The sequence below is a fragment of the Lactuca sativa genome, chromosome 5, assembly GCF_002870075.4.
Source record: "Lactuca sativa cultivar Salinas chromosome 5, Lsat_Salinas_v11, whole genome shotgun sequence".
Taxonomy (NCBI): Eukaryota; Viridiplantae; Streptophyta; class Magnoliopsida; order Asterales; family Asteraceae; genus Lactuca; species Lactuca sativa.
Genome location: NC_056627.2, coordinates 257,172,917 through 257,245,005, shown reverse-complemented (window position 1 = coordinate 257,245,005; position 72,089 = coordinate 257,172,917). Strand labels below are relative to the sequence as shown.

General features: G+C 38.7%; 3 protein-coding genes across 3 annotated transcripts; 1 reads left to right on the top strand and 2 right to left on the bottom strand.

The window, feature by feature from the left end:
• The first annotated feature begins 35,323 nt into the window (after nucleotides 1-35,323).
• Nucleotides 35,324-36,565, top strand: LOC111887004 (probable glutathione S-transferase). The gene is made up of 2 exons (XM_023883236.3): nucleotides 35,324-35,741; nucleotides 35,858-36,565. The coding sequence occupies exons 1-2, from the start codon at nucleotides 35,424-35,426 to the stop codon at nucleotides 36,206-36,208; spliced, it is 669 nt and encodes a 222-aa protein (XP_023739004.1). The 5' UTR covers nucleotides 35,324-35,423; the 3' UTR covers nucleotides 36,209-36,565.
• A 7,470-nt stretch (nucleotides 36,566-44,035) lies between these two features.
• Nucleotides 44,036-69,590, bottom strand: LOC111887046 (uncharacterized). The gene is made up of 4 exons (XM_023883266.1): nucleotides 69,446-69,590; nucleotides 45,006-45,061; nucleotides 44,531-44,927; nucleotides 44,036-44,337 (listed from the first exon to the last, which is right to left on the bottom strand). The coding sequence occupies exons 1-4, from the start codon at nucleotides 69,588-69,590 to the stop codon at nucleotides 44,036-44,038; spliced, it is 900 nt and encodes a 299-aa protein (XP_023739034.1).
• Nucleotides 69,591-69,747: 157 nt separating this feature from the next.
• Nucleotides 69,748-70,179, bottom strand: LOC111887043 (uncharacterized). Its single transcript, XM_023883265.1, has one exon. The coding sequence runs from the start codon at nucleotides 70,177-70,179 to the stop codon at nucleotides 69,748-69,750; it is 432 nt and encodes a 143-aa protein (XP_023739033.1).
• Between the last annotated feature and the right edge of the window lie 1,910 nt (nucleotides 70,180-72,089).

The window sequence follows — 72,089 nt, the reverse complement described above, 5'->3', positions numbered from 1 at the left end:
TTCATGAATCGGAGAGAAACCTTATGACACTTAGATTTAATGGTGTATGTGTTCTTATCCATGTGAATTGTCAAAACCATAGTCACAAGGCAAGGATAATGACAAATCCAAACTCATATGGACTGAACTCAATCTTAATTTCTTGCCACCTGGCATCTCAAGGGCCTGCCATTGCTTCCAAGTTGTTGTGCAACAAATTGAGAACTCTAAGAACTCATATGCAAAGCCAACTTTAACTGGAATGGGCACAGAATATGTGAACACGATAGGTTATGAACCTCAAGTTGTGTGCTAGTGAAGAACTTTAGGTTTTATTCTTGATTAGTTCTTGAGACTTTCAAGGCCTTTAAGACTCCCACTGTCCTCTTGACCTATAAGACTCCGTTGTCAAACATCCAAGAGACAGTGTGGATTCTAATCAAGACAAACACTTCACACATTTGGCCTAAGTTGGTCTTTGTTTTATCCAAAACATCACAACTTACCAATTTCAAATGTACAAGTGTAGAAAACTTTTACTCTTACATTTGACAAGTGTTTTTAACCTTCTTTAAGACATGTCACTCAAATGACAATCTTGGAGTATGACTCTAAGACTTGTATTGGAACGAAGTATGACTCATCTTCTTGATTTAATCATTTCAACAATTCAACATCCCTCTTCTTAGTCATAAGAATGCACTAAGACTTCCTTAGAGAACTAATTGTGCTATGGTTTCTTAATCATTAAGATGATCACAAAAACTGATACTAAAGTACTCTCCCATCTTTTCAGATTTGAGAAACTTTTATCCTTCTGCCTAATTTGATTCTTCTTATTCGCTCTGCCTTACACTGGAACCCTTTTCCAATGTCTCAGAATTACACTTAAGCTTGTAAGTATAATCATATTTACTGTGCTTTAGTAAACTATGACGAATAGTTTTATCAATCTTTTTGTGGTGGACTTGACCAGTGCACAAGAATGTGTACTCGATCCCTTAGTCCTTTACTTGACTCACACATCCATGTGAACAAGTAATTAGTCTTAATTTTCCAAAACTTGAAAGTTCTCATTCATCATGCTATACAACTTGCATGATTCCAAGTTCCGGTCCAATTGAAACTTGGGTGATGAGAATCTTTCCTTATTTGGTAAATCTAGACATTACCACAAATGAAAGAATCAATTTCATATTTCCACTCTTGCTCTTAATGGAATCATATAAGCAACTATTTTTCCTCAAATGCCATTGTAAGGATATTGTTTAAAATAAATAAAATCAAAAATTTTCTTTTATTTTAAAACTTTGCGGAAAAACTTATCCTTACAATCCATATGAAAACTTGTTGTTATCTATTCCTAAGCAATATCTCATAACTCCTAAGAAGTAGCTCAAGAATCCGATCTTCAAACTGTGCGATAGAAATCCATCTACGCCATCAGATTGAGCATATTCTTTCTTTAAGTTTCTCCACTTTTTCTTTGATTCTTAAAACATCACCATGTGACCCAGTCACATCAAGTATCAAGAATCTCATAATAGAAACTTAACAGAGTTAGATAGTGGACTTTACCTGAAGTAGAGTCAAACTTATTGACTTTAACATCCTTAGGTAAATTTGGCAGCTTCGTGACCAATGCCCCTTCCTTTGGCAATATAAACATATGAACCCTTTGATAATGGTACACGAGACTATCACAGACTTAGCTTTTCTCTTTACCATTTGGTCAACCGAGTTGACTATGGCTGATCCCTTTCCACCGGGATGAGAGAGCTTTACTAGATATCCAATGTCATCATTGTCAATGTCCATAAAGTTTTAGGAAGTTGATCTTAACAAATAGATAAGATCATTAAGGGTCTTGTCATAGTCTGTTTCATAGGTGTTCCAAAAGAACTCACTATGTGACTTAGAAAGTGATTGAACCACCAACTTTCTCAAGACTTTGACACCCAACTCTCCCGGCTTGTCAATATGTGACTACATCTCCAAGATGTGACCACACCTTGACCTTGCCTTGCCAATAGGGCTTGAGTGACCTTAAACTTTTTCAAGAACTTGTGGGTTAGGGAGAATAATTGGAGGAGGTGAATGAAGTATGATTTCCATGGGACATCATCTTCATTAGGAAACCTTGTTTCAAGAGATTTGGGAAGATCATAGGTGTCTATACCAGACATCTTTTGGGAGATATTCAAGATAGTTGATTTTAAAGTCCTTAATATGACACCCAATATGAAATATTAAGGCTAGGACCCAACAAACTATTTTATAACTTAGAAGAGGTATGCCGTAATCCAAGCTATAAAATATTTGAAGGTAGGTGAATGACGATTTACCAATTTCCACCAAGATAAACGAAATGTATTATTAGGTTTTAATGGGTTTTGAAACTCCTAGATCTTTGAGATTCATTGAATTGTTCAAAGGCATGTTTCAATCTCGAGTGTGCCCTTCAGGTTTTGTGACTGGGATGCCGAGGATCACAAAACAAGGTGTGAAGTAACCATGCAAATCACTTGGTACCCTTAATAAATTACCCCTCAATCGATGTGCCGGTTAACCACACACGCTCCATCGATACTATGATAAATATTAAGTCACCCTTTACCTACCTTGTTAAGTCCAAGTTAGTGTGCCGGTTAACCACACACGCTCCACTAACGACTTAGACAAAGTGTAAAGTGTAATTTCATGGGTTAGCACCTTATTCACATTTTTCCTAAGTAACTAAGATTGGGTATTATTAAGAGTTTAGTTACTTAGTATTATCATTAAAATGAAGGAGAATTTTAGTCTTGTCAAACCCGTTCGGCTAACGACCCTCCACCGGTCAAGCAAGCGGTGGGTGAGAGTGGACACCCATTAAGTTGCCATTTTATAGGCAACAACCTTATACCCACCTTATAGACCGGCTTCGTGAATGAGGCGTACTAGCGGTAAGACTGACTTTACTCTTATACATATATATATATTATTAACTTATAATATTATAAAGTATAAGGGTTGAATTTTAACTTTTAAAATTCTAAGGGCTAACTTGGAATTAAAGTATTCATAAGGAAAACTTTTCATATTCCAAAACTTGAGGGCAAGTTTTGAAACTATTCAAAACTAATTAATTCCATAACTTATGTGTTTAAAGTAGTTTTAATCCAAAAACTCTTCAAGTTCCATAACTTGAGGACAAGTTATGGAAGACTTTAAACTAATAAAAGAACTAACTTTTCTTTATTTTATAACTTATGGATTTAATTATGGTTACATATTTTTCTTTAATGAAGTGACTCTTGAACTTCCATAACTTGAGGAAAAGTTATGGAGTCATAAAAAATTATTCAATGACACAAGACTCTTCATTTTGTAACCATTGCCAACTTTTATGAGTTTTATGAAACTTAAATGTGACTTTTCATATAACTTGAGGACAAGTTACACAAACACATTTTAGAATCAACTCTTAGATTAATTTGGATTGAAAACAATAATTTCACTTAACTTTTCTATTAATCTAAGCAACTCATAACAACAAGATAATTCAAATCAAAGTTTTTCATGTAATTAGTCTAAACCTTAAACTAATACAAAACATGAATCTATTGACAATTATCTTTGAAATTGGATTAGCATGAACATTACCACTTCAAAAACAAGTTTATAAGTTCAAAAACATCTTAGGGTAATGTTCCTAGTCCAATTCCAGCCAAAAAAGTCGAATTTATGCTGTCTGGGGGTCCAACTCGTCGAGTGCACGAACCAACTCGGCGAGTTGGATGCATTTTGCCTTGGACTCGGCGAGTCCATTCATGGACTCGGCGAGTCTGCTGGGCAGACAGCAACAGAACTCGATAGTTTAGCTTCTATTGCAGGTATAACAAGAAAACAAGCCTAGGCTTTGATACCACTGTTGGGTTTTGAGCATTCTAACACTTCCTAAGTGTACATGCAACCCTAAATACCTTGGATTTATGTTTTCTCTATTATACATGCAAATAAGAACATCCAAGGTATTATCCTAATCTAGCTTACAAAAACTATGAATGTAACAAGATAGAATACATACCTCTTGATGTAGCTTGATGTCTTCAAGCTTTAAGAGCTTAGCCCCAATAGTGTGGAAGCCTCAAGTGGAATCAAAAATCACCAAGACACCTTGGAATACTTTAGAGAATATGATTACTTGGTTCTCTCTAGTGAAATTGGCTAGCCCTTCTTTAGTGTATCCACACTAGTGCCATTTCACTAACCAAGGACATCTTTATATAGTATGGAGGATTAGGGTTAAACCCTAATACCCATGACCTATCATTTCCTAGGATCCATGGGTTAAACACTCCATGTACTATCCATGAAAGCTTAGCCCAACCTAAATGAACTTGGCCCATTCCATATATATAAGAGTCCATATTTAATTAGTTCCTTTTGATCACTTAATTAATTATAAATTAATTCTTGATCAATACTAATTAAATAATATGATTCCATAATAATATATTAGAACTTATAATATATTAATATTAATCATAAACATACTATTCTCAAAAGATTATCCATATAAATTGTGTCGGTGAAGTGCAACCCAAATGGACCATGCCGGGTCGGGTCAAGTACATACCAAATATAGTTATGGACTTAGACATTAATCCAACAGTTATTTGTATATGTGCTATTTGTTGTGTATTGGTATTTTGGGGGAACTCACTAAGCTTCGGGCTAACAGTTTCAGTTTTGACTTCAGGTACCTCAAATAATTGCGGGAAGGCAAAGGCGTGATCGTACAGCTCCTAACTTCACATGATTTTGTTTCTTGGAGACTCTGATATAGAACTATTTTGAAAACAAATTTTCAACAACTGTTGGTTTCTAAATGTTTTAAAAAGTTTAAATTTGGCATGATTTTTATGGATGTTACAAATAGTCAAACACACCACTATAACTACTAGTCTCAAGGCCCCGCCATCTTGGGCCCCGCCCCTACTCTGCTAATAATGAGATATGGAACCCCGTCCATACTTAGCTATTGATGAGATCGTGGACCCCACCCACACTTACCTCCCTACCAGGCACATACAAGTATCACAAAGACAACAAATATAACTAATCATGCATTCCTTCTCGGGTACCACCGTACATCGAACCATAGTTCGGAAACATACATATAAACTTTCCTCGGGCCTCGCCCGACATTGGATTGGAATCCGAAAACATATAAGCTACATTGGGCTATCCCCGACATCGGATCTAATCCGTCATACACTAACATACATAAACAGGCTGGAATTGATGCCTTCGACCCGTTCCTACTGGAGAAAATTCACCTCACAAGCTGACTGCAGACGCTCGCGAATAAACCTTTCGCAACTAGTTGGTAGATCTCCAAATTGTTGATCTCTCGACTTCCAGAGCTATCATTGCCAACATAATACTTAGTCAAGAACTGCTAATCCTTATTAGGGTAAAATGACCATTTTACCCCAAGTCAAAATCAAAGTCAACGCTTGGTCAATGTCAAAGTCAACTCCGAGTTGACTCAAATCACCGAGTTTCTCCATCAACTCACCAAGTTCTATAAACCAAAACGCTGAAATTGCGATCCAACTCGTCGAGTCACCCCGCTGACTCGCCGAGTTCCCTAGCTACTCATAGTCGCGATTGTCCGAGTCAACTCGTCGAGTCCCTTCACAGAATCATCGAGTTCTACCTTAAACTAGATTGGGACATCATGACCCAACTCGTCGATTTCCTCTATGGACCCGACGAGTCCCATAGTGTGTTTGGGCCATTTTAACATATTAAGCCTCTACTCTCCAGATCAAAGCTCCATACTCATTCTACATACTGAAAAAGCCTTCTTAAGGGTAATGTTTCCAACTTTACCCACTAGTAGTCCTTCTTAATGGGTTTAGCTAAAACACAAGTTCTTTTAGGACACAGATCTTTGTTTAAAAAGCCATAATACTCCAAGCTAGAGCATACTAACATAGATCTAGGCCTTAAACATAATTCAAACATGTAAATTCTTAGGCTTTCCTTCCATGCATGGCCTTTTGGGGCTTAAAAGGCCATAACAACACCTTAAAGCTTGCATGGGGCTTCCATGGTCATAAAGTTTGCACCTTTATTCCATGAAACCCCTTGTAGGTCCTAGATATGAAAAATAAGCCACTTGGGACATCCATTTCCTAAGGGCTAAGCTTCTTAGACCACAAACCCTCATAAAGTGAAATAAGGAGATCTAAGAGACTACTAGACAAGTTAGAGGCTTGATTACTAGAAAAGGATGAGGATGGGATGTTTTTTTTGGATCTACAATCTTCTCTTAGAATCCTCTAGCTTCTTCATCTTCTACATGCTTCAAATCACATAAGGTTCACTAAAAATGGCCCACAAGCATTAGGGTTTGGACACTGGAGGCTAGAAATGAGGCCATTAGATGGGATTAAGATGCTTAAATAGGGTGCAAAACCCCGAATCTAGGGTTTCTTAAACGTAGACCAACTCGTCGAGTTGGTCCTCCCTACCTCGTCGAGTTGGTTTCTCAACCCGCGTCCCAAAAGCTTATTTCTACTCGTCGAGTTGTCCCCCTAGGACTCGATGAGTAGACCTTCAATTTGCATAATATATTTCCTTAATTAGCCTTCTGGTTTACGGGTGTTACTATTCTCTCCCACTTAAATTGGACTTCATCCTGGAAGTCCGCTACAATCACCTACCCCTCAAACATCTCACACACCATGCCCGCATCGTTCCTCCTACCTGTCCTGGACCACTAGTTTTTCCCACTGCCACCGGCACTCACCATCATGGAAGTACTACTATCATCCTGCGCAATCAATGGCCTTCCCAAGGCAATTGAGCCCAACCATCGAATCCTTCCAAACCTGATGAAAGATCTGTTGGATTTAGTGTCTAAGCCCATAACTATAATTTGTACGTACTTGACCCGAGAGTAGCATGGTCCATTTGGGTTGCATCGCACTGTCACAATCTAAAGGATGGACTTTTGAGAAGAGGATATTTATGATTTATTAATATATTATAAGTTCTAATATATTAATATAAAATAAAATTATTTAATTAATATTGGTTAAGAATTAGATTGGAATTAATTTTGTGATCAAAAGAGACTAATTAAACCCATGTGGTGACCCGTGGATGATCCATGGAGGTTTTAACCCATGGAGCATGAGGGATATGGAAACTCATTAGGGTTTACATGGTGTAACCCTAGTTTGCAACACTAAATAAGAGTCCCTAAGGCTACCAAAATGGGCACCTAAGTGAAATGTAACACCCATAATCAGAAAGACCAAGAAAGGAAAGGAAAACCCTAAGTGAAGGGGTCAACTCGTCGAGTACATAGGTGAACTCGACGAGTCGAAGCGGGATCCGGGTTGTAGAATAAGTGACCGACTCGGCGAGTCGGCAACTGGACTCGGCGAGTCTGGTCTGGACGAGAAAATCCCTAATATTAGGGTTTTGCACCCTATTTAAAGGACCTTATGTCCTCTCCTCAGCCCCCATTGTCAGCCAGAATTTGCTATAAATGATTCCAAACCCTAAATTGAGTCAGAGGAGGAAAGTGAGCTTGAGGCTTTTGCAAGAGGAAGACTTGAAGGAATTAGCCACTAAGGAGCTAGAGGATCCAACCTTTTGTTGTGAGCATCAGTTTAAAGGTAACAATCTGCTACTTTTCCTTTATTGCTTCTAGATCTTTTCTTGGATGATGTTTTGGGGCCATTTTGGCATGTTAAGAAGCCATTTTGTGTTAGAAGTCCAGATCTGAGGTTGCTAGTTCAGATCTAGGTTTGTCTTGGCCGAGAAATCCATAAAGTATCAGTCGTTGGTGCGTTGATGAAGCATGTGTGACTCAAACCCTAGCCCTAGAGTGTTTTAAGCCCATAGCTCCTTGGTTTCACATAAAGTTTGCAACTTTACGTGAGGAATAGACTTTGGAAGAGTGGATCTATGAGTTGGAGCCCCATGCATGACTCGAAAAGCCACTGTATGGATTAAGAACTAAAGCTACTCGGTGTGTCACATGGGTAGACTCGGCGAGTTGTATGAAGATAGGCGCGGACTCGACGAGTTGGAAGAACAACTCGACGAGTCTGTTGAAGATTGTTGTGGACTCAACGAGTCTGTTCTTGGACTCAGCGAGTCAGGTCGTGAAACCCCCAACCCCTTCTGGTTAAGGCTTAGATCAGTGAGTTGAGTGGTGACTCAGTGAGTTGGACAGGATGGGACTCTGAGATCGTTGAACTCGATGAGTCTTAGGGTGACTCGGCCAGTTGGGTCGCATTATAAGAGTTTCAAAGTATATCGACTCAACGAGTCAACGGGTTGACTCGGCGAGTAGAGTCAGTCAGGAAGGTTGACTTGGCCAGGACTTTAACTTTGACATGAGTGGACTTAGTTTGGCTTCTAGAGTTTAGTTGTGTCTAAGTGATATATTGATAGTGGTAGCTCGGGGATTTAGTGGAGCAGCGGTTCAGAGAATTGTCGGACAGCAGCCAGAGGGGTACCATCAAAGTTCAGCAGTGCAGGTGAGTTTCCCTTTGTGTGAATGGGTCTACGACCACAATGCCGGCCCATGTAGTTATGAGTAGGAAGACCCGGGGGTTAGCCCTAGGCATTGTTTGCTATTATGATATTCAGGACCAAGATCCAATGTCGGGTGGGTGCCCAAGGAGTGGTTTGCATGATAGAGTATACTTGTTGTCTGTGTGATGCATGTATGTGCCTGGTAGGGAGGTGAGTCTAGGCGAGGTCTCGTGTCTCACCAATAGCAAAGTATGGATTGTGTTCCATATCTCATTAGTAGCAGATCAGGGGCGAGGCCTAAGATCGGTATGGAGTGAGTGTGGGCGGGGGGGCCGTATCTCACTTAGAGTAGGAGCTTGGACGGGGTTCCATGACTCACTAGTAACAGGATAGGGGCGAGGCCCAAGACAGGCGAGGCCTTAGGACACGAATATAGTAGGGTATGTTCTGTTGTGTGTTATATGCTATGTTGTATTATGTGGTTAGCGGGCGGGGCCTAGAGACAGGCGGGGCCAAAAAGAAACAAATATGTATCCGAGCGGGGCATAAAGCCAGGCAGGGTCTGGAGCGGCGGGGCCGTTATAGCGGGCGAGGCCCGAGGTAGTGGGCGAGGCCCAAAGTAGCGGGCGTGGCCCAATATCTGCAGTTTGTGATTATGCAGGGTATGTGGTAGGTTGGGGAACTCACTAAGCTTCGTGCTTAATGTTTTCAGTTTTGGTTTCAGGTAGTTCCGGTAGCGGAGGGAAGAGCTCAGGGTGATCGCATGGCACACACCATTGATTAGACAGCCTGGGATGTTTTACTATGATAGTAAGAAGATGTTTTGAATTGATACTCTGAAATATTGTTATGATTTATGATATGTTTTTATAAACATGGTTTTAGTAATGTTTTTAAGAAAATATTTTCTCGTTATTTTTGGTATCAAAGCCTTGGTTTGACGGATTCAAACATATTCTCGGGTGTGTCTGAACTCAAACTAAGGAATTGGTATAGAAGTTTCCAAATGAAAAGACAGTTTTGTAAAAGAGTTTTTAGAAAGGAAACAATTTTAGAAAAGCGAAAAGAATTCATAAAGAAAAGAACTTTGATAAGAGAAAAGGGTGTGGTGCATGCAATCAGCCGAGCTCAAGTAAGTACCCCAAAATACCCATACAAGTTTATGTTATGATTATCAGTTAGTAAAATAGCATGCTAGATTAGGACTAAGGATCTAGGGAGGATGCCTTATGTGCCTGTTATATGTGCTTTTGAGCTACATGATAGTACTGGTTAGACACTAGTAGGGTAGCCTGTTTACGCTATGCCTAAGTATTGGAGATTATGTTGCATGCTAGTACAGATTCTTGATTTGAGATTATGATTGCTTGAGTATGTTATGGTTAGATTTTCCCTTGTCTGAATGCTGCTTGCTTTGTGCATTGTGGGATTCTGAGTGATGGGAGTTAGCCATTAGGTGAATGCGTCACGTCACATGTGATCAGGGTTGAATAATCTCAGAGTGTTGGATTTGGCCCTACTGCGCAGCTCTTGTTTGAGTCCAACTGTTGTAAGGACGATTCTTTTACTCGAAGGATTATTTGAGCCTTGTCACATGTGATGATATTCAGGTGATGGCTAATTGGCATCACAAGGAGGCCTTCAGCAGCTGAGGACTGGTTTGGGTGGAGTCAGAGGTTTCCCGAGGGTAAGCCTAGGATAAGATAGTGTTGGGAGCAGTAATAGTAGTAGAAAAAGGGACCTGGTGGAGTCGAAGCAGTTCTTGAGGAAAGTACGGATAGATGTGGAAGGTAGTATGGGTTGTTACTACTAAAAGCAGAGGATTTGTACTCGATTCGAGAAAGGCCGAGACGAGACTAGGAAACTTGTAGTGTGTGTATGATCCCTCAGTAGTGTTGTGTATTCTGATAGTTATTGTGATATGTTTGAAGCATGGTGACATTGCGAGAAAGACCAGTGGGCGGGTCAGGCGCCGGAGAGGGATCAGGCTTTGGTTCAGGGTCCGAGCAGCTCGAGGAGCTTATGAGAGAGTTTGTATCAGTAGAGGTTACACGTAGCATACTAGATCAGACTCCTGTGATCTTTGGCATGGTCAAGGAGGGTATACTGGAGATGTGGGATGAGAGGCTGGGAGCCTTCCGTACCAAGATGATGGCTTTGATGGGAGCACGTACCTTTACATTCTGAGAGTTCAGAGCTTGTAGAGCACCAGATTATCATGGGGATAGGGACCCCATTGCTAGCAGCAGGTGGTTGGCCGATGTCTCCAATGCATTCCGTACGAGCTGGTGTCCTGAGGGGGACAAGGTCAGACTCGCCTCCTGTCTTCTGTAGGACAAAGCAAGGGATTGGTGGGAGGATATTGGTCATGTGTAACATCCGGATTCCCAGGTATATTATTTTATTCTTTTATTTTGGAGGTTGTGAAGGGACTCGGCGAGTTGGTGCTTAGACTCGCCGAGTAGGGTCGCGGATTCTTATCCGGGTTCATGACTGGACTCGGCGAGTTCATGAGTGGACTCAGCGAGTCCATGCTGTTTAATGAAACCCAAATTTCCTGGGTTTGGGACCTATTTAAAGGCCCTTAGGGTTGTCATTTGCGGCTACCAAACCCCAGAGAGAAACCATTGAGGAGTTAGAGCGTTTGGGAGAGGAAAGGAGCCATTTCTTGATCTTTGTGGTTGATTCTTGCAAGAAGGAGGTGATTCCAGCTTAGGGGAGACCAAGGAAGTTGTGCATCTGTGGATTTCGAGCAAGAGACTTCATCTTTGAGGTATTATATCGCCCCTTTATCTGTTTTGTTGAAGGAATCCATAGATGTAGAGTTTTATGACCTTTATTGGAAGAAAATTTGGAGGATATGACCCCTATTCACTTTGAGACTTCAGATCTGGACACATAGTGGTCTAAAGAGCTTATCTCAGTTTGCTTTATGTTGAGCTATGGAGGTGTTGAGCTAAGGATGTTACTTTTGGGGCTAAATCACCAAGTGAAGCCTCCTAGACGTCCCTTGAGTGTCAAGATTCGAACTTTACATGTTTATCAGGATTGGGAAGGTTAGATCTATGGATTAAAGGAATAGATCTGACCTCAGGAGGCCATTTGAGTTCGTGCATGGCATGAACTCGCCGAGTCCAAGGGCAGACTCGGCGAGTAGGGTTAGGGTTTCCCGTAAATCACTCAGTGAGTGGACTTGCCGAGTTGGGGGCATAACTCAGTGAGTCAGAGGGAGATTAGGGGACTGGAGTTCAAAGCGGAACTCACCAAGTTGATCTTGAGACTCGACGAGTTGAGTCGGGGTGGCCCCGCGATTTATGCCAGGTGTGACTCGTCGAGCAAGGGGAGGGACTCGACGTGCCAAGTGAGACTAGAAAATTAGTGGACACGTGTAGACTCGCCGAGTCGCCCAAGTGCACTCGACGAGTCGGGTCAAAGTTTGACCATTAACTTCTGTTGACTTTAGGATCTGGTCAACAATGTGGCCTTTGAGCCATATGAGGGGTAAAATGGTCTTTTGCCTTCTGAGTGCCAGGAGAGGGTTGAGTCTATTCCTGAGAGTTATATTTATGAAAATATTTACTTTATGTGATTAGGCGGAGGCTAGATCGTATTTCTACCGAATCAGAGATTTACCGAGACATCTGAGGTGAGTCTTCTCACTATACTTTACCTAGTGTGGTATAAAGATATGTGACAGTGTATTTTAGAGTTATGTGCCAATATATTTGCATGTTATTTATGTGTTGTGATTTATTGTGATATGTGATATGCATGATTCAGAGTATACAAAGTTGGACTGATGGGTCCATAGAGTTAGGGCCAGAGGGCCCATAGAGAGTTGGGACTGGAAGGTTCCACTGAGTCACATTGACCAGAGGGTCAACAGAGTTATAGCCTCAAGTGGCTCATATGTGTTAGTGGGGTATTTTGGGGAACTCACTAAGAAATTATGCTTACAGTGTTATGTGTTGTGTTTCAGGTACCATCGATGATCGCGGGAAGGCACTGGCATGATTCGTACACACGCACACTGGAGTTCATATGTTTAGATCTTGGGGTTTTGTATTAAGATAATGATGATACAATGTTTTAAAATGTGGATGTGAATGAAATTATATGGTTTTAAAATGTGAAAATTTGCTTAAATTTTTACGGTGTTGCATCATGCCTTGGGAGATCATGCCGCGTTGGACGCGATGACATGGGGTGATTTCTTGGCCAGGTTTAGGGCTGAGTTCCCACCGACTATTGAGGTGCAACAGTTGGCACGGGAGTTTCAGGATTTGACACAGACTACTAAGACTGTGGTGGAGATCACCGCCAAGTTCAGGGAGAGGGCCCTTCTTGTTCTGCAGTATGTCGCGGATGAGGAGATGAAGAAGGCCCGATATCACGAGATGTTGAGGGATGACATCCGACAGTTTGTGAGCAGGTCCAGCTGCAAAACGTTGGAGGATATAATCGCATGAGCTAGAGAAAGGAAGATTGATTTGGAACAGATCCGGAATAGGAAGCCGGATGAGATTCAGACAGCCACAGGTTCGGGCAAAAGGCCCAAGGGGTAAGATTCAAGATTGATGGATTACCAGATCCGCGGCCGATGCGGGAGGTGCGGCAAGATGCATGAGGGTGCGTGTAGGAGTGGTAGTGGTGGAGATTCGGGCTGCTTCAAGTGCGGTCGGACTGGTCATTTTAGCAGAGATTGTATTGCTACCACCACATAGGGATCGGACCTAATATGTTCTCACTACAGTCAGTGGGGCCACAACAAGGCCCAGCGCCCCAGTTTGCTTTCGGCAGGACGAGTGATAGTACCTGCCCATGTAACGATGAGGATCACAGAAGGCCGTCAGGGCCGAGCAGAGGCGCCTACGGTAGGAGGCATGGCTTTTTAGATGACTACCATGAAGACGCGAGCAGCACCGGACGTTGTAGGTTACCTAGGATGTAGTAACTATAGCATGCTTCTGTGGAACTCAGTGGTGATCCACTGGATTCAGGAATGTGTTATTGAGTGATGGATTGGTTAGATCCCTAGCTGTGGCAAGCTTGGGTTTTTAGCAGTTTGATTGCGGTATAGTAGAGAAGATTGGGAATTCTTCTCAAGCATTGAGCAGCGAGGTATAAGCAGGATCAAAGTGGGGGAGAACCCTCCGAGTGTACAAGAGTAAGAGTACGCAGATCCAGAATGAGCACACGACCTCTGAGAAGGAAAGGAAGTGGCATAGTGATTGATGGATTGAGGAGTTTAGGGTTGGGAGTTTGAGAGACTCCCTAACAGTTAGTTCGCGTAATCGAGATGGTTAGTAACTGGTTAGGAATTCAGGTTGGTGGATCGCCTGTAGGACTCGAGTGAGTCAGAATGAGGATCTTGAGAACGATTAGTATGGGATGCTTTCGTGTTAGTAGTCAGTGGCGGAGACAACATGTAGAGCATGGTAGAGCGGTGGGAGAGTCGCATGAATTTCCAGTAGCGAGACAGTGGTGGAAAGTGTTGTAAGACTACGGGGTACCCGTAGCATTCATTAGCAGTCAGTGAGTATGGAAGGTGTTGTAAGACTACGAGCAAGCTGTAGCATTCCCTAGCAACTTAGTTAGCGGAGAGTGGGCGGAGGCCCGTATCTCCTAGTTAGCCTCCTAGTGATCAAGGTAGGGATCAAGAATGGGTAGTGGATGAGAATAGTATGGAGCTTGCTTGCATAGCCCTAGAGAGATGAGACCTTGGGAGAGGCCGCTCCAGGATGTAGTTGGGTGAGACCCGTGGGTGAGGCCTGTATGTGAGTAGCAGTATAGGTGAGACCTGAGAGCAGGGTTGCTCAGTAGTATGGTTCAGGTGAGACCCGTGGGCGAGGCCCGTGAGTTTATAGTAACACAGGTGGGACTTGGTAAGGACCTTAGGGTCAAGTTAGGGGATGGAGGATCCCAGGACTTGTAGCGCCAGAGTGGATGGAGCAGTATAAGGTAGCTGAAGTTTCTTCGGAAGTCGCTGGGAGCGACTAAGAGATTGTGATGGGACTAGCGACCGGTGGGAGCCCGGTAATCCAGATGTTGATAGATTAGTAGAGACCAGGGTGGTCTCGGTTCATCCGGAAGGCGGATAAGGGACAACAGAATTTTCAGTCTGTGGCAGTAATGGTAAGAAGACTATGGTATAAAACAGCTAGTTGACCGGGGAGTGCTATGCATCTCATAGTAGGGTTGGATAATCTCAGATGGAAGGGCTTGACCCTGTTTCGCAGCTCTTGTTTGAGTCTAACCTTTGTAGGGATGAATCTTTTACTCGAAGGATTACCTGAACCATTCGATGTGATGGGTGCTCAGCACTAAGTTATAGTTGTAAGAAGTGTCAAGTGAGTACTGGCGGTAATGACCCACACTGGAAGTAGCGGGAGTAATGAATTCGGTGAAGGATAAGTCTTTTACAGTGATATGGGAGGTAGTTGGTTATGGAACGTTGCCTTGGGAAGGCCAGAAAACGCAAAAGGAAAAGGGGGTGAACCCCTAGGATGTCCAGCATAAGTACTCGGGGAGTACCAGAAGGATTGTCAATTGAGTAAGTTGTGTTCCCAAGATGGTCAGGTTTAGGGTAAACCCGAGAATATTATCCGCAAGGATTAATGATGGTCAGAATGACCGGGCGGAAGGCCGATAGAGGTAGTCAGCGGGTGTTAGTTTTTTTTTCAAGCAGAGTGGTGAAAGCAGATTACAGGGCGATTGGCCGTAGAGAAACTTCGAGGACGAAGTTTAGTTTAAGTGGGGGAGAGTTATAACACCTAGAATCAGAAAGACCAATAAAGGAAAGGAAAACCCTAAGTCAAGGGGTCAACTCGTCGAGTCCATAGGTGAATTCGACGAGTCGGAGTGGGATCCGGGTTGTAGAATAAGTGACCGACTTGGCGAGTCGGCGAGTGGACTCGGCGAGTCTAGTCTGGATGAGAAAAGCCCTAATCTTAGGGTATGCACCCTATTTAAAGGGCCTTATGTCCTCTCCTCAGCCCCCCTTGTCAGCCAGAAGTTGGTATAGACGATTCCAAACCTTAAATTGAGTGAGAGAAGGAGGAAAGTGAGCTTGAGGCTTTTGCACGAGGAAGATTTGAAGGAATTGGCCTCTAAGGAGCTAGAGGATCCAACCCTTTTGTTGTGAGCATCAGTTTGAAGGTAACAATCTGTTACTTTGCCTTTATTGCTTCTAGATCTTTTCTTGGATGATGTTTTGGGGCCATTTTGGCATGTTAAGAAGCCATTTCGAGTTAGATTTCCAGATCTGAGGTTGCTACTTCAGATCTAGGTTTATCTTGGCCCAGAAATCCATAAAGTATCAGTCCTTGGTGCGTTAATGAAGCATGTGTGTCTCAAACCCTAGCCCTAGAGTGCTTTAAGCCTATAGTTCCTTGGTTTCACATAAAGTTTGCAACTTCACGTGAGGAATAGACTTTGGAAGAGTGGATCTATGAGTTGGATCCCCTACATGACTCGAAAAGCCACTGTGTGGATTAAGAACTGAAGCTACTCGGCGAGTCACATAGGTGGACTCGGCGAGCTGTATGAAGATAGGAGGGGACTCGACGAGTTGGAAGAACAACTCGGCGAGACTGTTGAAGATTGTCGTGGACTCGGCGAGTCAGGTCGCGAAAACCCCAACCCCTTCTGGTTAAGGGTCAGATCAGTCAGTTGAGTGGTGACTCAGTGAGTTGGACAGGATGGGATTCTGAGATCGTTGAACTCGACGAGTCTTGGGGTGACTCAGCGAGTTGGGTCGCATTATGAGAGTTTCAGAGTATATGGACTCGACGACTCAACAGGTTGACTCGGCGAGTAGAGTAAGTCAGGAAGGTTGACTTGGCCAGGACTTTGACTTTCACAAGAGTGGACTTAGTTTGGCTTCTAGAGTTTAGTTTGGATCTATGAGATATATTGATATTGGTAAATCGGGGAGGTAGTGGAGCAGTGGTTCAGAGAATTGTCGGACAGCAGCCAGAGGGTTACCAGCAAAGTTCAGGAGTGCAGGTGAGTTTCCCTTTCTGTGAATGTGTCTACGACCACAATGTCGGCCAATGTAGTTATGAGTAAGAAGACCCGGGGGTTAGCCCTAGGCATTGTTTGCTATTATGATATTCAGGACCAAGGTACAATGTCAGGCGGGTGCCCAAGGAGTGGTTTGCATGATCGAGTATACTTGTTGCCTGTGTGATGCATGTATGTGCCTGGTAGGGAGGTGAGTATGGGCGAGGTCCCGTGTCTCACCAATAGCAGAGTACGGACGGTGTTCCATATCTCATTAGTAGCATAGCAGGGGCGAGGCCCGAGATAGGTATGGCGTGAGTTTGGGCGGGGTCCCGTATCCCACTTACAGTAGGAGCTTCGACGGGGTTCCATGACTCACTAGTAACAGGATAGGGGCGAGGCCTAAGACAGGCGAGGCCTTAGGACAGGAATACAATAGGGTATGTTCAGTTATGTGTTATATGCTATTTTGTATTATGTGGTTAGTAGGCGGGGCCCAGAGACAGGGTATATGGTAGGTTGGGGAACTCACTAAGCTTCATGCTTACAGTTTTCAGTGTTGGTTTCAGGTACTTCCGATAGCGGAGGGAAGAGCTCGGGGTGATCGCATGGCACACACCATTGATTAGACAGCCTGAGATGTTTTACTCTGATAATAAGAAGATGTTTTGAATTGATACTCTGAAATATTGTTATGATTTATGATATGTTTTTATAAACATGGTTTTAGTAATGTTTTTAAGAACAATTTTAGTTGTGATTTTTTGGATGTTACATGAAAGGAAAGAGGGCTAGCCGATTTTAAGTGCAAGGATACTTCTCGCAAGTTATTCCATCTGTTCGTGGTGTTACGTGAAGCATTTGAGACATCACACTTGGGGTGCTAGGCTCTTAAAGGCTTAAGGTATCAAGCTACAAGAAAAGGTACGTCATTATACTAGATTTTTGTATTACATATACTTCATGGTATGCTAGTTAGGATGAAACCTTGGAAAAATGGAAGTTTGCATGTATAATGGAGAAAACACAGATCCAAGGTTTCTAGGGTTGCATACACACCTTAGGAGTGTTATAATGCTTAAAACCCTTCAAGATCATCCTTACTATCATACGAAGAACTACTTCTGTCTTTACGAGATCTGAAATCTATAATGGCCTGTCTCCCTGATAGGCTGCCTATGCTCAAAAACTACCATGCCAAAAACTCATCAAATAACTGTTCAACCATAAAACTTCTCACCCTGGTTATCTCGATGCTACCATCGGAAAAAAAAAAAACAATCCCTGTCCATAACCACCTGTAGAATACTTATACTTGACAGGAGGCTCAGATAATCCTTCGAGTAGGAGATCCATCCCTGAAACGGTTAGACTCAAATGAAAGTTGTGCAACAGGGTCAAATCCATTACTCTGAGATTATCCAATCCAACTGTAAGTGTCTTCTCTTTTCTGATCCGTAAGCTAACCACGCACTAGAACCCTCATAATCACTACTTTTGTCCAAACATCACCTACCTCTTGCCTACCTTCCAAAGGAATTGGGACCTCCCAGGTCCAAACTTATCTGTCCACTATCTGGAATACTGGATTCCACTCGGATACTAAACCAGTAATCACCCTTTCATTTGCTCCCAGTGACTTCCGAAGAAAGCTTCGGCTATCAAAACTGCTCGATCCATCTTGCCACTCATGCATCTATATATCCTAGAATCCCCGATCCTGTATCTTGACCCCACGGTCTCTGCCAGGTCCCACCTGCCACGCTACTATTGTATGGGCCTCACCCACAGGTCTCACCCAAACCATACTACTGTGTGGTTTTCCCCCAGGTCTCACCTATATAGGGCTTTACAGGTACAACTTTACCTCGAATCCTATCTACTTATCCTTTCCTGATTCTAATCACGCTAACTAGGAGATACGGGCCTCGCCCACACTCTGCTGACTAGGAGATATGGGCCCCCGCCCACACTCTGCTAACTAACTAATAATGAATGCTTCCACTAACCCACAATCTTAAAACATTTTTCCATACTGTCTGGCTGCTAGTGATTGCTACGGCTATCTTGTAGTCTTACAACAGTTACCACATTGATCATGCATAAGACCTAACATCCTGGCTGAATTCACGTTCTAACGGAAATTTCCTCAACCTGATTCTCAAAGCCAACTATCGTACACCAAAAGACGTGAATCCTACAATAAGGAAGTTTCCTAAACTCCCAAATCACATACCCCTCAATCCAAATCATCCCCTAGGCTGCCTCCTTTCCTGACAAGAATGAGAACTCACCCTAAATCCATACTTCCTTCTGTTCCTGAACCCTTGGAGAACTCTCCCCCACTTTGGTTCAACTAACATCTTGCGGCACACCTGGCTGGAAAGATCCTCAATTCTTCGTATCATCCGATGATCAATCTTGCTGGCAACCACGCTTACCACTATTAGTGTTCCCAAAACTAACCGACACTAACTTCTCGGGTTCCAATCACACTTGCTACAGCTACCGCATCCTGAGAACGCAATTTATACAAAGACATCCCCACACTACTACCCTAAGACCCATGGTATGCAGATGACATAAAATCCGAACATAAACAGGAAGTATGATTCCAAGATACAACTACTCATATGGATGCGAGAAATAACAATGAAATCATAAATAAAAACTGATAGAAAGGCAAAAGTTACGCACCTTCAACATCGGAAGTTGCTTGCGTCTCCTCTGTAATCAACTGGAAAGCCCGGCTCCTTTCCATAGGTGCCTCTGCCCAGCCCTGACGGTCATCAGTGATCCTCAATGTCGCAGGGACAGGTGCTATCACCTGTCCCGCTGCAGCCAAACTAGGACATTGGGCCTTCTTGTGGCCCCACTGATTGCAATGGAAACAGATTAGGTATGATCCGTGGGTGGTGGCAGTAGTACAATCCCTGCTATAATGACCGATCTAGCCGCTCCTAAAGCAACCAGAATCGTCACCACTGCCACTCTTACATGCACCCTCGTGTGTCCTGCCGCACATGCCACAACGACAACGGTCATGATGACCTCTCGATCTACAATCTGATGTCTTGGTCCTCTTGCCCGATCATGCGGATGTCTGAACCTCGTCCGACTTCCTTTTCCTGTCTGCCTCTAAGTCGATCTCCTTCTCCCTACCTCGAGCGATCATATCCTCTAGCGTCTTATAACTTGACCAACTCACGAACTGTCTAATGTCGCTCCTCAGCATCCTGTGGTACCGAGCCTTCTTCATCTCCTCGTCCGCCACATATTGCGGAACAAGAAGGGCTCACTCTCTGAACTTAGCGGTGATCTCCACCACTATCTCTATATTCTGCTGGAGATCCTGGAACTCCCGTGCTAACCGCTACACCTCAATAACTGGTGCAAACTCAGCCTTAAACCTGGCCGAGAAGTCACCCCATGTCATCGCGTCCAATGTGGTATCATCTCCAATAGCATGTCCAACCTCCTCCCACAAATCACACGCTTTGTCCTTCAGAAGACAAGATGCGAGTTAGACCTTGTCCTCCTCGGGACACCAACTAGAACGGAAGGCGCTGGCAGCATCTGCCAACCACTGAATGCTAGCAATGGGGTCCTTAGCTCCATGATAGTCTGGAGCTCCACATGCTCTAAACTCCCTGAACATCAATGTGCATGCCCCCATCATGGCCACCATCTCGGTGCGGATCGCACCCAATCTCTCGTCCAAAATCTCCATAATGCACTCCTTGATCATACCAAAGATCACAGGAGTCTAGTCTAAAATACTACGCGTAATCTCAACTAAAATAAACTCTCTCGTCTGCTCATCCAGCTGCCCGGCTCCAGAGCCCGAGCCTGATCCCTCACCGACACCTAAGCTGCCTACGGGTCTACCATGTAGCGTCACCATGCTGCAACATAACATAACAACTATCAGAATACGCATCACTATCGAAGGATCACACACGTACTACAAGTTTCCTGGTTTTATCTTAGCCCTCCTTAATTAGAGTACGGATCCTCTAATTTCAATAGTACGGGCCCATACTACCTTCAACATCTATCCGTACCTTCCTCAAGGATTTCCTCGAATCCACCAAGTCCCTTTCACTAGTACTGCTTCCAGCACTAAACTCATCCTAGGCTTGCCCTAGGGTAATCACCATCCCACTCTCCGCCGTTAGCTGCATAAGAAGTCTCTGCTATCTCCCCCTAACTAGCTCGCGAATACCATTACATATCACTAAGACTAGATAATTCTTCGAGTGAGAGATCCTGACCTACAATGGTTGGACTCAAACAAGAGTTGCGAAATAGAGTTAGACCTAACCTTTTGAAATTATTCAGTCCTTGCAATATGTAACTTAACATATTCGTTTACTAGTTAGTAAAAGATAACTAAGATTCCTAAAGGAACAAAGCAAGCAACATTCAAGCATTGAGTACACATAATCAAGCATATCCTAATCAGGCCATCATATCACTGACTAATCTATACTAGCATGCAGTTCATAAAGCTGATACACATATAGCAGGCACATAAGGCATCCTTCCTAGATCCTTAGCCCTACTCTAGCATGCAGTTCTCATAAGCATATCATAACATAAACTTGTATGGGTATTTTGGGAGTACTTACTTGAGCTCGGATGATTACATGCACCATACCCTTTTTCTCTTTTCAAAACTCTTTTCTCTTTTCAATGTTCTTTTCTCTTTTCAAAGTTCCTTTTTTTATAAAAATGATTTTCTTTTGAAAATTTTCATACCAAGTCCTCAGTTTGAGTTCAGACACACCCGAGAGTGTGCCCAAATCCCTCAAACCAAGGCTCTGATACCAACTTGAAACATCCCAAAAATACGGTCCAAAAGTTTCGTTTTAAATTTAATTAATAAAAACCATAATTCATATTAGATCACAATAAAGATCATAATTCATGTATCTCAAATCATCATAATAAAATAATGTTTAAAAATCATTTATCAAATTATCAGAATAAATAATCCCAGGCTAAAAGCTATGGTGTGTGTCATGCAGTCATCCCGAGCTCTTCCCCTGGCTAGTGGAAGTACCTGAAACCAAAAATGAAAACTGTAAGCACAAAGCTTAGTGAGTCTCCACATGCTACCATATATCATACACATAAGCACATATCAACATACATTGGGCCTAACCCGCTACCTCGGGACCCGTCCGACACCGGACGAATCTGGTATCAGGCCTCACCTGGCATCAGGCCCCACTTGGTATACAAATCTGTTTATACTAGGCCCCGCCCGTATACACATTCAAACAATAACATATAATCATGCTTGTACATAACAGTCAAACACAACACTATAACTACTAGTCTCAAGGCCCCACCTATCTTGGGCCCCGCCCCTACTCTGCTAATAATGAGATATGGAACCCCGTCCATACTTAGCTATTGATGAGATACGGGACCCATCCCACACTCACCTCTCTACCAGGCACATACAAGTATCACAAAGACGACAAGTATAACTAATCATGCATTCCTTCCGTGGGTACCACCCGACATCGAATCGTAGTTCGGAAACATACATACAAACTTTCCTCGGGCCTCGCCTGACATTGGATCGGAATTTCAAAACATATAAGCTACATTGGGCTATCCCCAACATCGGATCTAATCCGGCATACACTAACATACATAAATGGGTCGGCATTGATACGTTCGACCCGTTCCTATTAGAGAAAATTTACCTCACAAGCTGATTGCAGAATCCCGCGAATAAACCTCTTGCTACTAGCTGGCAGATCCCCAAACTACTGATCTCTTGACATCCCGAGCTATCATTACCAACATAATACTTAGTCAAGAACTGCTAATCCTTCTTAGGGTAAAATGACCATTTTACCCATGGTTAAAGTCAAAGTCAACGCTTGGTCAAAGTCAAAGTCAACACTCTGAGTTGACTGAACTCGTCGAGTTGCTCCATCAACTCGTCGAGTTCTGTAAACCAGAACCCTTAAATCGCGATCCAACTTGTCGAGTCACCCCCTAACTCGCCGAGTTTCTTGGCTACTCATAGTCACGATTCTCCTATTCAACTCATCGAGTTCTACCTTAAACTAGATCGGGACATCATGACCCAACTCGTCGACTTCCTCTATGGATTCGACGATTCCCATAATGTGTTTGGGCCATCTTAACAGATTAAGCCTCTACTCTCCAGATCAAAGCTCCATACTTATTCCACATACTAAAAAAGCCTTCTTAAGGATAAAGTTTCCAACTTTACCCACTACTAGTCCTTCTTAATGGGTTTAGCTAAAACCCAAGTTCTTTTAGGACATAGATCTTTGTCCAAAAAGCCATAACACTCCAAGCTAGAGCATACTAACATAGATCTAGGCCTTAAACAACATTTGAACATGTAAAGTCTTAGGCTTTCCTTCCATGCATGTTCTTTTGGGGCTTAAAAGGCCATAACAACACCTTAAAGCTTGCATGGGGCTTCCATAGTCATAAAGTTTGCACCGTTATGCCATGAAACCCCTTCTAGGTCTTATATATGAAAAATAAGCCACTTGGGACGTCAATTTCCCAAGGGCTAATCTTCTTGGACCAAAAACCCTCATAAAGTGAAATAAGGAGATCTAAGAGACTACTAGACAAGCTAGAGGCTTGATTACCAGAAAAGGATGAGGATGGAATGTTGCTTCTAGATATACAATCTTCTCTTGGAATCCTCTAGCTTCTTCTTCTTCTACAAGCTTTAAATCACACAAGGTTCACTCAAAAATGGTTCACGAGCATTAGGGTTTCGATACTGGAGGCTGGAAATGAGGCCATAAGGTGGGGATTAAGATGCTTAAATAGGGTGCAAAACCCCGAATCTAGGGTTTCCCAAACCCATACCAACTCGTCGATTTGGTTTCTCAACCCATGTCCCAAAAGCTTATTTCTACTCGTCGAGTTGTCCCCCTAGGACTCGACGAGTAGGCCTTCAATTTGCATAATATCTTTCCTTAATTAGCCTTCTAGTTTTCGGGTGTTATAATTTTACCCCACTTAAACTGGACTCCGTCCTCAAAGTCCGCTACAATCACCTACCCCTCAAACATCTCACGCGCCACGCCCACAATGTTCCTCCTACCTATCCTGGACCACTGGTGTTTCCCACCGCCACCGGCACTCGCCATCCTGGAAGTACTACTATCATCCTATGCAATCAATGGCCTTCCCAAGGCAATTGAGCCCAACCATCGAAACCTTCCAAACCTGATGAAAGATCATCCTTACTATCATATGGAGAACTACTTATGTCTTCCCGAGATCTGAAATCTATAATGGCCTGTCTCCCTGACAGGCCGCCTATGCTCCAAAACTACCATGCCAAAAAACTCATCAAATAACCGTTCAACCATAAAACTTCTCACCCAAGAATTTCTTATACATACACCCATCCCTATCAATCCCCCCATCTTGGTTATTCCTTCCAACCACTGGCGGTTCAGCTTGGCCAACAGTTATGCTGTATTTTCCTTTCTCCGACTGACCCTCATTTAATTCAGGTTGTTCAATAGGCACAGTAGGTTCATCCCTATTCTGTTGAAGTAGACGCCTTGTCTGTTCCATCTTGTGATCCAACATCATTTGAATCGTTGCTTGTACTCCTGCCATAGTGCCTAGCTCGGGTGCAACTACTACTTTTGGTGCATGCTCAATCATAGGCTGCTGATTAACATTTCCATTAGCGTTTCCACTTCGTGTTCTCACCATGTTGATCTATACACCAAAGTATGTGAATTTAGATCTTTATTTATGATGGACGTTTATTCCTCATTGTCACTCCGAAAAGTTACATGGTAGTTCTAATTGATGGGTTTTGGTCATAAGACATCCTATGTGCTCATACAAACCCTAATGCTTGGATCTAGGTTTCTCTATTGTACATGCAAGTTATCCAAGACTATAAACCCTAATTCTAGCATTCAAATAATCATATTAACATGAGAATAGGTTTATAATGTTACCTTGATTGTTATGTAGCAATAACAATCCCAAATCCCCTTGAATTAACTTTGGAAGGCTTAGAGTCACATGTGTCACTCCTCTAATGGTTCACAAACACCATAAGCAAGAGGATGAAGAGGAGAGAGGATGGAGGCTGCCAAAACCGTGTGAAAACCCTAGCAAGAAGCTTAGCCACGTTTTTGGTCCTTAAGGGATCTATATATAGTGAGGCAATTAGGGTTATCTAACAAGGAAACCCTAATTTGGTTGCTTAAGCCCTAAGCAACCCATGGAGCCTTTTACTTAAGGCCTTGGACGATTTCATATGGGCTTCCCCATTAGAATTCGTCCACCTTATAATATAAGACAATCCATGGCCCAAATTGCAATTATCTTATAATTACAATTTCAGTCCCTTAAGTTTAATTAATCTCTTTTAGTCACAAAACTAATTACCAATTAATTATTGACTAATATTAATTAAACAATATGATTTCTCCTTTAATATATTATTCCCATAATATATTAATAAATCATATTTAATCCTTTCTCTCCATAATTCATCCTATCAAGTTGCTTTGGTGAAGGCAACCCAAAAGGACCATGCACCATCGGGTCAAGTACATACCAAAATAGTTATGGACTTAGACACTAATCCAACAGTCTCCCACTTGGATAAGTCTAACAACTATTCTGCGTATAACTTCGGATCCCAATCTGTAATCGTAGCTTTCCAAAGCCGCTGTCAACTCTGATCATATCAGATACGCGTGTCCTTAGATAAGGGATCATATATTCCTCCATTCTAGATATCATATGAGATATGATTTCAAATCATTCTCTTTGTACTATATCTTGATTTCCGATTTATGACGACTGACCAATTGAACAAATCAAATTAGCCCTAGCCCGGCCGAGCATTTACGTTTGTCATCACTAAACCATCGAGGGGCCCAAAGATATCGCTTTTATTCTACTTTGAATAAAAGGAACGGATAAACTTTGATACAATGCTTGCTTGCACTCACCCACCGAATTACACACAACAATATGTTTTATAACACCAATTTACTGGTACGTTTACATATTATCAATGTGCAACCGATTTGCAAGATACAACTCACACATCTCGGTTTCAAGAATATAAGATGTTATCGTCTCACCAATCACTCGTAATACAATTCATGGAGTGATCCAAGTGAGCGTGGGTTTAATCCAATGCTCAAATCATATTCATAAGCACTCATGAACGTTGCAACAAACATTTGCTTATGTCTAATACTCTTCTAGACAATCCACACACCAATTCACGACAGTCTTCATTCATATATACTTCCAACATATGAATGACTGTGGCCCGTTCGAATAATTCGATTATTCTTAATAAACTCAATTAATCTGGAAGTCAAAACATGCAAATGTGAAACACAAGAATAATACTAATCCCATATGGCCTCAAACCTTTGAGTATAAATAAAACGCCTTTTATTTATCCCCATATTGATTACTCATTATTTGTCATTTCGGGTAATCAACTTTTTACTTGAATTATTACACTTGTTCCATGCACCTAGCATGCACACAATGTTTACCTATGGTTCTTACTTTTGTGAAATAGACAAATTGAACACATTTCCAATCATTCTCATTTTACAACTCCAAATCCTTTTTCGTAAGTGTAAGAATATCAATTCTTGCTACTTATAGAATATGCTAGATTCTAACACTTTATGCAACGGTCCTTTCGTAATGTCACTGCACCAAAGTCACAAAGACTATTGCCAATGATATTACAAAGTCTTCTATCGGAGATTGTTTCAAGACAATTCCTTAGATATGATGTCTCTCTCTCAAAGTACATTCCTTTGAACATCCTTTTGTATAAAAGCTTCTAATCTAGTCATAGATTTTTTTTTAATATTCAATTCCCAATATGGACACGCTTCCATATTTTTCCATATGACAACTCATTCTTAATAGAATCTTATCTATTCGTAATGATGTCGATATGGTCCATCCAATATGAGAACATTTCCATATCTTCCAATACTATACTTCCAACTACTCACAAGCGACCAATCCTCGTCGAACTTTGGATTGTTCTTTGATAGTTGTTTAATTATTTTAGTCAAAACCAATTCTAGTCCCTTTTCCCTCTAAATGCGCTAGACATTTGGAAAATTTTAGAATGGTCAAACATTAAAGCATTTGCAATCGATCCTATACCCGAAGCGTATGGGACACAACGCATAATGTTTTATTTGCTATGTTCTCAAAATTCGAATTGTGAAGAGGAATGCCGTAATCATAATCGAAATTTTAAGAACACACTATATACCTTTGACTAAATCTATTAACATTCCACAACCTAAGCCTTTAGATTTGAAATGAAGCATAATATTCTCTCCCTTAATTATAGCAAAACAACCTTTCAACTCTTACAACTTTGCAAAATATGACTCTTGTTTTCTATAATTAATATTGCCAACTTGCAATACTTTCCTTAATATTCATACAATCATAACATTTATGCTCCCACTATCATGATGATTATTATAAAACATAACACTTATGCTCCCACTAGCTTCGACATGTATTCATAAACATCTTAACTTTCAGAAAAACAATACCTATTGAATTTCTTAAGTCCATGTTTCTAATACTTAGTGCTTTGATAATCTTTTATCAAGGCTTCTTGAACTTATACACCTTTGCCTTCGATAGTTCATATGTGTTTCTAAACCCTTAAGACTAATTGCCAAACCTCACAATTCAAATTATGGAAAGGGATACCGTAACCATAATTGAATTCGAGAATGCAATTTTACAATCACTATCTTCTTAAAATCTTTCTTAGTGAAAGCATTTCCTCACAATCATTTTCATGAAGGAGGAAATCTTATGACACTTAGATTTGAGCGGTGTATGTGTTCCTATCCATGTGAATTTGTTAAAACCAAAGTTTACGACAAATTCAAACTCATATTGACTGAACTTTCTTAATCTTGATTTCTTGCCTTTATGTTAGCACAGCTGCCCACCATATCTTCCAAATAGTTAAGCAGCTCACCCTTTCCTATCAATGTACCTTTCATTGATTAAGGTGCTTTGCCTTTTATGCGTTCAAAATGAGAACTCATAGAACTCACATGCATAATTAACTTAATTGGAACAGCACAGAATCAAAATATTGTCAACACGATAGGTTGTAAACCTCAACTCGTGTGCTAGTGATGATCGTTAAGGTTTATTTGATTTGTTCTTGAAACCTTTCAAGACCATTAAGACTCCCACTGACTTCTTGACATATAAGATTCTCTTGTCATTAACCATTTCTTGACAAACAAATATTCAAGAGTTAGTGTAGCTTTTATCAAAACACTTCATAAATTGGTCCAAGTTGGTCTTTGTCTTATTCAAGACATCACAACTTACCACATTTAATGAATGTTATAAACCTTTTTAATACTTTTTCACTCAATGTCACAATCTTAACTTTAAGACTTGTTTTGGAACGAAGTATGATTGACTTATTGATTTAACCATTTCTTCAATTCTTGATTCCTCTTCTTAGACATACAATTATACTAAGACTCACTTAGAGGATCAATTGAGATATGGTTCTTAATCATTAAGACTTATCATAAAGCATAAAAGGTACTCTCCCTTCTTCTTAGAATGGAGAAACTTTTATCTTTCTGCCTACTTGATTCTTCTTATTCGTTTTGCTATTGATTTAAACCCTTTTTAATCAATTCCGAATTACACTTAATCTTATAAGTATAATCATATTTATGAATATCTTGGTTACTCTTATGGTGGACTTGATCAATATGCAACTTTGTGTACTTGATCTCCTAGTCTTTCACTTGACACTTTGTCAATGAATTAGTCTAATTTCCAAATATGAAATTTCTCATTCATCGTGCAACCAAGTTGCATGATTCCAAGTTTCTGTCCGATTGAAATTTAGGCGATGAAAAACTCTCCCTATTTGGTAGACTCTCGACTTTCCATAATAACATAATAAGAACCAAATCCATTATTGCTAATAATAGAAACATTCAAACATCAATTTTTCATATACGCCATTGCAAGGATAAATAAATAATATAAAATCAAAATTTATTTTATTGCGGAAAAATTTTGTCCTTACAATGCAATTCATTGAAAAACTATGCTAATACATCTATCTTAGCAATTTAATTCTAACTCTAAGTAGTAGCTCAAGAATCTAATCTTCGAGAATTGCAATCGAAATCCATTCCTTCACGGTTAGATTCTGCACACTTCTTCCCTTAAGCTTCCTTTCTTTTCTTCGATCTTACAAGACATCAATTGTAATCTTATCACATTATGTATTAAGAATATAGAATGAAGCTTAAAAGAGTTAGTCAATGGATTTTACCTAAAGCAAAGCCATACGTTTTGACTCTCCCATCTCTTAGATCTCTTAGGTAAATGGGGCAGCTTCGTCTCCAATGCCCCTTCTCTTGGAAATAAAAGCAAATCGACTCTTTTGGAACAGGACATGGAACTACTTCAGACATCGCCTTTCTCTTATGATCAAACTTTTCGATCATAGCATGTCTTTCGTTGCCATTGTCTATATCCATAGAGGTCTTGAAGGAAGATTCACCAATCAACTTTGCTTTTCTATTGCGCCAAATCATTGCTGATTCAGCAACAATAAGCATATAGGTGAGATCTATAAGGGTCACGTCGTAGTTCATCATATAGTACTCTCTTACGAACTCACTATATGGGTTGGGAAGTGACTGAAGAACCCAATCAACATCCATTTCCTCACAGACAACGGATCCCAACATTCTTAACCTATCAATGTGTAACTTCATCCCTTGGACGTGTGCACACACAGACTTTCCTTCTTTATGTTTACTTGCCAAAAGGGCTTGAGTGATCTTGAAATTTTCAAGCCTTTGATCTTGTGGGTTAGGGAGAATAATTGGAGGAGGTGGAGGAAGTGAAGCATGATTTCTTGTTCCTCGATCAAATCATGGAATATCATCTTCATGTGGAATGCTTGTTCCACGGAATTTGAGAAGACCATAGTTGTCGAACTTTGACATCCACAAAACGGGAGAAAAACGAATTCAAGTTAGTTGATAGATGGAGTCCTTAGTAAATCACCCAAATGAAATACTAAGGCTAGGACCCAACACAATATTCTACAACTCGGGAGAGGGATGCCGTAACCCTAATTGCAGAATATTTGAAGGTAAGTGAATGACGATTCACTAATTTCCACCACGAAAAACAAAAAAGAAATTTAAGTTTTAAATCTATGAAAACTCCTAGATCCTTTGAGATTCATTGAACTTTCAATGGCATGTTTAAATCACGATATGCCCCTCTTGTTTGTGACTGGGATGCCGAGGATCACAAAGCGGGTGTGAATAACCATGCAAACTTACATGGTGCCCTCATATGTTACATTCACCTATTCGATGTGTCGGTAAACCACACACGCTCCACCGAACTATGACAAACATTGAGTCACCCTTTGCTACCTTTGCTTAGAACCATTTAGTGTGCCGGTTAACCACACACACTCCACTAACGTCTTCGCAAGGGCACAAAGTGTAATTTCATGGAATTGCATCAATTCACTTTTCCTAAGTAACTAAGATTGGGAATTTTGAAAAACATTTAGTTACTTTAGTAATTCATTATACTTATAATGGAAGGTTTTTGTCCTATCCTACCCGTTCGGCTAACGACCCTCCACTAGTCAAGAGTGTGGTGGGTAAGAGTGGATACCCATTCAATCGCCATTTTATAGGCAATTTCCTTAAACACCCCTTATAGACTAGCTTCGTGAATGAGGCCTACTAACGGTAAGACTGACTTTTACTCATACATATATATAATGTTAGACTTTTAATGTTATATATAGTATAGGGTGTATTTTATACTTTCAAAATACTAGGTGGTCTAATTTAACAATTATACTTTTAATTCAATTAAATTGTAAACCTAAACTTTTATGGATTTATTAAACTTCTTTTAATTATACACCTTAATTAATTAATAAAACCATAAGGGTGTGATTTGAATCTTTTCAAAACAATACTAGGGTTTTAGAATTTAACATTCCTAATTAAACTTTTAATCAACTTTTAAATTCCAAAACTTGAGGGCAAGTTTTGAAACATTTCAAAACATTAGGGTTTAGAATTTAAATATACATCAAATTAAACTATTAATCCAAAATTTTAAATTCCAAAACTTGAGGGCAAGTTTTTGAAACCTTTTTCAAACATTAGGGTTTTAACTATTTAAATTTCAAAACAACAAAACTTTTGGGTTCAAATTTAAACTATAAAACCTAAAGGGCAAAATATGAAACTTTTCATAACAACAAGGATCAAATAAAAAATAATTCAAATTAACGTTTAATCACATAATTATCCATATTTGATTTATTTAATGATTTCTTGCAAAACAATTTACCAATTTAATCAAAATAATTAATCAATTACCACATAAGGAAACAAATATTTTATTAATTGATAAATATCTTCAATTAGATCAAGAATATAGTCAAATATATCATAAAATTGGATTTATATTGATCTAATAAGATAAGGCAACTATCCTTAAGCAAAAACAGCAAGAAATCCCGGTTTTCCCTCCATCTGACCAGTCGACTCGTCGAGTCAGGGATGGACTCGTCGAGTTAGCATGAACTCGGCGAGTTCATCTAAAATACTCGGCGTGTTCAACCCTCAGAAACACAAAAATCGAATTTTTCCAACATACAAAGCATCAATACGATAGAAACCAATCTAGGCTCTGATACCACTGATGGGTTTTGGTCATAAGACATCCTATGTGCTCATACAAACCCTAATACTTGGATCTAGGTTTCTTTATTGTACATGCAAGTTATCCAAGACTATAAACCCTAATTCTAGCATTCAAATAATCATATTAACATGAGAATAGGTTTATAATGTTACCTTGATTGTTATGTAGCAATAACAATCCCAAATCTCCTTGAATTGACTTTGGAAGGCTTAGAGTCACATGTGTCACTCCTCTAATGGTTCACAAACACCATAAGCAAGAGGATGAAGAGGAGAGAGGATGGAGGCTGCCAAAACCGTGTGAAAACCCTAGCAAGAAGCTTAGCCACGTTTTTGGTCCTTAAGGGATCTATATATAGTGAGGCAATTAGGGTTATCTAACAAGGAAATCCTAATTTGGTTGCTTAAGCCCTAAGCAACCCATGGAGCCTTTTACTTAAGGCCTTGGACGATTTCATATGGGCTTCCCCATTAGAATTCGTCCACCTTATAATATAAGGCAATCCATGGCCCAAATTGCAATTATCTTATAATTACAATTTCAGTCCCTTAAGTTTAATTAATCTCTTTTAGTCACAAAACTAATTACCAATTAATTATTGACTAATATTAATTAAACAATATGATTTCTCCTTTAATATATTATTCCCATAATATATTAATAAATCATATTTAATCCTTTCTCTCCATAATTCATCCTATCAAGTTGCTTTGGTGAAGGCAACCCAAAAGGACCATGCATCATCGGGTCAAGTACATACCAAAATAGTTATGGACTTAGACACTAATCCAACACTAATACCATAATTTGTACGTTTAGAATTCTGAACATATAAAGTTTCCAGATTCGGTCGGCAATAGACCATAATTCCGATTAAATAATAGCATATAAGACGTCTTTATAGCTATAACATAAATCATTTAACACATAATAGCAATTTAGGCATCTTTTTTAAAATAAACTAGTGCTTGTATCTAAAATATAGTACACTCATCTCACAATCATCGCTTAGCATTCTAAGTTTAAATATAGAAATCCTACAAATTCCTAGTTCGCTTAAACTAATGCTCTAATACCAACTGTGACATCCTCATTTTCACGGCCAAAAAATACCAATTTTGTTTATGATTTATATAAAAATCAAACTTCAAGGCATTCCCTCCGCATCATTTTTTCTTTATATGTGTTTGCAATGGTTCGAACGACTTGCAAGTATCGTTCTTCTTGATTAAGAAATCCAATCGAATCCTCTGTATGGTTCGTAGGAGATGGAGGGTGGCTTATGCATCTGCAATTGTATGAAGAGATAGGAAGAAGGGGGGAGGACGAACAGGGGGAATACATGGGTATTAGGTGACCGGTAACCAGATAATGATTAAAAAATTGGAAGGTTTTAAAAAAAATAATTGTTAATGGAACGCAAAAAATAAAAAATTGAAAGATTTTAGAAAAAATAATAGTTAATGTGATACAAAAATTAAATAATGGGCTTTTGTCAACCTATCGTATAAAATATAAGATTTTTTCATATTTGCCCTATAAAATATCGAGGATATATTTTTAATTTATGTAAAATTTACTTGTAGTTTATTTATTTATTAAATTTTCATAATTAGTTTCAACATATATCAATAAAATATTTTAAGTTTGATTTAATTACTTGCATGCAATTGTCTCGACATTTGGATTGTAAAAGGAAATAATTCAATGTCGGATGTTTTTTTACAACAATATCAGAAACTTCTCTGCGTGATGGCAAATTGACAAATTTCTCATCACGTGAACTTTAATAAATTGTTATGAACCTCATTTCACGCCCAATAATATCTAATGAAGCACAAACATTAAAATGCAAGCTAGTCCAGACAAGACGAGTTTTCTGTATCATTAAAATAAGAACACGGAAAATGTAAATATGGATAAAATCTGAATTAAATATTGCACCACCGTTACACATGCATGTTGGCAACTCTCTCGTTAAGGATTGATATTATTTGAGGCTCTAATACTAGTCACAAGTTGTCATTGACATCCCCAAATTTTGTTGGTGATTTTAATGTTATAACTATTTTATGTAATTGAAATTAACACAAGGTTGGTGGTGTGGGGTGCACAGTTGTATATCAAATGAGTTTAATCTTAGAGCCCCTAGCGGGGGTCGATTGTCATTGTCCTAAAACCTCGACAAAATTTTGCACTTGGAATGTAGTGAAAAGACTTCATAAGAATGAAGGAAAGTTGAAGAAACATACATGTTGTGGATCTATGTTAACACAGTTCAGAGGAAGCTCTAGCTGCCTGATAGCAAAAGTTGTCGATCTAACTGGTTGTCTTTCCAAGCTGCCTATGGCTAGCTCCGACCAGATTACTCAAATTATTTGGACAGTTTTTCTAGAAAACTGTTTTCCAATTATGGAATATAAATTTTGTTGTCCATAAACAATTTTTTGATAGATGAGTATATACTCATATTTCGTCTAATTTGGGTCTTGCTTACGAAAATTAACATTTCATATATAGTTAAAGAGACATACTCTTTTTTTGCCTAAAACATAGAGTGATTTCTCGGTAACCCAAGCATTGTAAGGGAGAAATGTCAACACGATCTGTGAAGCAACCCAGATAATTGATTGGCAATATTCTGTTTTTTGTACCCCTTTTCCTGAAAAATGTTACATCCCACTTTTACAAAAACAAGTACATCAAATAAAGTTTATCTTATAAAACTATAAAACACAGTTTCCATACAAAATGTGTACTCTTATATATAAATGAGAATATAACAAGTTAGACCATACATGGTAAACAATGCACATACAATATAATGCATGTGTTCAGGCATTACCACAAAAGATAATATCCCAAGGAAATATCCACTAAGGATTCTACATATCTCCAGCCAAGCCTTCACATGTCCTTTGCGATTATGTCCCGTACTTTAAACTAGTGTTATACTTGTCCAGACATCGGATATATCAACATGATGATATGCTTTTTTGGTCTTTAAATGGATTAATTATAATTATTTATAGCAACATACTTATTTTCTTTAACCATTAATAGCAATTTATTTATCTTAACCAATAATAGCAACATTCTTATGTTTTTAAACCATTAATAGCAATGCACTTATCTTTTTATTCAATACTAGCATCATACTTATTTTTTAACCATTAATAACATCACAATTATCTTTTTAACCAATAATAACAATGTACTTATCCTTTTCACCAAATAATTACAATATACTAATCTTTTTATCCAATAATAACAACTTAATTATCTTTTACCAACATACTTATCTATGTTTGATGTTATAAATGAAACTATGAAAGTGGGATCAAATAATAAATCACTTGTTTTTATATTGTTCAACCCGGCCACTGGACGGATATAAGACTAGTTACTAATTAAATAGGGTTAATGAGTTAAAAAAAACACATAAAAACAAAAATATGTAATATAAAAAGAAGGGGAGCATGAAGAAAATTGAAAAAAAAAAAAAAAAGATGGGGGTTGGTACACCGCTTACACCCTTCGAGTAATGCTTTTCATAGTATTACACCAATAGAAATTTCATGTGGACAACACTACTTGAAAAATTATTTGTGGACAATAATCTATGTCTTCGAAATTTATTTCTGTTGTTGAATATGTAATAATTTTATAACACGTACAGTTCAATAAAAAAAATCTCTTGCTCCTCATTAATTCATGGTGATGCAGGCCCTGTTAATGGATACAGTTGAATGGATGGTTGTCTCCCCCTCGACCATGCAATAATTTCCACCATGTGTCCGAAATGGAAGGAATTAATGAGAATAAAGAAAAAAAAAGGAGACGATTGTGTTGGTTAGTTGACAAAATAATAATAAAAAACGGTGTGGGACCCCTCTATGTACCCTATAGGTTTTTTTTTTTTTTTTTTTTTTTTTTTTTTTTTTTTTTTTTTTATAAATAATAATAAAAATTGTCTATATATTCACTCTCTCGTTACTTAATATGGCGAAAGTTTCTCTGTACTTTTTGGGTCAACTTCATTGATAGGGATTGTAATCGGAATTGAAGAAAATTTTTTATGTATGGAAGAAACGGAGGTGGTGGTGTTGGGGTGGCAGCTAAGCATGTTTAGTGCAAAGGTTAGAATTGCTTTGGCTGAAAAGGGCATCAAGTATGAGTACAGACAAGAAGACATACCACACAACAAAAGCCCTCTTCTTCTCAAACTCAATCCGGTTTATAAGAAAATCCCAGTTTTGATTCACAATGGAAGACACGTGTGTGAATCTAAAATCATAGTTGAGTACATTGATGAGACATGGAAGGATAAATCTCCATTGTTACCTTCTGATCCTTATCTCAGATCTCAAGCCAGATTCTGGGCTGACTATACTGATAAGGTAAATTCCGTTTCCACAATTATTTGTTGTGAAATAATAGTAATAGTAGTAACTAATTAATTATTCTATAGAATATCATACTAACTTAGTAGTTGTTACCAAAAAACAAAATGCAGATTTATGAGATTGGAATGAAGTTAATTATGGGCTCAAAAGGTGAAGAGATGGAAAAGGCAAGACAGGAGTTCTTAGTGTGTCTGAAAGTGTTTGAAGGGGAGCTTGGGGAGAAGCCATTTTTTATGGGTGATGCCTTTGGGCATGTTGATATTGCATTAATATCCTACTACCACCATTTTTATACATATGAGACCCTTGGGAACTTCAGTCTTAAGAACGATTGTCCAAAGCTGTTTGCTTGGGCTACAAAATGCATGAAAAGGGAGAGTGTTTCCACGATTCTTACTGATCCAAACATCATTTATGAGGCTATAATCATCTTTAGAAAGAGCATGAATTTAGAAGACTAGTTGGGTGTAATGAATGTTCGATTTGAATTTCAATGGTGATTCCAGGTCCATCTGGATCGTGATCTGGGTTCAGTTCGTTAAATTAGGGGTGTTATTTTAGGTGATCAATCCATATCTTGTGGGTTGCTTTCACAAAAATAAGTGGATGAGGTTGGAAGAAATGAATCCATATCTTGTGGATTGTTTTTCAACGGTTAGTAATAATATTTTCAATTGAATTTTGAAAAATGTAATTTGGTATGTTTGGTTGTCAAGATATTCCCTGCCTGCCTTCTGGTTTGTAATATAAGATTATATGTAAGATTATGTTTGTTCTATAAAATGACAATGCCACTGGATAGTAACAGAGTTTCAAGAGTATTAAGCACTTAATTTTTAATTACTTCCATTTGTTATGAAATTCTTTACCTTTTTAACATGGGTTATTGTCATCAAAACCTTATAAACTATAGCTTTCGGTTTTAAATAGTGACTGGACATTTTTTTTGTGCATTCTAAGCCATTGAACTATGAAATTATATGCCAAAAAAACCATTTTGTAAATATTGAAGGGGTCATCCAGGAAAATGAAATCAAATCCTACAATCACCTTCCTTCCGGTAAATACTTTTTTGGGAAAATGACTTATAAACCTAACAATTTTCCAAACCGTTCAAAAAAACTCAATTTAGTTTTGTCTGTTCAAGGAAACTCAACGAACTTAACATTTTGTCTAAAAAAGTCCAACTAACTTACACTTTTGTTCAATTTTTATTAGGGTCTACCGGCTAATGAAAGTCAATGAATGACATAACTTATAACATTAAATTAAATATCTGGAAAATGACTTGTAACTTGTAAGACCAACGAAATTATGAAATCGTTCAAAAAACCCCAATAATGTTTTGTCCGTTCAAAAAAAAATCCAACGGACTTAACCTTTTGTCTAGAAAAACCCAACGGACTTATGCTTTTGTTCAATTCTTATTAGAGGCAATCAGATTCATTAGGTATACAATTAGTTGGAAAATGACATGACATCATATTCAATGACATGAAATAAATAGATTAGAGATGCCCCTTATATATCGATTTAGGGTTTGGAGAAGAGAAAAACGAACGATGTATGTGTTCGTTCTCTTGTAATGGCTACTTCTTCTTCTTCCCGTCATTTGTTGTTGTCCAACTCAAGATCTACAAAGAAGATATTTGATTATGCAAACTCTTGTGGATGTGGACGCCATTCTCGGATTTGGACATCTAGAACGAAGGATCATCTAGAGAAAAAGTTCAGGGTTTGTTTGAGCAGATGGATAAGTGTAATTGAAAGCTTTAACACGTTCATCTTCTATCTATTTGGTTGATTGTCTTAATAAGTTTTTGTTTTTGAAGGAACCAAAAAATAGTTCTTGTCTTTGAAGGAACCAAACAAATAGATAGAAGAGGGACATGATAAAGCTTTCAATTATACATATCCATATAGATGATCCTCCGTTCTAGATGTCCAAATCTGAGAAGGGCGTCCACATCCATAAGGGTTTGCATCATCAAGTATATTCTTTGAAGATCTTGAGTTGGACATCAACGATTGAGAGGAAGAAGAAGAAGTAGTCCTTACAAGAGATCGAACATAGACGTCGTTCATTTTTCTCTTCTCCAAGCCCTAAATCAATATATAAAGGGCAATTATAATTTGTTTATTCCATGTCATTAAATGTAATGTTATGTCATTTGCCAACTAGTTGTATACCTAATGAATCCGGTTGCCTCTAATGAGAATTGAACAAAAATGTAAGTTTGTTGGGTTTTTTAAGATAAAAGGTTAAGTTCGTTGGGTTTTTTTGAACAGACAAAACATGATTGAGGTTTTCTGAACGGTTTCGTATCTTCGTTGGTCTTACAAGTCATTTTTCCGATATTTAATTTCACGTCATAAGCCATGTCATTCGTTAACTTTCATTAGCCGGTTGACCCTAATGAAAATTGAACAAAAGTGTAAGTTAGTTGAGCTTTTTTAGACAAAATGTTAAATTCGTTGGATTTTTTTAACAGACAAAACATAATTGAGGTGTTTTGAACGGTTTGAAAATTTCTTTGGGCTTATAATTCATTTACCCATACTCTTTTCTCTTTAATACTTTCAACATTCTCTGCTTCTTCTTCATCACCAAGAATAAATCTGGGTTTTAATTTTGAGGATTCATTTGTACATAAACACAATCAATATGTTTGGGTTTAACTTGCTAGTTTCGGAAATGGTTTTCTTGAAGAATGTCAGTTTAGAAACTTCCTATGTTCTTTAGTTATAAATTCATATTATCCAAGAACGACACATGTAATCTTACTCAATCTGGAGCATAATTTTATAATCATTACTCTCTTATGTGGTTTGGAGAAGTATTTTGTAGCTTTCTTCTTTGGAATTTAGTTATTCATAATTTCTGTTTTTAGCAAATCTTTATTCTCTGTACTTTTTAGCAATTTGATGAAATTTTTTCTCTGTATAACTATATATTTATATTATTGTTTATGATTCAAGAACACATTGTATAATTATATTAGTTTTAATCAAAATCCTCAAACTTTAAATACCCAATTCATACATCATTATTCATATTTTTCTGTACATTTTGAATGCCCATAAAGTTATATGCTTCCATCATCTTTTAGGGTTTTCCTTGTTCCCTTATTTCCAAATCCAGGTATGGGATTTGGAATTCTCCTCTGATTTCTTTATATATTTCTGCGAACTTCGAGAAATCAATATTACTTACAATATTTCTCATTCTTGTTGAATTTCTAGTTGGGAAATTGTCACTGTAGCCCAACCATCTTTCGTATATTAGTTTAAATGGTCCCTCATGACTATTTTTTGCTTTTAAAGGGCTTGTACTTGTAAATGACCGGTCACTATGGTACTTTAACTCACAATTGAAGTAAAACAACTGTTTGACTTGCCAAATAAGTGGGTGACTTAGCATCAACTTATGGACGAGTGGACTCGTCTTCAACCTATTCCTCCAACTAATCATGTTTAATTATTTCATTAATTGCTACCAACCCACCAACCACCCTTAGAGGACAAGGAAGCATCGGTGGTAGGGGCATAAAGCAGCATCACTGTTACACCCCCAAACCGGAACGACGAAAACGTCTGGGGGAAGTTGTAGTGACTTCATGTAAAATATCATAACAATTTAATATAATTGAAACATAGCAACACAAACATTCATACATTGAGGATTCAAGTTTACATTGTTTACAACACTTTGTTTGTTCAAAATTTAAATACAAATAATTGAAAAGTAGAAAACATGAAATAACGACGCCGACCCTCAAGAAGGGTTGAACACCTGTCTACTGGGTTCTCGAGAATACAAGTGATTTTGTAAAGTGTCAACAATTAAGTTGATGAGTTCATAGGCATTTTTGTGTGAGAAAGATTTGTAACGTTTTTGCGTAAAATGATTTGTATACTTGTAAAAAATCGAATATTTTCTTAAATGAGCTGTAGATGTATGTATTTCTGTTGGATCTTTTCCTTGTAAAATAATAATATATGTTTCCAGAAAATCCAATATTTTCTTTTGTAAATGAAATGTAGTCTTAGGCCTTAAGACCAAAAATGTACAAGTTTTCTTATGCTTAGAAGTTGTGATGCGAAGTATGAAATTCATGTAAGTAGTGTAACCCTTACTGGTTCCCTCTATGATCACTTAGTGTATACACGTTATATATAATTAAGATCGAACGAACAGTCGATTGAATGATTCTGCCCTAAGCCCACAACTAAACAAGGAACAGGAAGTAAAGCAGAAATCACACATTCGACTGCCTATCATTTCTTCATTTTATATAACCCTAACGCATATACTAAGAAATTATAGAGAGAACGATAATGGTCCAATAAGAAATGTAAATTGCATTCTACTAGAAAATAATACACTGTAATTATATTTGTATGTGATCCTTGTTAATGTATGTGTCTGGATTCACCATATGTACTGTAAAATATTGTATTATAGTTTTACTATTAAATAAAACTAACTAAAGTTATTTATGTGTTCATACACTAATAGTATTGTTAATACCAAATTGTGAGTTATTATAACCATGCGTGATGACCTATGATGGCCTAATACGACGTTCTTCAGGCGTCGGCAAAGATACAAAATTTGTCACCCCAGGCCTGCCGGCCTAATTGTAGCTAACAGTTTAGGTGCGGGGTTGTCAGTCCCATATAGATCTATACACAAGTGTCACGCTCTCCCTCCAAGAGACTCTGGTTGTAATGTCAGGTCTTTTGTTGGTACTTAGAAAAGTACTTGAAGTGTGTCTCATAAAACTATATTGACGGTTACGTATAGAATAATGAAAAGCCTTTCTGTAATGAATAAATTGTATGTATGTCTCATAAGCTATACATATTATAGTTTACATGTTTGTTTCCGTAATGTATCCCAAACTTAGTGAAATAGTACGTATGTTCCATAAACTATACCTATTATAGTTTAACATGTTTGTTTGTTAAGTACATTTATATAACCATTTATATAAATATGTAGTAATTATCTTGTCCGGTTTCAAAATGTAAGGTTAAAACATTATGTTTTAGGTTGTAACCTACAATATAGTAACTAACTAGGATGTACTCCCTTTGTTATGAAAGTTATAGTTTAGTAAAAGCTTCAAAAATCATGTAGTTTCACAAGTCATAAATTTCTTATGATTTTATAACATAGATTATGCAAATAATATCTTATCTTTAACATAAAGATGAAAAACATGTAAATATTTGTGTGATAAACAAAGTTTTACTTGTATTCCCCTCCCCCTAAAAACATGAAGAAGCTTGAAAATGTGGGGGTGTGAACTCGCCTTGAGTTAGCTTTTGTGGATGTTTTGAAGTGAGGCGATGGAGATTTCAAGCCTAAGATGGAGATGATGAACTTGAATAGCTTCTTAGAGGTGTTAGTATCCTAGTAAGTTTAACACACATAATTGTGTGTAAAAATGATGGAATCAACATAAAACTTCACAGAAAAACTAGAAGTTCATGAAAGATCTTACCTAAAACCCAAAAATCCAAAGATGGAGAAGAAACTCTTGGAGACTCAAGCTTCTCATTGAGAGAGAAGTGGAGAATGGAAGAGAATTTGTCTTTTGGGTGTGGCTAAATGGCTTCTCGCCCAAGGTATATATAGAGGGAGGAGATTCATTCCTACTTATTTATTGGTTAATTACATGCCTTACATGGAGACATGGGGGGTATTTGGATGTTCAACATGGAACTATGGGGGTTTAAAGGATGTAAAGTTGTTTGTGGTTAATTGTGTGCTTTGCATGGATGCTTGGTGGATAAAAGGGTGTAAAGTTTTTTGGAGTTAATTAGATGTTTTGCATGGGAATACGATGGGTATTTGCATGACCAACATGGAGGTATGTTGGTTAAAGGAGTGCAAAGGTGATTGGTCTTGTCATGAATTCAAATTCTCGAGCATTGCACCCAACCGAGATCCATAGACCGAGGAGGTGGTTCTCGGTTCTTAGTGCTACCGAGGCTTCGATCCCTTATTGCCAAGAACTAGGTTCTCGGTTGCGAGGCTTCTAGTCCTAAAGGCTTCTGGTTCCACATTTGACACTTCTAAAGCATATTTGAGATTCCTAATTTCTTAATCCAAGCTTAAACATCTTTTATACAAATTGAAATCTCTAGAAACTTTGGTCCTTCTCCTTAAATTTTCAAATGTTTGTTACAACAATGATGTGATGTGGTTTTATACTATCTTTAGATACACTTTGTTTGGGTCAAAATTTCTTGGTTGTCACAATCACAAATCGTTGGGGCTTAACCTAGCACAAATCGAGACCTTTTTACCCTAATAAGCCAAACACAATTCCGACCAACACCCTAAAATCTGGTAATGCCGACTCCACCACCTCCTTCACCCGACTCGATAAATTCATGGGAGTTTCTCAACCTCAACAACTTGCATTACATTTTTTGTGACTATGGAGACAAGATTGCTGCCAACCAGATAGAGATGCAGAAGCTCAAAGATCAGCTGGGTAATGATTTCATTGTGTTTCGGATTGATCACATCAGTCTCCAGCATAAGTTGGAAGATCATGAAAGGAAGTTAAAAGAAAATGTTGTGGTGATGGGCTGTGTTATGGTGGCAATGCGTGGGATGATGGTGATTGGATTCAAAGTGGTTATGAAGCTTGGATAAGTTGTTTAGGGTACATTACGATGCATATATATTATAGATATAACGGTTATAGATTTTCTTTTCTTAGTTTTTTTTGGTATCTAAGGATTATGTGAAATGACCGGTGTTGATGATAGTCATTTTGTTCGTTTGCTAAGGTTTTTAATGGAAAAAAGACTTGAGTTGGTCTCATCCGTTTTGTATCTCTTGTCTGACCATTTGATTTTGGTTGAAATATCATGCAAGAACGAAGAACATAACATATTTTGGGTTGTTGTTCCCCACGTGTGTTGCATGGTGAGGCTATTTTTGTCATTTAATGTTCACAACGGCTGTAAAAATGGGTGTCTCATTTAAAAGGGTACCTCTTTCATTTTTTTCTTGTCTCTTTCAAAGCAACTTTGGAGTGAGATCCAAAAAAATCGACAAGATGAAGATTGTTGGTGGACGTGGAAGTCCGGCAATAATTCACACATATTGGACTATCAATAACCATGGAAGACTATTTTATGGATGTCCAAACCAGGTAAATGTAGTCATATGTTTAGAACCCTAGTTTCACGATTGTTTTTTTAATGTAACCTTAATTTCTTATTTAGGGAGCACGACTAGTTTTCATTTCTTGGGTTGATGAAATAAAATGCAACAATGAAGAAATAGTTTTGAGTGTACTGATGAGGTCGAAGAAAACCCTGGAATCAGAAGTGTTGAAGTTGAAGCTGATTTTACTTTGTAGTTGGGTTTAATCATTTATAAGTTGTAATTAAATGTTCTTGGGTAGCTAAATTAAGAACACTTTGTAGTTATGTGATGTGACCTTGATGTATTGTTGTGTTGCCATTACCCTTAATTACATATAGGGATGCTTATTAACCATAATCTAGTGAAATTATGCCACCTGTTATGTCATTATATATAGTACGTTCCTAATAATAATAATAATAATAATAATAATGTTAACAATTTTTTGTCCACTAACATCACAAGGACCACGTGTTCTTAAATGTTGAAATTAAATTTCAGTATCATTCCCCTTTTTTTTTAAGAATAATTGTATATTTTGTCCAGACAGAACAGAAGGACCATAGGAAAAAAAATGGAATTGCATGCATGCAAGCTGAAAACTATTAGGGATCCCAAACTCTTAATATATAAGGACAACCAAAGCATGATAATAATACAAACCATTATCAAAGCAAACATAGTAACTTCAAACAAAAAAGTAAATGTCAAAGCAAACAAGTACAACTTAATGTCAGACCATTGTTAAACATAACCACAGGTAACCATCAAATCTCCCTACTCATTAAGGTCTACCAGGTTTGCACTAATTTCTTCTTTCCCATCCTTGGTCTTAACCTTATTTGCAAGTTTCTTTTTTATGATTCTCTTAGATTCTTTTTCTTTTACCACCAATTTTTGGTCCACTACTTCCTTCATCAACTGTATTTGGTCCACAACTTCTTTCACCATCTTTACCTTGGCCTTTGTTTTCTTTTTGGTGACCTTTAGTTTTGTGGGCCTTTGAACCCTTGACCTTTCTACCTGTGGCCTTTGAACTTTAGGACCTTGTTATGCACTGCTTTTGACACGCACTACACAAGATTATTTTCCCTGCCTTAGACACAATGTGCCTTTATAGCTTTTCTAATACATCTATTCTTTTGTTTACCTTTGGTCTACCTGGAATTCTTCTCTTCAATGGTGATAAGAGTGGTATAAACTTAGTAGGTTGCCACATGTTGCTACCATTCATCCCACGTATTTGGTATTTGTAAGTGTTCTTGTAGAAGGCATCATACAATATTGGATCAACATAATTGGCTACATCTCTATTCAAATATGATATAGTAGCTTCTGAATGCACACATCCATACCCATTAAGTTTCCATACTCTACAAGTACAAGTCTTCTTGTCCAGGTCTACAACATATGATTCTGCCAGGTTTTTGGTTTCAAATTAGTTAAAGCCACTTGGTAAAACCTGCCAATACCTATTTGAGCCACCACATAAGTTTGTATGTAAGGTAGAGTAAGAAAGTAAATATTAGAAAGTACCTTTAAGCTCTTTTCAATTTATTTAGTAGGAGTGTAATTGATAGGCAAGGTTTGTAATTAGGCCATGAACTACCTGTCATCTTCAAATTGTATAGCCTCTCCATAACATATAATCTAATCTCCTCTAACATGGTGATGATTGGCTTTTTCCTTGCATCCCTGATGACACTGTTAAAGCTCTCAGATAATCCATTCTCCACGGCATCACACATCTTTCCTTCTTGAAAGAATGCTCTACTCCATGATTTGGGGTTTGTTTCCATAATGTAATCATATACTACAGGGTTAAGAACTTGAATCTCCTTCATGGAAGCATTGAATAAAGGCTTAGTGGATGCTTTGCTTGCCTTCCAAAACATGGTCTGATAGTGTACACCACTGAATCTTTTCCTAAAGTTGGCAACAATATGCCATGCACACTCCTTATGTTCAGCAATAGGAAGCACTTCTTTGACAGCCTTTAACAACCCCTATCAAATAACAGTGATATTTTAGACATAATGTAATCTAAATGTGAAATATATACAAGTTGAAAGTATAGGGCATACCTTATATTGATCCGACATCAATGATATACCAAAACCATCCTCCAGATGAAGGTCATCTTTTAGATTTTCCAAAAACCATTTCCAATTTTTTCTACACATACAACTGCCCATGCAATTGTTAATATGTGATTATTAGCATCCCTTCCTACAACACATATTAGCTCTCCTGAACATAAACCCTTTAAGAAACACCCATCTAAATTTATTACTATTCTACAGCTCCCTCTCCACCCTTGCTTTAGGCCATCAAAACAAATGTAAAAGTTGCTAAAATAAGTCTTACCATCTGGCATAACATTGACATCGATTTTGACTGTTGATCCATGATCTGATCTTCTTATATCCTTACCATATTGTTGGATTAGGTATCTAAGCCCATAACTATTTTGGTATGTACTTGACCCAATTATGAGAATGGTCCTTTTGGGTTGCCTTCGCCATAGCAACTGATAGGATGAACTAAAGAGAAAAATGATTAATTATGATTTATTAATATATTATATGAATAATATATTAAAAGAGAAATCATATTGTTTACTTAATATTAGTCAAGAATTAATAAGAATTAATTTGGTGGCTAAAAGATATTAATTAAATAAAAGGGACTGATATTGCAATTATATGATAGTTTCAATTAGGCTATGTATTCCTAATGGAAAGGGCATTGGAAGAAATCTATGGGAAGCCCATATGATTTTCGTCCAAGGGCTTTCTAGGGGAACTCCATGGGTTGCTTAAGGCCTAAGAAGAGAATTAGAGTTTCACCTGAAACCCTAGTAGCCCACAAAAATATATAAAGACCCCTAAGGCTCCCAAAAATGTGGCTAAGTGATCTCTAAGGGTTCTTGGACATTTTTGGTGCTTCTCCTCCCTCTCCTAAGTCATCTTGTTGCTCATGGTGTTTGTGACTCCATTAGAGGTGCAATATTAGAGGCACTAGGCTTTCAAAAGTCAAGATCAAGAGGAATTAAGATTGTTATTGCTACATAACAATCAAGGTAAGATCCAAACCCTTTTATTATGATAATATCGAATATTATATGCTAGATCCAGGGTTTATGAGCTTTGGATGATTATTGCATGTTCATTAGACAAACTAGATCCAAAGCTTTAGGGTCTGTATGTACACCATAGGATTGATGTAGTGCTAATAACCCATTAGTGGTATCAGAGCCTAGGCTATTTGTTTGATGTATTTGATGCTTACTTGTTCATTGCTTGCTTGAAAATTAAAATTTAGGCTTTCTGACTGGCAAAAACGTTGAGTCCATGAATGGAATCGACGAGTTTCATTGTGGACTCGACGAGTCCATGGATCCGTTGCAGGATTTTTCGATTTTCCTGTCATATTTTGTTGAGGATAATTGCCAAAACTCGTTTTTCTTGCCTAAATTTGATTTTTTAAGTTTGGAATGGTTATCATCATCAAAATTGATGGATTTGGTTAAATATGGATAATATAGGATTATTATTAGTCAAATATTTAACCTAGTAAGTTTGAAAAGTTTCAATTTACTCATTTAGGTTTTATAGTTTAAATTTGAACTCAAAAGTTTTAGTTTTGAAATTTAAATAGTTAAACTCTAATATTTTTGAAAGGTTTCAAAATTTGTCCTCAAGTTTTGTAATTTAAAATTTAAATTAAAAGGTATTAATTTTGAAATATTAAATTCTAAGACCGTAGTTTTTGAAAAGTTCAAATTTCACCATTATGGTTTTATTAAATTAATTAAGTGTATAATTAAAAAAGAGTTAATAAATCCATAATGATATAGTTTATATTTAATTAAATTACAAGGTATAATTTATTAAATTAGACCACATAGTATTTTAAAAGTGTAAAATACACCCTTATACTATATATAATTAAAAGTTTAATATTATATATATATATATATATATATATATATATATATATATATATATATATATATATATATATATATATATATATAAGTAAAATGTCAGTCTTACCGTTAGTAGGCCTCATTCACGAAGCTGGTCTATAAGGGTTGTTTAAGGAAGCGGCCTGTAAAATGACCGCCATTGGGTATCCACTCTTACCCACTACACTCTTGACTAGTGGAGAGTCGTTATCCGAACGAGTAGGATAGGATGCAACCTTCCATTATAAGTATAATGAAGTACAAAGTAACTAAACACTTTTATAAATTCCCAAATCTTAGTTACTTTAGGAAAAATGTGGAGTTGGTGCTAATCCATGAAATTGCACATTGCACCTTGTTGGTCGTTAGTGGAGCATGTGTAGTTAACCGACACACTGATTTGGGACTGACAAAGGATGGAAAAGGGTGACTCGATGTTTGTCATAGACCAATGGAGCGTGTGTGGTTAACCGACACATTGATTAGGTGATAGTGACATTGAGGGTACCAAGTATATTTGCATGGTTATCCACACCTTGTTTGTGATCCTCGGCATCCCAGTCGCAAACATGAAGGGCACAATCAAGATTTAAACATGCCATTGAAAAGTTCAATGAATCTCAAAAGATCTAGGAGTTTCAATTCATTTAAAACCAAATTTTCAATTTTCATTTTTGATGGTGGAAATTGGTAAATCGTCATTTACCTACCTTCAAATATTTTGCAATTTGGATTATGGCATCCCTCTTCCAAATTGTAGAATATTATGTTGGTTCCTAGCCTTGATATTTCATTTGGGCGTTATATCAAGGATTCCAATCAACTAACTTGAATTTTCTCCCATTTTGTAGATGTCAAAGTCTAAAAACTATGGTCTTCCTAAATCCGTTGGAACAAGTTTTCCTCATGAAGATGATATTCCACAATTCGATCGAGGAACTTGATATCATTCCACTCCCCCCACCTCCTCCTATTGTTTTCCCTGACCCATGTGTTCGAAGGCTTGAAAAGTTCAAGGTCACTCAAGCCCTATTGGCAATGAAACACGTAGATGGAAAGGTTGTATGTGCTCTTGTCTTGGATATGAAGTTACATATTGATAGATTGGGAATGTTGGGTGTCGATGTCTCAAGGAAGTTGGTTGTTGACTTGGTTCTTCTGTCACTTCTCGAATCATATAGTGAGATCATTAGAGAGTACTATAGACGACGACGTGACCCTCATTGATTTGACTTATTTGCTTATTGCTGCTGAATCAGCAATGATTTGGTGCACTGGACGAGCAAATTTGTCTGGAAAATCAATATCCCAACCTTCTATGGGCAATGGCAACATTGGAAGCCCATAAAAGTTTCTTCTACGCAAGAGAAACGCTGAGTCTGAGATAGTCCCATGTACCATTCCAGAAGAATCCATACGTTTTTACTGCCAAAAGAGGGGGCATTGGTTACGAAGTTGCCCAGACTACCTAAGAGATCTAAGAGATGGGAGAGTCAAGATGTATGACTTGATGGGTTTTAAGCAAAACATCAATCCTATGGTGTACATGCAAACCCTAATAGCTTTTGGATCTAGTTTGTCTAATGAACATGCAATTGAATATCCAAAGCTATAAAGCCTAGATCTAACATATAATAAACTGAATTAGGGTTTAGAGAATTACCTTTGATTGTTATATAGCAATAACAATCAATTCCTTGCTTTGATTGGCTTCATAAAGCTTAGTGCCTCAAGTGTTGCACCTCTAATGGAGTCACAAACACCACTAAGCAACTTAGATGAAGAGGAGAAGAGAGGAGGCTGCCCAAAACGTCTAGAAACCCTAATCTAGGAGTTCACCACGTTTTTGGGGCCATAAGGTTGTCCTTTATATACTTAGGCAATTAGGGTTATCAAGCTAGTAAACCCTAATTTGACTGTTTAAGCCCTAAGCAACCCATGGACCATTCCAAAAGGCTCTTGGGCGATTTCTTTATGGATCTCCATATATAATTCGTCCATTGCCATCTAATGGATCCTTAGCCCAACTTTGTAATTATCTTATAATTATAATATCAGTCCCCTTAGTTTAATTAATCTCTTTTAGCCACAAAATTAATTATCAATTAATTCTTGACTAATATTAATTAAACAATATGATTTCTCTTTTAATATATTATTCTCATAATATATTAATAAATCATATTTAAACCTTTCTCTCCTTAATTCATCCTACATATTGCTATGGTGAAGGCAACCCAAAAGGACCATGCTCATAAACAGGTCAAGTACATACCAAAATAGTTATGGACTTAGACACTAATCCAACATGACTCTGCTTCAGGTAAAATCCACTATCTAACTCTATTAGGTTTCCTATTTTATATTCTGAATATGTGATGTGATAAGATTACATTTTGATGTTTTTTAGGATCGAAGAAATGAAAGGAAGCTTAAAGGAAGAAGTGAGCTGAGTCTGATCGCGAAGAAATGGATTTCGATCGCATGATTTGATGATTGGATCTTTGAGCCGCTGCTTAGAGTTATGATAGATTGCTTAGGAATATGAGATGGCATAGTTTTCATTTGAATTTGCATTATAAGGATAACTTTTCCACACCTTTTATAAATAAAATAAATTTTGAGTTTTGTCTTATTTATATCTCCTTGCAATGTCATTTGTGGAAATTGATGCTTGTGTGTTTCTATTATAAGCAATATTAAGTGGATGTGATTCTTGGTTATGTTATTTATAGTAGTGTCATAATTTTTCTAAGTAAGGAAAGATTCCCATCGCCCAAATTTCAATTGGACAGATGCTTGGTGTAACACCGTGATTTCCAAAATCAAAATTTTCATTTAAATAATCAATTTAATATTAAAACACTTGTTTTAAAATCTTATTCTTATTCGAATTACAAACATAGTTCCATTTCCATTTGAATAGACAACCAGGATCCTCCAAATTACAACTCTTTCCTCGGTGTGTACAATCGAACCGTTGCCATCCCGCGTTACTGTAAGAACCTGAAACCACGTAACATAAACAACGTAAGCACGAAGCTTAGTGAGTTCCCCAATATACCTTACGCACATACGCCTTCCGGCCCGGACCTTTTGGTCCACATAACATATCGCCTTCCGGCCCGGACCTCTCGGTCCATATAACATATCGCCTTCCGGCCCGGACCTCTCGGTCCACATAACATATCGCCTTCCGGCCAGGACCTCTCGGTCCACATAACATATCAACATAACACATGTAACATAACGCACATAACACATAAGTCATACATCATACCGTTCTTTCTGTCACATAAAGTCTCGCCTCCCGGCCCGCATAAGCATACATCGCATATAAGCATACATCACATATAAAGCATCGACCTCTCTAGTCATAGCATAAATATAACACATACGACCTTCCGGTCTCACAGTCAACCCTTCCGGGTAAAGTATAGTGAGAAGACTCACCTCGCGGACACTGGAAGATAGCAACTCCGGAAATCTCTTGCACTTGATCCTCCGAGCTACAAGCTCCCTGAAACAACATACATCCCTTAATAATACTTCTATCTCCCACGTTAACCAACCCTAAGAATCACACCAGCCAACTCTGGTCAACAGTCCAATGCCAGCTCGACTGGACTCGGCGAGTTCCCAGGCGACTCGGCGAGTCTGGTCGTCCTTCAATCCTCTACGAGTCCCCTTCTACTCGTCGAGTATCCTCTTTGACTCGACGAGTTACTCCTGGAAGAATCGCGGGGCCACCCCGACTCTACTCGCCGAGTCTGAAGAACCAACTCGGCGAGTCCCAGTGAATCTTCAAGCTACTCGCCGAGTCTGATCATCCGACTCGGCGAGTCCACGCCATGCAGTCGATCCAACTGCTTCCTGAGATACGTATATTCCCGAAAAACACACCAATGGGACTTCTGGACCTCTAATCACCCTATTACTAGGGTGGAAACCTTTGTATAACAACATAATACTCCATCAAATCTCCAAATGGGTTTCATAAACCCTAATTCCATAACACATCAACATAGCAGAGGATAATTCGAAATATTACCTGAATAACACCCTCTCTGTGTCTCCAAACCTCAGAACTCAATCCTCTTGATATTCCTTGGGCCAAAACTCTTCTTCTTCTTGCTTAACAAATTCTTCAAGGTCAATAATGGCCTTCAAGTTTTGCTCCAAATGCCACAGTCGTCTAGGGTTCTCCACAATCGGCCAAAAGACGTGAAATGACGACATACAACCCTTAAATACGACCCAATACGAAACGGCTAGGGTTTCTGCTGAACAGCGTCGACTCGCCGAGTCCATACCTGGACTCGTCGAGTCCAGTCGCGAACCCGCGACCAAATCTGCGACCCTACTCGGCGAGTCTGGCTCCAACTCGCCGAGTCTCCCCTTTAAAACACCCCAAAATGCAATTTAACAATACTTGAGATTTTGGGCTGTTACAATTCTCCCCCACTAGAATTAGACTTCGCCCTCGAAGTCTCACTCTGAAAATAGCTCCGGATGCTGCTCCCGCATCACACGTTTCGGCTTCCCTAAACACTTCCGATATCTTCCGAGGTCGCTACTGAACCAATACCAGAGGTACCTCCTTGTTCCTCAGAATCTTGATCTTCCAACCTCCGACGGCCACTGGCCTCCCGACGCAACACAGGCTCGCATCCACCTAATCGTTCTTTAGTAGAACCACTGCTGACTCATCCGCTATACACCTATTCAACTGCGACACATACCAGTGTCATGGATCCGACCCAATTCCGTTGACAGCTCTAAACGATAGGCGACCCTTACTACCTTCGCACCTCCACGAAAAGACCCAACACACCGGGCCCCCCATTTACCCCTCTTCCTACATCGAAGCACCCCGACAGAAATACGAAGTCGCTGACCTGAATCACTTTCCTGTTAACTCTAAACGATCACTACTCTCCTTAACCTGCTGAGTCTGCTCTGTCGACTGAAGCCCAAACTCTGTACTGTCCATCTCTCTCTGAAATCGGAAATTACCCAAGATGCACTCTGCTCCAAATCCCAACGATCACTCAACCCATAAGGATTAGGAAATCCTGAACCACCGGATCCCCTATCCAAAGCCCACTTTGCCCATTCCGGACCAACTGAGAGATCCATTCTCCCTCGCAGATCAACTCTCACAAGTTCCCTCTTGCCATCACATACACATATTGAACTAATCCCAACACCCGCAGGTTGAAAACCCGATACACTGATAATATCCTCGAACATCTCCCCAGATGAACCACCACATCCACCCTACACTCTAATCAGATCCACACTGAGAACTTAAAACTTTCCCTCTCCATGCATCCCTTCTGAGCCTCAACAGACATCCCAACCGGATGAGTTCCTATTCCACTGCCGCGAACACGATGCTCAACCATACTCGAAATACTTTAACCATAACCCTGCTCTGCAGCTTTCACTTTCGTGAACTTGCACCCCCTTCGGAGTTACATACCCTCCTCTTTTCCTTTTCCACGGAACTCTCTTGAACATAACGCCACTCCAACCGGTTCCACGGTGCTCGCCCCAAGCGACACCACCCTTTTTGCGTAACTGCTATTCACATACTCTGGTTCTCATTGCAGGGACTCTCAATCCCATGCACTCTCTCCACTCATCAAAATCACTGCCTCCGTTAAACAAGATCAACAACCCAGGGCCAGACCTTCCTATGCAATCACACTGCAACATACGTGATCCGCAAATCTCAAACTAATCCAGCAATACCAACAGAGTCTCCAGTATGACTGGACCGACTCTCATAACACATACTAGCCACTCGAGGCTATATCTCTGTGGGTCCGTACACCCAACTCTGCGAACCCTCAGGTTCTAACTCTGGGAACCTTCCGGTTCCAGCTCTAGAAACATGCACAACATAATCCCGTGGGATTAATGCAGTACAACCATCACGTACCCCAAACGTACCAATACTCTGATCGCAAACTTCCGGTTACTTACTCAAGCTCGATCCCGACCTCCTCTCAGGCCTCCACAATCAAATGCCCTAGGTCTGTATCTCGCCCTGCATATCCAACACTCGCTCTCGTCGGCCTATACTTTGCGCTGACAAACACTGCTGAATCCCGGCAGCTAAGCACCCTCACATACTTATCGATCTCCCGGAGAATTTTCTAATTCTCCCCCACTAAGACACTGACTAACTGCCACCGATCGTCATTAACGACCTCTCAGAACAATCCTGCACAAGGAGAACATTTACCCACTGACTGCTTCCCACAAGCGTAAGCAACCCTCAGCAAAAACACATCTCCTCCCTGATCAATCCGCTCAAAAGAATCCGATCTTCCAATTATCCACTCCACAACTGCAGATGCTACCCGTCATTCAACCCAGTGCCGCACCTCCACTATCAACCCTCACGAACGATGACCAACGGAATTCCCAAGCAATAACCCATAACCAAACGCACAATCTGCCAAAGGTTGAATATCGCATCGAAAACCGCACAAAGTTACCGGCACTAACACACCAGACTGTAACCATACCCAACCATCAGGGAACAACGAATGCCAAAACGAAACCTGAAGCACCAATCCATAACCATGCCAATCCCGCGAAACAACGAATACCGCATCGAATCCACGCCAGACACCAGCACAAACAATACGCCACAATCAACGCAAGCTACTCAAGACATCAAGAGAGCATCATCCCCGCAGCTGCCTCCGGCACTGCTCCGTCTCCCTCTGCCGCAAGCCGATAAGCACGACCCTGAGCTCTTGGGCCCTACTCCATCCTGTCCTCCTCCTGAACTCCTCAAGGTGGCCGGTGCTAGAGCCTGCACCGATCCTGCAAAAGCTGTGGACAGTTGACCCTCAAATGTCCAACCTGCCGACACTGTTAACAAATCCTGGAATCCCGAATTGGCACTGACTGCCGACAATCCCGTGCACCATGCCCCTCCTTTCCGCACTTGCGGCATGCACCACTGGGCCAACAAGCTCCGGTGCCATCCCCCTCACACTTCCCACAAATGTGACCGCTCCGATCCCCCCTTTCTAACATCTACGGTCATGGACCGTTTCGACGCCGACTGCGACTGCATCGGGGCCTGCCTCATCACACGCTACTGCAACTCAACCTCTAACTCACGCCACATGGCGGCCTCCTGCGATACCAACACGGTCTCGCGTCTCTGCGCAGACACGAACTGTCTGATACTCCCCCTCTTGAGCATACTCGGATTTCGGGACATCTGTGCCTGCTCCGAAGCGAACTCAGGGCAAAACATCGCCCTCTCAATAAACATCTCGGTGCTCTCAGTCACCGACTCCAAATCCTGCTTCAGCTCATGGAATTCCCGAGCCAATCTTTCCTTTTCATCTCGCGGAACATAGCGAGTACTGAACATCCCTCTGAATTGATCCCATAAAACCGCAACCCTCTGCGCATCGGAAAATGACCTCGTGGTCAACCTCCACCAATCCTTCGTCCCGAGCCTCAATAGGTTCAGAGTACACCCCACCCTCTGATCGGCAGAGCATAAACTCGTGGAGAAACACCCCTCCATGTCTGATAACCATCTCATAGCAACAATCGAGTCCTGAACTCCATCGAATGTGGGAGGCTTCGCATAATAGAAGTCCCGATACCGAAAACCCCGACTAGCCTCTTTTCTTTGCCGATACTACAGCCGCTGTAACCGCCGCGGCAGCCGTCTCTGCGAAAGCCGCATATCGCTCATCAAACTACTTCAATCATAGTGGTCCTGGTCGACCCAAATAATTCTGGCGACTCAGCCCGCAACAATGCTGCAACCTCATCACGCAGGATCTCGCGAATCCTCGCATCCCGCTCGCTCGTGCTCGTCCGATCGATAACCGGATAACAAGATAGCCACAAGCATCATCCACTACGAATCATGGTACTCATCCCATGACATCCTTCCTCAACATGCTTCGGTGTATGGTACCTGAACCATAGCACCATTCCTCAACCTACTCCAATGTATAGCACTCGAACCACAACATCTATCTCCATCTGCTCCGATGTATGGTGCCCTGACCATAACATCACTCTGTATCCGCTCCGAAATATGGTATCCGAACCATAACATCACCCCTCAATCTGTTCCTTAGGACCTTCAGAATGCTCCCTGTATCAAGTATGGGTCCTCTGCTTTCAGTAGTACGGGCCCATACTACCTGCCACATCTACCCATACTTCCACACGGACCATCCCAGAGTTCCTAAGTAGCTGATCAACCTGCTCTTTTCACCAATCCCATCTTGCATGCTCGCTCCCCAGCGAAATCCTCTACTCTACCCGCGCACCCATCTTGGCTAGGTTTAATCTCTAGCCCTTTCCGCCGTCCTCCCACTTCTTTGCCATCAGCTGCTGAAGAGCTCCTAATGATGCCAAACATCTACCTCCTGAGTATCGTCATACTCACTTAGTAGCTGTCTCCCATCATCGAGAACTCCACAAAGCACGAAGCAAGCAGCATTCGAGCATCGAAGCATACATAGGACTCCTTAGCTGTGGTAGCTCCACCTTCTCGGCTCATCCTCGGAAGTACCTCTGTACCCCGTAGCTTTACCCCTTGAGCGTCCTAACTAGATGCTCTCGCTCATCACATACACACAAAAGCATAACGCACATATAACGGCAAACCCTAGACTAAGGCATCACAAATCAGGCCACTCTAGTCCTAAGATATGAAATACCTAGTCTGTCTCTTGCATGCAATAATGTCTCGTAAAGTGCATAATAGATATTTCATAATACAAAGTAAGAGTATTTTGGGAAATCACCGTTTGGCTCTGGCTGATTGTACACACTGCTCTTTCTTGCTTTCTCTTTGAACTCTTATTCACTTTTAGGAAACCATTTATTTGGAAAACTTTTTCTTACTTCCTCAGTTTGAGTCCAGATTTACCCGTAGGCGCGTCCGAATCCCTCAAACCAAGGCTCTGATACCAATTTGTAACACCGTGATTTCCAAAATCAAAATTTTCATTTAAATAATCAATTTAATATTAAAACACTTGTTTTAAAATCTTATTCTTATTCGAATTACAAACATAGTTCCATTTCCATTTGAATAGACAACCAGGATCCTCCAAATTACAACTCTTTCCTCGGTGTGTACAATCGAACCGTTGCCATCCCGCGTTACTGTAAGAACCTGAAACCACGTAACATAAACAACGTAAGCACGAAGCTTAGTGAGTTCCCCAATATACCTTACGCACATACGCCTTCCGGCCCGGACCTTTTGGTCCACATAACATATCGCCTTCCGGCCCGGACCTCTCGGTCCATATAACATATCGCCTTCCGGCCCGGACCTCTCGGTCCACATAACATATCGCCTTCCGGCCAGGACCTCTCGGTCCACATAACATATCAACATAACACATGTAACATAACGCACATAACACATAAGTCATACATCATACCGTTCTTTCTGTCACATAAAGTCTCGCCTCCCGGCCCGCATAAGCATACATCGCATATAAGCATACATCACATATAAAGCATCGACCTCTCTAGTCATAGCATAAATATAACACATACGACCTTCCGGTCTCACAGTCAACCCTTCCGGGTAAAGTATAGTGAGAAGACTCACCTCGCGGACACTGGAAGATAGCAACTCCGGAAATCTCTTGCACTTGATCCTCCGAGCTACAAGCTCCCTGAAACAACATACATCCCTTAATAATACTTCTATCTCCCACGTTAACCAACCCTAAGAATCACACCAGCCAACTCTGGTCAACAGTCCAATGCCAGCTCGACTGGACTCGGCGAGTTCCCAGGCGACTCGGCGAGTCTGGTCGTCCTTCAATCCTCTACGAGTCCCCTTCTACTCGTCGAGTATCCTCTTTGACTCGACGAGTTACTCCTGGAAGAATCGCGGGGCCACCCCGACTCTACTCGCCGAGTCTGAAGAACCAACTCGGCGAGTCCCAGTGAATCTTCAAGCTACTCGCCGAGTCTGATCATCCGACTCGGCGAGTCCACGCCATACAGTCGATCCAACTGCTTCCTGAGATACGTATATTCCCGAAAAACACACCAATGGGACTTCTGGACCTCTAATCACCCTATTACTAGGGTGGAAACCTTTGTATAACAACATAATACTCCATCAAATCTCCAAATGGGTTTCATAAACCCTAATTCCATAACACATCAACATAGCAGAGGATAATTCGAAATATTACCTGAATAACACCCTCTCTGTGTCTCCAAACCTCAGAACTCAATCCTCTTGATATTCCTTGGGCCAAAACTCTTCTTCTTCTTGCTTAACAAATTCTTCAAGGTCAATAATGGCCTTCAAGTTTTGCTCCAAATGCCACAGTCGTCTAGGGTTCTCCACAATCGGCCAAAAGACGTGAAATGACGACATACAACCCTTAAATACGACCCAATACGAAACGGCTAGGGTTTCTGCTGAACAGCGTCGACTCGCCGAGTCCATACCTGGACTCGTCGAGTCCAGTCGCGAACCCGCGACCAAATCTGCGACCCTACTCGGCGAGTCTGGCTCCAACTCGCCGAGTCTCCCCTTTAAAACACCCCAAAATGCAATTTAACAATACTTGAGATTTTGGGCTGTTACACTTGGAATCACATGATTTGAATCATGTGATGTATGGAAATCTCGGTACTTGACAAATTAAGACTAATTCCTTACTCACACAAGTATGTGAGTTAAGTGAAGGACTAAAGGATCTAGTACGCAATGTTGTGCACTGGTCAAGTCCACCACAAATGACAATAAGATTATTCGTCATGATTTACTAAAAGTCTAGTAAATGTGGTTATGCTTACAAGATTAAGTATAATTCTGAATCATTGAAAAGTTTCAATGAATGGCAGAATGAATAATCAATTAGGCAGAAAGATAAAAGTTTCTCCAATCTGAAAAGAGGGGAGAGTACTTGAGTATCATGTTTTATGATCGTCTCATTGATTGTGAAGCCATGTCACAATTGATCCTCTAAGGGCACCTTAGTGCACTAGTATGGCTAAGAAGAGGAATCAAAAATTGTTGAAATGGTTAAATCAAAAGGATGAGTCATACTTCGTTCCAAAATCAAGTCTTAGAGTGATACTCCTAGATTGTGACTTAAGTGACACATCTTAAGAAGTTCTAAAATAATCATCAAATGTGAAGTATTTTTTTTTACTCTTGCCTGTTTGAAATTGGTAAATTGTGATGTCTTGGATAAGACAAAGACCAACTGATACCAATTGTGTGTAGTGTGTGTCTTGATAAGAATCCACACTAACTCTTGAATATTTGTTTGTCAAGAAATGTTTCTTGACAAGAGAATCTTATATATCAAGAGGATAGTGGGAGTCTAAATGATCTTGAAAAGGTTCAAGAACTAATCAAGAGAAAAACTATTAGACACTAGCACATGACTTGAGGTTTGTAACCTATCGTGCTGACATGTTCTTGTTTCTGTGTTGTTACAGTAAAGTTACTTATGTACATGAGTTCTACGAGTTCTCAATAAACTACATAAAGGCAAGCACCTTGTTCAATGAAAGTACATTGACTAGTATAGGTGAGCTGCTAAATAACTTGGAAGCAGTTGTGGGACCCTTGATGGCAAGAAATTAAGAGTGAACAAGTTATGTCCATAAGAGTTTGGATTTGTCACAAACATTATCTTATGATTATGGTTATGACAAATTCACATGGATAAGAGCACATACACCAAAAAATCTAAGTGTCATAAGGTTTCTCTCCTTCATGAAAATGATTATGAGGAAACGCTTTCGCTAGGAAGATTTTAAGGAGTTAGATGTTGTGTAAATTGCATTATCAGATTCGATTATGATTACGGTATCCCTCTTCATAGTTTGAATTGTGAGATTTGGCAATTAGTTTAAACATTTAAGACTTATTGCTATAAGTGCTGAAATTATTAAGACTCACACAAGGTTGTAAAAATCGTTTGACGTTAGCTAGTCGGCGGACTAGGGTTAACGGATTAATCGGCTAGGCAGAGATTAATCTGGGGATTAATCGAGGACCATTAATTGTTAATTTGTTGAATTTTAAATAATTAAATATGAATAATATCATATAAAAGTTCATAAATACCACTAATATCATAACAAAATACGTTATTATGATTAATAAAAGACTAATCATACCTTAAATAGTTTCTATTGAGATATAACTTCTTCAAAGTGTTAAAATTTTATCGAGTTCTACTGTTTCACTCATTGTGTATGCAGGGATTAATCGCTAGGCGCCCTCTAATCGGTTGAGTAGCGCCTAGGGATTAATCGGGACCTAGTCGGGATTTTTACAACATTGGACTCACATATAAGCTATCTAAGGAAAGGTGTATGAGGTTGAAAAGCTTAGATAAATGCTTATCGAAGCATATCGTATTAGAAATATGAACTTTGGAAGTCAATAAGTATTGCTTTCTAGAAGTCCAAATGTTTTCTGAATATGTGTCAAAGCTAGTCGGAGCATAAATGTTATGCTGGTGTGGATATAATTATCATGTTAGTGGGAGCATGATTATTATTTTTAGTGTTGCATGCTAGCAATATTAATTGTAGAAAACAAAAGTTTCACTTTGCAAAGTTGTAGGGGTTGAAAAGTTGTTTTGTTATATAAGGGAGAGAATATTATACTTTGTTTCAAAATATAAAAGCTTGGATCGAGAAATTTTAATCAAATTTAGTCAAAGGACATATATGAATTTTCTTTGAAAAGATTCTGCTTAAAAGGATTCTATATATGGCAATATTATAGCAAGGAACTGATAAAGTATCACGTTTTTCATCCCATACGCTTTGGGTATCAGATCGATTGAATATGTTGTAATATTCGACCGTTCTAAAATTTTCCAAATGCCTAGGGCATTAAGAGGGAAAAGGGATTAGAACCGGTTTGACTAAAATAATTGAACAACTATCAATGACAATCTAAGGTTCGCTAAGGATTGGTCGTTTGGGTGCAGTTGGAAGTATAGTAATGAATGGACCATATCGACATTATTGTAAATAGATAAGACTCTATTCACAATAAGTTGTCATACGGCAAATATGGAAATGTTTCCATATTGGGAGCTGGACGTTAAGAATTTATGTCTAGATTAGAAACTTTTATGCAAGAAGGATGTTCAAAGGAATATACTTTGAATGTGAGACTTCACATATATGGAATTGTCTTGTAACAATCCCACATAGAGCACTTTGTAATTTCATTCGCAAAGTCTTGGTGACTTTTGTGCAATAAGATTACAAAAGGATAATTGCATAGAATGTTAGAATCTAACATATTCTAGTAATGGTGATAATTTTATGTTCTTACACTAACGATACGGATTAGTAGTTGTGAAATGAGTATCATTGGAAATGTTTTTCAATAGATCTATTTCACAAAGTATGGACCATAGGAAAACAGACTATGCATACTTGGAGCATATGACAACTATTGTTATAATTCAAGTAATAAGTTGATTATCCGAAATATTATACAATGAATAATGTGTAATCAATATGGTGACTAAACAAAATGAGTTTTATTTATGCTCAAAAGTGTGGCGCCATATTGGATTCGATTATTATTATGTTTCACTTTGCATGTTTTGACTTCCAGAATAACTAGGTTATTCAAACCATCCACAGTCGATAAATACTTTGGAAGTAGGTATTGAAGCTAGACTATCATGAATCCGTCTGTAGATTGTCTAAAGTATGGATGGTCAACAGATGCAACAATATGAAATAAAACACTAGAATTGTGTAAAACATGAAAGAGAAATTAAAAATACATATGGATGGTCTACATCTGCATCTAATAATACATATGGATGGTCTCCTGTCAAAATCTTCATGTAAATATGGAAGAACTTTATCAAAATATGATTGTTACATAAAGATAAAACACACAACCATCAGGTAATTTTGATTGAGCTTAAAGCTTTAAAACAAAAAGGAAAATTAGAACATACCTAAAGGGTCTACTTAAAACATTCGATTTTACTCTTTTTCTTCAAAACATAAATTAGAAAGAAAATGTCTTTCCTTGGGGCCATGTAGCCTTAATGTTTTTTCACTATTGTCATTTTCCAAAAAACTTTCTTCACCATCATCCTCTTCAAGTCTACCATTGTCATGTTTTGTTTATGTTTCTTCCTACCAAAACATACATAGAAATACTAATGAAACCCAAGTATACAAAATTAAAACGAATTTTGAAAACCTTACCATTTTCTCCAGCAAATGACATATTTCCCCCCTGCATCAAACACCAACACAATTATATGTAATCAAAAGTTCGAGGGTTTAATGTTTAAAGGGTAATAATATTCTCTTTCATGCTTCTCATATGCTAATAATTGTTTCACATTTTAAAAGTGAGAACCAAATGTTTTATTAATTGGAGTCTTGTTATCAAACAAAAAAGGCATCAAAACAATATTATGCATGATCTAACGAAACGAAAACCAGATCTAACGATATTATGCATGATCTAATGAAACGAAAACTAGATCTGGTAATTAGTTGATTACCTCCATTTGATTTGATGACCTAGAAACATCATCAGTGCTGTCATGGCTATTTATTCCTTGTTTATGTCCATTTAGTTCATGATCAATGTGACGCCTCTATGAAATGGTTTTTATGTAAAGGTCAAATGATTCAACAACTTTAAGCCCCTCACGAAATAAAGTCGGAGGTTTCAATGAATTAAAAGTATAATTAGTGTCAAAAATGCACAAATTATCGCATATATAAGAAAAAATGGACATTTGATTGTTGAAGCCCCTCACGAAAGAAATTCCTGGTTTTATAAAATCTATTTAACGATTTTGATTATTATGTAATATCGGCCTTTGACATTTGATTGTTGAAGAGTGACAACTTTCATGTCATTTCTCCAAATCTTTTAACCTTCAATAGGAGAAAAATAATGAAAACCTTTTTGAGAAATCCCTATTTAACCATCTTGATTTTGTTAGTGTTTAAAGACAAAGTAGAAGAAAGAAGAAAGTTTAAATCATGATACTTACTTGGACTTTGCGGTAAAAAGGAACAAGTTGGATAAGGAAGTTAGGTGTCGATAATGATTCTACGGATGATTAAAAGAAACCCAAAATCATAACATTATGAAATCATGTTTGGTGTCACATGTCAGTATCATAATGTAAAGATGGTTTTACTTAAATTCAATGAATAATTATAACAACTTACCTTTATTCAGTAAAACCTCAATAGTTCCTTTATAGAGGCTATATCCAAGAGCTTATGATCAAATTGGGAGATGGATCCAACCCATGACCTTTTGGTAAGTTTCTCTTACTAACCTTCAGGACTTGGGTTTGGTTATCAAAAATATCAAATATCAAAAAATTTGAAGAACTAAGAAATAATCACTAAAAAATAAAAAATAGAATTTACCTCAAAAGATTTCGATTTGTGGTTCGTGGAAGACTCTTGGTAAATATTTCAACATACTGAGAAAAAGATGACACATGTAAGACTCGTATGTGACTGGAGGCAACCTTGTCTCAAATAAAATGAAAATCGATCTCAATATGCTTTGTTTGTTGATGTTGAACCAGGTTAGCATACATGTACACTACGCTCACATTGTCAAAATAAACAATGCTAGCCCGATGTGGAGAGTAGTGTAGTTCAAGAAGAAAATTGTGAACCCAACAAGTTTCTGCAACAGCATTGGCAACACCTCGATACTCTGCTTCTGCACTAGATCGAGAGACGGTATTTTGACGTTTTTGATGATAAACTCAACAAGTTGTGTCCCAATAAGTGTAAAATCCTTTTTCGAAAAGTCCTTATTTCAGTATTTTGGACAATAAATGGATCAAGTGAAGGCCTTGGGTTTCAAGGAATTGGGTTTAGACCCCATTGGATGTGGATAATATTGGTTATGTAACCCAAACTCTTAGTTTGTGTTTTAGAGTCATAGGGTAAAATGGGAAAAACAATGTTTCAGACTTCTTTCATGAATTAAGAGTTTTAGTTCGGTATGTGTCGGGTCAAAAGTAATTAGATAGGATTATGGGGCTCTTCAATACATTTCCGTGCATATAAGGAACGTCGAAAAAAAAGTTGAAACAAAGAAGTTATGGTTGTTTAAAGTTAAGCTAGAAAAGAAAGTATGGAAGTACATTGGTCGTACACTGGGTAGTATGATGTGCGTACTAGGCTGAAGGGATGCATTTTTAGGGTGTTATGTTGGGTGTAACTTTTGGTATATTAGGCGTACCGCCACAATGTTAAAACCCTAATTCCATAGTTTTAAGCCCTATTTAATGTCTCTAACCCTTTAGGAGTGCCTCCTATCATGAACCTCCACTCTCCTGAGCCTCTAACTCGAAACCCTAGCCTCCTCTAACTTATTTTGATCCTTGGCATCATTTATGAGCTTAATTCTCCATTAGAAGGTGAGATCTTGAAGAACAAGGTAGTGGCAATGTGTATGGAAGAAGGATTCAAGCATAGATCTACCAAAATTACATCATTTTTGGACCTTTACATGTAAAAAGATTCAAACGTGCTCATTATTTTCATAGATCTTTTAAATTTTCATAGTTGTCACTTTAGTGCATAAAGTTAATATCTTGAAAGTTTGTGACCTTGTTATTGGTAAAGTTGGAAACTTTATCCATCTAAACATCATACTAATTCAAATTTGAAGGTTGGAGACTTAGAATCAATGTATTAAGTTGAGAAAGACGCAGTTTTGGTCACTTTGAGACTTAAACTAAATCTTGGTTGTTAGGACTATCCTAATGGATAAAGTTGGAAACTTTATCCATTATGAAGCTATTAGGAACCATAAAAATGTGATCTTGGTTCTTCTATCCCATCCATACAAGAGTTATGATGTCTTAATGGATTATTAAATTAGGGTTTTAGCTTTTGGACTTTTACTAGCCATGGAAAGTCCTAAAGGTGGAAACTTTATGACTTAGAACGATGTTTTGGGTCTAGATCTGAATTTTGATGAAAGGTCTTTAAGGAATAAGCAATTAATAAGAAGATTTGGACCTAAGCGGAGTACATTGGGGGTACCAAATGGTACATTGCACATACGAGGTTAGAGTCCCATGTTTTTGGCTAAGTCTCTACTACGCTCTACATAGAGACTAAGTACGTGGGGCATACTCGGTCAGTTTTACCTTCTTTGAATTTTTTGGCAAACTTTGACCTTTGACCAAGGGTTTGACCAAGTTGACTTACGGGTATTTTGGGTATTTTGAGTAGTAGTTTGAGTTTAGGTCACTGTTTTTTGTACATGTGACCTGTAGAGTTAGCATTTGAGGCAGTGTTCTTTTCTTCTATTTTTTCAGATTGCAAGGTGAGTTTTCCTCACTGTACTTGTGGATCAAAGGCATCAATTTTGGCCGAGTATATTATGTATTCTGGTTTAGAATGTTGCTATGTTGTAGTGATCTGTTAAGATCTGCATGTTTATCTGTTTGTTGGTATGTGGTTTATCCATTATACATGTCGATGTAGTGTGGTTGGGTTGATACTGTATTGCTTTATGCTACCAATCAACAAACTCAGGCAATCCAACCAGAAGGTTGTGGGTTAGGGGTAATCTAACCGGGAGGTTGTGGACCCAGTATGCAATATGTATAGAAATCTAACTAGAAGGTTGTGGGCTAGGGGTAATCCAACTGGGAGGATGTGGACCTAGTATGCAATATTTATGGCAATCCAATCAGAAGGTTGTGAACCAGGGGCAATCCAATAGGAAGGTTGTGGCCCAGGGGTAATCCAACCGGGAGGTTGTGGACCTAGTATGTATTATTTGTATATGTTCTATTGTGTGGTATTTGGGGAAACTCACTAAGCTTTGGCTTACAGTTTAAGTTTTATGTTTCAAGTACGTCATATGATTAGGGCAATGCGAAGGCTTAGGATACTCTGATTTGCGAAATGAATTTTGGAAACTAAGTTTTGTAAACATTTATGCTTTATGGTTTGGTTTTGAAAAGTGAAAATTTTACCTTGATTTTCGAGATGTTACAAGTTGGTATCGGAGCCTTGGTTTGAGAGAATTAGATGAGCATTCGTGTGAGTCCAGACTCAAATTAAGGATCTGTAAAAAATTTCTAAATTGTTTTTAAAGGTAACCAAAGAAGGATGAGATGTGTACGATTAGCCAAAAAAAGAAAGTGTACCTCAAGATACCCACACTGTTAAGGCTTATGATGATTATTATAGAACTGTATGCTAGTTATAGGTTAGGAATCTTTAAGAATTGCATGATAGAATTTCCTTAATTATGATGCCTTATTTCCTATAGATATTTTATGCTCAAATGTTTTTTGTTTGATGTTTACTAGGACCCTTTCAAGTGTTAATTAACTACTAAATGAATACGTTAAATCACATACTATAAAGGTTAAATAATCTTGGAGTGGAGGATTTGACTCTATTGCGCAACTCTTGTTTGAGTCCATATGTTGTAGGGTTGAGTCTGTTTATATAATATTATTTAAGTTATGTTGCATGTGATTGTATTCACGAAGTAGTTAACTGAAGCTAATGTGTGTCTTTAGTTGATGGCAGGGTAATGTGTGTATAGTACTCATGGTGAGTTGTTTAGCTTTGGTAGTATCATTATGAGGAGGTAACTTAGAGGATTCGGGATGATTCTTGAGGAAAGCATTGATAAGTGTGGAAGGTAGTAATGGGCCCATACTACTGGAAGCATAGGATCAATACTCGAATCGAGGGAAGTCACGAGGATTCTTAGGAGCTGGTTGAGGGTAGATGACATTGTTGGTACCATGATTTGTGATGGTGTTTTTATATCTATCGATCTTTTGGTTATGGTTGTTTAGGCTGAGGATGAGTTTGGTGATTGTTTGAGCTGTAGTGGCTATATCAGTTTGGGTTTGAATGATGCATACCTAGGTGAGTTAGTTGATTTTGAGGTCTCGAGGGCCTTACTCGATAGTAGTGCCAGTTGAGTCACGGGACTAAAGAATGAAGAAATTGTTATGATCGGCTCGAGGATTCTAGCCGGAGGTTGAGTGATTGGCTAATAGATTGGAATGTAGCTATCTTCAATAGAAGCTATGTTCTTCCAGTTTCCGTGTTCAGAGGAGAGAGAGAGAGAGAGAGAGAGAGAGAGAGAGCATACATGTGATTTTATAGTTCGTATGTAGACCCAACATGGGGGTATATGGCTATAGTTTTTGGCGGCAGTATGGCGGTGTTGGAATACATAAGAGGATCCTTGTGGTATGGTTGCTTTGAGGTGAGGAAAAGGGTATGCTTCTTGGGATATAGGCAGGTCAGGTGCTACCTGATGGTTTCAGGCGATCAGGGAAGTGAATGGAGAGCGACAACTTTTGTTGTATCTGACATATCCCGACTACGAGAATGATGCCTTTTTATATTTATGAATGATTCTTGCGATGAATTGATTGTTGGGGTTTGCAGGCGAGGAGTGTAGTGATCCATTTCTTTTTTCTAAATTCTCAGTTGTGCATCTGCATGGAATTCTTGATGTTAGAGGTATCCATGATTGGGGAGTTCCCGAGGTCTCCATCTGATATTTGGAATCTCTTTGAGTTTTCTTGGTATTTATCTAGATGATCATCTTGCATTGTATTATATATCCCGAGCATCAGGAATGTTATGCATCTAGGTAAGCCAGTTTGATTTTTGGTCTGTTTGCAACGTCAGTTGGTGGTGGTTCGAACCCTAAGTGGGGGAGAGCTGGATATTCTGTTTTGAGGACCAGCGATTTGTTCGAGTTATGGTTTCAAAAGAATGGGACATAAGGATTTTCATTTTGGTTATGCGAGACTTTGGTTCAGGTTTTGGTCAAGATGCGGTGCAGAGCAAGTTTCCATCAGATGTATGTGCTAAGGAATGCAAGAGTCGTCTTCGCGGAAAGAAGCTATTGGACAAGGAGATCGTTGTAGCTAGGGGATCCTTTGGGAATGTCGATGAATACGTCAAGAGGCGGTTGGGTCGCTCAGGCTGAGTATCGATTGTTAAAGGGATTTGCCCGCTTGTTGTATAGATTGATATCTATAGTCTAGGTTGGGTAGTTTTTGATCAATCGATCAGTTTCAGAGTGTGGTATGTTTAGTCCCTCATGGGATTTGTCTAGTAGTGTATTGGATCAATGAATTAGTTGTCAATGTACTCTCGATCTTTGGTCTTTTCATTCTTTTTCAATAGTAGAGGTTCTTTGGAAGTTTAGAGTTGTATCAGTTAGAGTTTAATGGTGCGTAAACCTATTGTCAAAATTTGTACATTGTATATTTTGGTTTCTGGGTATGGGTACCCTCAATGGTTGGTTGTGAAATTATTATTTTTAGTAGGATCGAGTTTGGCAGATGTTCTTGGTTATTTGAAGTTCCGATATCGGGGCAACATTGTGGAGTTCTTCAGGTTTGGCTTGGGATCTGTGCAAAATCCAATTTTGGCATGTCTTGTCGGTAGGGTTTGTATATGGATTGATCTGACTAGATTTTGACAGCATTTCTAATGGATTTGGAAGATTTATCGAGCTATTTTCATATTGGTGGGATCTATTTGGTTTCAATCAAGGTGTGAGATCATAGTCTTCAGCCATTCTAAGGATGTTTTTGTTAGCGGTTGAGGTTCATCATTTCGGTTACATCTAATGATACTACACCCAGTGGGTAAGGGTTGTGAGGAAGAAGGAGTGTAGTAGATCTAGGGTTGGTTATGTGTTTTCCCTTGGGGTTATGTGTAGGTTAAATAAGGAGGCGTGATAACATGTGGCTCGAGTTGTTGGCATGGAGTGGAGGTATTTGAAGGAATTTACTTAGAGATAGGAGTTATCGGCAATGAAGGTGCAAGAGAGTTGAGGATGTAAGAGTGGTAGGGTTGGGTTCCGATGAGCGAAGAATGGTGATGGATGGAATCTCATCGAAAATAGAGTGATGAGTAAGTGGGGAGGTTTTGTGAGGAACACCTCCCTTAAATGACTTTGATTGATAGGTGAAGATTGTATGGAATTGCTAGATTCAAGAAAAGAGTATGATGGTGCGGCATTTGGGGTCATTAATCCAAATGGGAAAACGGTTTCGTCAAAGACTACATGAAGAGGTATGATAATTTCTTGAATATCCAAATTGAGACATTTATAACATTTTGTGATTGGAAGGATACCCAAGAAAAACATATGGTGTAGATCTTGGTGAATGTTTATGAGGGGTAACAATATGAGGAATGCAAAGACATCTAAAAACGCAAAGGTGAGAGTATGATTGTTGTTTTTGAAAGAGTTTATGGTATGGAGAGTCATTTTGGATAGTAGTTGTAGGAAGGATATTGAGTAAGTGGGTGGCCATGTGAAGAGCTTCAACCCAATAAGTTGGAGGCAGATGAGCCTGAAACAAAATACTATGAATGACATTATTAATGGTGAGAAACATGCGTTCGTATTTACCATTTTTTGAGATGTGTAAGGACACGAAAAACACATTTGAATTCCATTTTAATAGCACAATTGATGAACAGGATGGTTGTCATATTCACCCCCGTTGTCGCATTGAAAGATTTTAACGTCAATTTAAAATTGATTTTTGACAAATGAACAAAAGTGCATTAATTTAGAAAACACTTCATATTTGGGACGTAAGGTATATACCTACAAAAATGAGGAAACCCATCCAAAAAATGTCATAATATTTAATACCACTAATACTCTCAATCGGAGAGGTCCAAACATCATAGTGCACGATTTCAAATGGAAAATGAGGAACATAATTTCAAAAACTAAATGGCAACTTAACATGTTTCCCAAGTTGACAAGCATGACGTAAGATAGAGTCTTTATAGAAAAAAAAAGAATTAGAATGGTTATCAACTAGTTGTTTGTGTGAAGATCAGGGTAATCAAGACGCTGATGCCAAATGGACTGAGCAACAGAAGCAAAAAACTTGATGAGTAGGAGTGGTGATGGGATAAAGGTCATTGGTGCTGTCACATCGCATTAGAGTTTGTTTTGTCTGATAGTCTATAACATGAAAACCAAACGGGTCAAATTCAATAGAGCGCATATTTTGACGAGTAAATTGACGAACTAAAATGAGATTTTTAATTATATGACGTGTAGTCAAAACATTTTAAAGATTAAGGCTGCATTAAGGGGTGTAACAGGTATGGTTGACCCATCACCAACTAAAACCGACGATAAATAATTACTATTATTATCTAAAAAAAGCTTGAGTATACCTGCATCGGAATGAAGATGGGACATAGTGCATGTGTTCATGTATCATCCGCTTTGTCCTGGGTTGTTTAATGTCATAGAGTTCAACATTTGCGGGATTGTGGTAGCCTCGGCAGGGACGTTAATAGGCCATTGGGTTGAGAAACTTGAAAAACTTGTTGTGGTGGAGTTGGGATGCTGTTAGAGTGCTGAAAAACTGATGACCCACTTGTTGTTGGACATGCTGTTGTTGTGGCCCATTATGAGGTGTTGGTAAAAGGCTTTGTTGTTGCGATGGACCAATATCATATGGTACCTAATACCAGCCAAAAACTCAAGCACCCCCACCTCGTTGAAAATTGTTGACAATGTGGATTTGTCTTCCGCCACCTTGAAAATTACCACCACTATCGCCATGACTTGTGGAGTTGTTCCTTCCTCCAATTCGACCTCCTCCACAGCCTCCATGCTGATTGCGGCCCCCTTTACCACCACGACAGCCTCCTCGAAAGTTGTAGTTGTTTTTGTAGTTGTTATTGTGAGTCTCGTTAGTGGCAATAATAGTCGGCGATGACAGGTTGTCGGAGTGATTTTGAGTCGACAATTGGGCTTAATTTTGTTTTATCTAGAGTTTTTCTTTTGTAAGGATTGATTGAGTATCCCAAAACGTAGAAAGAGGATGTCGAAGGCTGATGGATGTTGCAATATATCGAAATTTTGGAGGTAACCCATTTAGAGTGTATGCTACAAGATTTGCCCCTAGTACTTTAGCATCCATGTTATCAAGAAAGTCTGCAAGATTTTTGATACGATTGCAGTATTCGGTAATAGTAAAATTACCCATAGTTATGTTACGGAGTTCATTATCTATCTGGATAATTTTGTTGACTTTGTTATCTTGAAAAACCTTCTCGATGTTTCGCCAAACTTCATATGTAATAACCTTTTTCTTAAAGATCATTTGAAGAAGAGACGTGGAGAGAGTAGAATGCAACCATGGCTTGACAATGGAATCCAATCTATCCCATTCACTCACTATTATCAGAAGAAGTAACATGTTTTTTTTCTGGAGGATCTAAGTGATTGACAACTACCTAGCCTATACAGTGAGTCTCAAATAACTCCCGCCATATGTCATAATTCATCTTGTTCGGATCGAGAACCAATGGAACAACATGTTTGATTTTATCGTCGTAGATAGGGGTGTCAAAAAAACCCGAACCCGATTAACCCGACTCGACCCGAACCCGAATAAAGTAATTAGGGTCGGGTTTAATAGGGTCAGAACTCTTAATCGGGTTAACCCGAATTATTATTAGGATCGGGTTTAGGGTTGATTTTTTCAAAACAATTCGGGTTTCGGGTCAACCCGAATAACCCGATTAAGAATTTATTACCAAATTTTTTTTACTGCGTTGAATGACATGAATTCAAGATCCCATGAGATTTTACAACTAATACATATTTTCTTAATTAAAAAATTACTATGTATAGAGATGTTTAAAATGGCATAACTTTCCTCTCTTCTTAATGTAGTATGGTTGTGTTATAACAATTTTACGAATTTTATTTATTGTTTATATTACTAATATGGTAAAAGAAACTCCAAAAATTCATATCCAATACCAACTTTACATTTTAAGTCCCTATACATGTGGATTATGTATTAAAATGACACAACATAAATTCATCTTACATTTCAACTTCAACCCGACTAACCCGATTAACCCGACCCTACAAACCCGAAACCCGAATAACCCGAACCCGACTAACCCGTACCTTATTAGGGTCGGGTTTCAGGTGAATAGTTTTTCTAGAAAAACCCGACTAACCCGATCTGTTTAACCCGAAACCCGATCGGGTTAACCCGATTAACAGCCCTAGTCGTAGAAGGCTTGTCAGAAACAATAGAAGTAGATTCAGACTTCGGAGATCCTGTCATGATAATCGACAGATGAAAGTCAAGAAGAGAATGAATGATGAGATGTGGGTCGACGATAAAAGAGCCGTCAACTTAGAAGTAAGGTTTAGAAAGAACACGGTTTGAGCTTTGATACCATGAAATCTTAATATTTTCCCATGATCTCATTCCATTCAAGATGGATAAATATATACAAAATACATATGAAATGGGCCCGGATATAATGGGCTAATATAAACTGGACTATCTATACATGAATACAAATAATAATGATCCACTAACAAGTTCAAATTGAAAGTCACCTCGACCTTCTTCTTTCAACCGGTGAAATGCTTGTAAAGCCTATATATATATATATATATATATATATATATATATATATATATATATATATATATATATATATATATATATATATATATATATATATATATAAGAGTTATATGGAAAATGAATGATTAGGGCAACACATATTTGAACCAATGAAAACATGACAACACATCACTTCCACAATAACTTCCACAATACCTTACTTGTAAAGAAAGAAATGGACACGTGTCATTTGATTATTGGTTCCGGTAGATGTTGCCCTAGTTATTTGTTTTCAATAGAACTCATTCCTATATATATATATATATATATATATATATATATATATATATATATATATATATATATATATATATATATATATATATATATATATATATCGCTTCTAAATGCAAGACACATCATTAGGTATTATTATTTTATTAAAAATGTAATATATCAAGTGGTTTTTAATATTTAAATATAATTATTTGATTATAATATTAATATATTACTTGGAAAGCCTTTCATAATTTGGATGAAGTCCAAATGACATTTAATTTTTGTTAAGATCAATTCCAATGGGACCCTAAAAAACACCATTTTAGTGTTAGTTTTTTTTTCTTTATCATTTCAACCTCTAAAATACACCATTTTAGTGTGTAGGATACACTCAAACACCAAATATGAAGGTCAAAATGTTTGACCTCTAACATACACCATTTTAGCATGTGGTT

What these genes read in the sequence shown, in the direction of transcription:
- LOC111887004 (XM_023883236.3), top strand. Translation starts at nt 35,424, where the DNA reads ATGGAAGAAACGGAGGTGGTGGTGTTGGGGTGGCAGCTAAGCATGTTT. An exon ending in GGGCTGACTATACTGATAAG is followed by an intron (nt 35,742 to 35,857) that starts GTAAATTCCGTT and finishes AACAAAATGCAG; the next exon opens with ATTTATGAGATTGGAATGAA.
- LOC111887046 (XM_023883266.1), bottom strand. Translation starts at nt 69,590, where the DNA reads ATGGAGGCTGTGGAGGAGGTCGAATTGGAGGAAGGAACAACTCCACAA. An exon ending in GGTGCTTGAGTTTTTGGCTG is followed by an intron (nt 45,062 to 69,445) that starts GTATTAGGTACC and finishes AAAATCTAAAAG; the next exon opens with ATGACCTTCATCTGGAGGAT. An exon ending in TGATGTCGGATCAATATAAG is followed by an intron (nt 44,928 to 45,005) that starts GTATGCCCTATA and finishes GTTATTTGATAG; the next exon opens with GGGTTGTTAAAGGCTGTCAA.
- LOC111887043 (XM_023883265.1), bottom strand. Translation starts at nt 70,179, where the DNA reads ATGTTACTTCTTCTGATAATAGTGAGTGAATGGGATAGATTGGATTCC.